The 64,925-nt window shown below is 37.2% G+C and overlaps 3 protein-coding genes and 1 pseudogene across 5 annotated transcripts; 2 read left to right on the forward strand and 2 right to left on the reverse strand.

Moving 5' to 3' along the window:
- Positions 1–9,756: 9,756 nt before the first annotated feature.
- Positions 9,757–11,282, forward strand: LOC126799594 (zinc finger CCCH domain-containing protein 2-like). Its single transcript, XM_050526833.1, has one exon. It carries the CDS (start codon positions 9,812–9,814, stop codon positions 11,087–11,089), a length of 1,278 nt encoding a protein of 425 aa, XP_050382790.1. The 5' UTR covers positions 9,757–9,811; the 3' UTR covers positions 11,090–11,282.
- Positions 11,283–21,981: 10,699 nt separating this feature from the next.
- On the reverse strand, positions 21,982–33,201 carry LOC126798186 (uncharacterized). Of its 3 annotated transcripts, XM_050525066.1 has the most exons (18): positions 33,125–33,201; positions 32,912–33,062; positions 31,935–32,174; positions 30,595–30,741; positions 30,003–30,081; positions 29,440–29,623; positions 28,923–28,988; positions 28,391–28,630; positions 27,670–27,876; positions 27,260–27,563; positions 25,993–26,152; positions 25,609–25,717; positions 24,879–25,014; positions 24,700–24,755; positions 24,332–24,631; positions 24,115–24,237; positions 22,528–23,211; positions 21,982–22,367 (listed from the first exon to the last, which is right to left on the reverse strand). In XM_050525066.1, the coding sequence occupies exons 2-18, from the start codon at positions 33,042–33,044 to the stop codon at positions 22,197–22,199; spliced, it is 3,339 nt and encodes a 1,112-aa protein (XP_050381023.1). In that variant the 5' UTR covers positions 33,045–33,062; positions 33,125–33,201; the 3' UTR covers positions 21,982–22,196. The 3 variants fall into 3 exon arrangements, with proteins under 3 accessions (XP_050381023.1, XP_050381024.1, XP_050381025.1); XM_050525067.1 differs by lacking the exon at positions 31,935–32,174 and having other exon boundaries at positions 32,912–33,195; XM_050525068.1 differs by lacking the exons at positions 31,935–32,174; positions 33,125–33,201 and having other exon boundaries at positions 30,595–30,724; positions 32,912–33,052.
- Positions 33,202–37,410: 4,209 nt separating this feature from the next.
- On the reverse strand, positions 37,411–49,941 carry LOC126798419 (DNA-directed RNA polymerase V subunit 1-like). Its single transcript, XM_050525382.1, has 17 exons — positions 49,692–49,941; positions 49,444–49,570; positions 49,190–49,305; positions 48,587–48,640; positions 47,992–48,159; positions 46,971–47,129; positions 44,957–46,849; positions 44,619–44,794; positions 44,101–44,173; positions 43,866–44,005; positions 43,142–43,299; positions 42,473–42,747; positions 41,447–41,620; positions 41,216–41,356; positions 39,557–41,109; positions 38,523–38,637; positions 37,411–37,914 (listed from the first exon to the last, which is right to left on the reverse strand). The coding sequence occupies exons 1-17, from the start codon at positions 49,770–49,772 to the stop codon at positions 37,702–37,704; spliced, it is 5,616 nt and encodes a 1,871-aa protein (XP_050381339.1). The 5' UTR covers positions 49,773–49,941; the 3' UTR covers positions 37,411–37,701.
- A 1,321-nt stretch (positions 49,942–51,262) lies between these two features.
- Positions 51,263–60,279, forward strand: LOC126797000 (DNA repair protein XRCC4-like; annotated as a pseudogene).
- Positions 60,280–64,925: the final 4,646 nt, after the last annotated feature.

Here is a 64,925-nt window from a genome sequence, read left to right on the forward strand (position 1 = left end):
AGGGACGCACTTTAGACACACTTTGTGACTTAACAACAAAAAACCCAAAACAAAAAATTGGTTAATTGAGTTCCTGACCAGTAAATGCTTTGATAGAAAATGACATAGTTTGACTGCACATTTGTAGTTTATGTTTTCAGGAAATTTATAATAGACATCCTAAAAAACATGAGAGAACTGAAATCACATAAAAATGGTATATCTACAATAACTTAATAATTTTCAAAGTTGAACACCAATTACATGCTTTTCTAATAGAATTATGTTCATAAAACGTTTTCGCTAAAAACGGAGCAACTTGGCTGGATATCTGCAGATGGTGTCTTCTAGAAATTTATAAACACATTCTAAAGAACAATTCAAAACTGGAATCACAGAGAAAGAAGTAGCTATGATTTTTCAAAGTTAAAGATTAGCAGGACAAATAACCAGATTTGGCTAAAACTAGAAATCATTTTACAAATCAATTTCTACAATCCAAGTTTAGAATGAAAAACGACATGGTTGGGCATAACAAAGAGTCCTTTGAAAAAAAAAACTAGAACAGAACCATCTAAATCAATAACACATGCTGAGACAAGCCAGAAGCATCAAATTGAAAACATAAACACAATAGAATCAAACCACCAAAACATGTATTTTTTTAAAAGCATATATCTGAATTTATCACAAAAACAATGTGATTTCAGACAGTAGCTCTTCTGAAATGACAAGACCAAACTCTAGAGTGAATCAAATGCAGAAGTTAAGATCATACTTAAACACAATAATCACATAACAAACAAGTGATAAGGCATAAATATATATATCAATCTAATTCTCAATACCTATTCTCTTATATTTCTCTCTGTTCAGATTAAACTCCTGAAAATCTTATCTTACAAATGCAGAGCACACTCCTATTTATAGTGTTTGGGATAGGAGATAAAATGTAGTGTCCAAGTCAGGAATCCTTACCCTTTTAGGTACTACACCAGACAACTTTAGCTTTCTAGGGTTCCATCTCCTAGTTCCTAGCTTTGAGGAGTCGTCATGTGAGTAGCTTGTTTTTCACCCACTTGACACCTCTTGCTTCTTTACATCTTCGATAGTAATTAGCGTCTGTCCTAAGGCGGTGGCTAAGTTTCAGATAAAGAAGCATCTGTAAAAGGGGGAAAATGAAGAACATGATGAACAAAGAGGACAACCATTCGACTTTCAGAAAAGAACGTTGTTGAAGAAGAAGAAGAAGAAGAAGAAGAAGAAGAAGAAGTTGTTATGATTTCTATGACAAGAGGTTTTTTATTCTTAAAAATATGTTTTGGACTTGGGTAACGGATCATGGTCTTGACTCCTACTAAACCCAAAACATAATTTCAACAAATATATATATAAACAAAAATACATATAAATAAATTTATAAAGATATATATGTATTAAAAATTCCGGGCTATTACAACATAACATTCCTTATTTAGCTAGATTATAATCTGTTTGTGTTTATCAAGTGGTATATATGGAAATCGAGAAATAAGCTGAGTTTTTATGCCTCATTTGTTATACCAAGCTGTTGAGATAAGATAATCTGGGACTATTCTTTTGAATGGAAAAAGACCAAGTCCATGGTTGGTGCTGCTTCTATGTTCATCTACACTCTTAAGAAACCCCTATTTGATGGATTCAGATCCTTCTCATCTGGCGAAATTGGTGTAGGTGATGTTATTAGATACTATAATGGTTCTTGGGTTGTTGGCTTCCAATCTAACCTAGTAGTTTATTATGTATCTGATGTTGAGGTTTGGGCTCTTCTAATTAGTCTTAAAGCTTCAACTACGCACCAAATTCTCAAGTTGGAGGTTGAGTCGGACTTAGTTATCCATGTGCAACTTAAGCAGAGCTCTAACCTTGATCTTCACCCTATTGGTTCCTTGCTCAAAGACTATTGCATCTTAATGGACAAAATGGATGATCCTAAGTTGGGTCATATCTTCAGAGAGCTAAATATGGTTGTTGATGCTTATTTAAAGTCAACATTGATCATGATATTGACAGTGTGTACTTTGACTACCCTTTTGAGTATGCTGAACAAAGAGTCCTTAATGATCTGAGCCAACTCTTGTTATGATTCTTAATTAGCTTGTTAGTTGGTTTTTTAGGTTTTTAAGACTCCCTTTATAAAAAATAAATTGTGTGCTAGGTGTGAATTTATACATATCCATATGTTCTAGATATAACTTCCTCGATGACAAATCCGCTCCCGTCGGCAACATCCACTAATTTAGAACTTAATTTGAAAACCAAATTTCGACCTGGACGTTTTTGAGATGCCCCTTATAGCCAATGAATGCCAAATGTTTTTCCTTGTGTGGATCCTATTTTAATGGGAACTTGATGAGTCGATCCGCCTAAACGTCTTGCATTTACTATTATATCTGGAGTTACTCCATGTCAAGTATATATTGCTTGACATAAAACAAATAATGGAGTTTTCATGAAAACAATTTATCAAATAAAAAAATCAATAATCAAGCCTTTGGAAAAGCCAAACATGTCAAGTCACTATTGGTTCAAGATAATTTCACTTAATAAATGATTCAAGAAAATGGCCCGAGCACAACAAATTTAACCTATTATTTATTTTTTGAAACATACAAGAATTTCGTTTTAAATTTTGGTTATGACTTATGAGAGAGATTGGCATTTACTTGACTAAAAACCAGTATTGCTTTCATCATGAATTTTTTCTCTACGAAATTACTTATAGATGGATGCCTTTGGGGGACTAGATCTGCATGTGCAAGAGCTATATCTGCATGTGCAAGAGCTATATCTGCATGCGCAAGAGCTATATTCAAATACTTCTCATCAATATTAGCATAGTACCCATCAACAAATCAACACTTGCTAAGGAGACTCATCCTCTAATAACTTAAAGGAACACCCATTCTCACAGGCTATAAAGATAGTTGTAGCATGCACTCTCACAACTTTAACTACTTTGTAAGTATCATTCAGAGTGTGCTCTTCACGTGTGCAATGTGGGCACATGCACAAGGCCACAAATTTTCAGGACCTCCTTAATGTCCAATATATATTTATAATAGCCCAATCATATTGCAAATTAACCTAAAAAAACTTGCGATAAGAGTCCCTGTGTTCGATCTAGACTTCACTTCTTCTGACTTTTCTCATTTATTTCTTCAATTCTTTAGTTTTTCCCTCTACCAATTTGCCATATTTTACTAATCATTTTAATGATTTGGATGGAGGACTGAGGGGTGAGTGAGGCAACAAGCAATCCATTCCTCTGTAATTTGGGGCCTCAAACTCATCGATCTATTGATTCACTCATGCTAAGATGAGTTTTCACTTCCCAAATCCCAATATCCCATTTATGTAACTCTAATTCTCTCAATTTCTAATTGTTATTTTCATTCACATTGATTTAAAAGAAAATGCTTGTGTGAATATGCAAGATGTCTGATAACAAAGAGACAAACTGTGTTGGAGAATTCTATGAAGGGAAGTATTGATAAGTTCATCCCTAGAAAACCACAAATATTGGGTGAAAATAATGAGAATTTAGTCAATGAAAAGGCAGAAGAGCATAAAGAACCATACTTTTTTGGTGAAATGAATGAAAATTTAGCCTATAAGGAGGTAACAGAGCTTAGAGAAGCAGAAAATTTGGGTGTAAAGAATGAAAATTTAGTCAATGAAAAGGCAAAAAAGCATTGATAGGGAGGGACTTGTTGGTGAGAATGCTAAGGGCAATGTAGTTGAGGAAAGCAATAATGAAAATGAGAATGATGCCGGATAGAATGATGCAGAACAAAATGACAATGTGAATGCCATAAATATTTTTGATCCGAGAAATTGGGATATCTTGGATAAAGGATTGATAGACTTGTGGGTAAAAAATGGTCCTCAGAGAGATATTTCAATCGAATATGATCCTGCAGACAAGTTCAAAAGACATTCTATCTCTAAGTTTTACACTTAATATTTAAGAAATAAAGAGAAATATGACAGAGAGTGGCTAGTCTATTCAAAGGAGCTTGATAAAGTTTTTTGCTTTTGCTGCAAATTGTTTAAAAAGGGGTAGTGAGTGGTCAGTTATCTAATGATGGGATGAATGATTGGAATCATCTTGGTAGAGACGTAAGGACCAAAAAATGGGCGTTGATCATCTCATCAATGCAAATACTTGGAGTAATTTGCGTCTTAGATTGTAGAGGCATGAAACCATTGATAAAGCTTATCAAGACCGGATTAGGAAAGATAAGGAACACTGGAGGAATGTGCTGAAGAGAAAAATTGCATTTGTGAAATTTCTTGCTAAATACAACTTAGCTTTTCGTGAAACTAATGAGAGGCTTTATGAACTTGATAATGGTCACTTTTTGGGTGCAGATGAGATGATGGCAGAATGTGAATAACTGATCGAGGAGCACTGTCGACGCATGACTAGTTCTGAAATTCATATCAACTATCTTGTTCACAACTTTCAGAATGAGTTATTGCATATGATGGTTGTTGAGATCAAATGTGAAATCATAGAAAAAATCAAATATGCTGAATAATTCTCTACGATTCTCGATTGCACACCATATATTAGTCACCAAGAACATATGTCTTTGATTCTTAGATGTGTGAATGTTTCTAATAGTCCAATACAAATTGAAGAGTTCTTCTTGGAGTTTCTACATGTGCATGACACTTATGGTCAGGGATTATTTGAGGAGCTAGAGGCCGTGCTACATTCTTTGAATCTTGATATCAGTAATGCATGAGGACAAAGATACTACAATGGGTCATATATGAAAGGGAAACGCCAAGGGGTACAAAAAAAGCTACTAGATGTCAATCCTAGAGCATTTTACACTCCATGTGGTTGTCATTGTCTAAACTTACTCTATGTGATATGGCTAATTCTTGTGGGAAAGCAGTGTATTTTTTTGAAGTCTTACAGCATATTTATACTTTATTTGCAGGCTCTACAAAACTGTGTCAAATTTTGAAAGACAATGTAAAAGGTCTGACTCTCAAACCATTATCCACTACACGTTGGGAACGTCATATTAAGAGTGTTAAGCCTCTGCAATTAAATACTCTTGATATTAGAGAAGCACTACTTCAGATGACAAAAATTGACAAGGATCAAAAAATGAAAAGTGGTGCAAAGTTGATTGCAACTAATTAGCTTGGTGATATGATATGAACTATTAGATTCTTTTACTATCAGCAAAGTGCTCCAGTTTGATGATATGCAAAATGATGTTGCCATAAATTATGTGAGAGGTCATATTGCTTGGCTTGATCGGTTTAGAGAATCTAAATTCACAAATGCACTTAAGGATGCTAAGGATATTGCTGATACATTAAACGTTACTTCTATTGTTCCATAAATACGTCAAATTCAGAGAAAAAGATTCTTTGATGAAAGTAACAGCGAGTCATCACCATCATCTTCAGGTGAGGAATCCTTTAGAGTGCATTATTTCTTGTTTATTGTATATTAAGCTAATGGCTCATTAATTAGAAGGTTTGAACAATATCAACAATATGAATATATTTTTGGGTTTCTATTCACTTCATAATCTTTATGTTCCATGAATGATGATGATCTAAGAAATGCTTGTATTCATCTTGAGACTACTTTGAGAAATGGAGAGATTCCAAATGCTGATGGGGATGCCTTATTTAGAGAACTGAAAATTTTAAGGGAGGTATTACCTATGGGGAAGATGGTTGCTACTGATATATTGAGTTTTTTTTACAAGGAAAATACTTTTCTAGTTGCTAAAGTTGCTTATAGCTAGAATCTTGTTGACGGTGCCTGCTACTGTTGCTTCAGCCGAGAGGAGCTTTTCTAAGTTGAAGTTATTGAAATCTTACTTATGATCAACTATGTCGCAAGAAAGATTAAATGGACTTGCTCTAATTTCAATTGAGAATGAAATGCTTGGAAAAATCAACTATAACAAACTAATTGATGACTTTGCAGCTAAGAAGGCAAGAAGAAGGATATTCAAATGAAAGCTTGATAATATGAGATGAGCTTATTGAGATTGATGGATCTGGAAAATTATCATTTCTATTGAATATTTGCCTTATTTGGTAGGCTTAATTTTTGGATGTTGTAGTTAAAATCTGACTTTAGCTAAGATAGCTAATGTCACTGTGGAAGTGAACATATGACTTTAATTTGAGATTTTGTAATTGATGTCCAATGGTTGTTTAAATGGTTTTTGTAATCAATGAATATATGACTTTGCAAATGTTGTGGTTTTAAGATTGCTATTGACTTAATATGTGACCTATGTTTAGGGCCACATTTTGGAACTTTCGCACATGGCCGCCGTAAAGTTTGAGCCGGCCCTGGTATCATTCAAGTGGATACATTAATTTTCTTAAGTATATGCCACACAAGTTGTATGCCACCTTGATACATTAATAAGTTTCTTAAGTATCTTACCAATTTTAATGGCAAGAAACTCAGTCACAACACGATCATTGCTACACCTTACAAGCTTAGTAGCAACTTATTTTTTTATCCAAATAAAACTTCATTCATTAAAGCTGCAATTACAGAGCAATCACAGCACCCAACATGGGTTTACAACGATGAACACTCAATACTAACCACAAGCTACTAATCCTTACTCTGAGGATAAGGAACTGACCAGTCAATCGATCAAGTGAGTGTTGAATTAGCCAACCGTTCAAGTTAACTTGACCAAATAAAGCAGCAATTACTAGAAATGACATGCACGGCATAACGATGGCAGAAGACTGGGTTCTTGTAACAATGAAACAATTGCCCAAATTCAAACATCCAATTTGATCCATGACTACAACCCTAACTCCAAAGAGTAGGGACTTATTTAAAATCTGATAAGCAGATCCAAAACCTAGATTCAAAAGCAAACAAACAACAACAATGAACCAAACAAAGATCTTAGACCCAAGAGCACAACATGGCCCAACATCAATGACCTGACCAAGCCACCATCTCTCTTAGGAGAGTCTGAACGCCGTAGACATCCGATCGAACTCCCGACTTGCATCGGCAATACAACACCTCTTCAGACCAACGACCCATCGCTCCGCAGCACCATGCTTCCAAGCAGAAGATGCAAGAGGTAGTCGCCGGCTCTGTTGCTCCTCCCCTAGCCTCAACCTTGATCGACGAGGATCAAATCTAACCATATCCAACCCAATGAATCCAACGCCGCTTTCCTCCAAGCTTTTACTAATCGATTTCTTTGAGACCATGTTGATAGCTCAGCCTTCCATCCCCTCCCGGACCAGAACGCAGCGGCGGGGATGCCAACGACGCTCGGCCGGGAGAGGTCGCACTCCTAAACTGATTTCTCTTTTTCCTCCGCACGTGAGGCGCGTTCTACTTGCTATGGGAAGTTTATTCTATTTTCAAATCAATGAAAGCTATCCTGAGAAAGGTTGCTATTGAGGGAGGTATTTCTCAAACCACACCGGCCACCATAAGGTGGTTAACCTCAACCACATTAAAATCAACTTTGATGGATTTGTTCAAGGGAGAGCCACTGTTGGCATGGAGAATTTGTTTCTGAGATAGTGAAGGCAAAGTTCTTCTAGCTGCAACTTAAAACCTTGAAAATACAACAATTCCTATTGCAGAGGTTACAACTCTTAGTTTCACAGTTTCACTCATATATTAAGAGAGACAAATTTTGTAACGGATGCAACTGCTAATGAAGGTCATCTTTTTCCTAATGGACGCACATGGCTGGCTAGTTATCCATCTAGTGCTGCTAGTGCTATCTTATTTGGTGGTGTAAACTTGGGTTGTCTGACAGGTTATTCTCTAATTTATTTGTTTTTTTTTCGTATAAAAAAAAACTCAGCCATTATAATGCACCATCACAATAATGTTAATAGACTAGTCTCATGCGGTCTCCATCTACAAATGCCCTAAAGCTATTCATGATCATCCCTATCAATCACAACACTATACATGCTAGGAAGCACGGAAACGTGCATACACCCACGTTTCCCGTTTCCGAAGCGGAACCACTCCGGAAACGCCCGGAAACGTGTTTCCAGAAAAATGACTTTTGGAAACGCGGTGGAAACGCGAGTTTCTGAATTGGAAACGCGAGTTTCCGAAAAATAAAGGTTTTTTATGTTTTTTTATTTGAGATTTTGAGTTACTTAAACTAAAAATTTGTTATTATATTTATATTTTTTGTATAATTTATATATATTTATATATATTTTTTATTTCGACGTTTCTAAAACGTACCCGCTTCCTAAATTTTTTGAAGAACACGCTTCCGCGTTTCCAAACGTTTCGCTTTCACGTACCCGTATCCGATTCCGTGCAGCTTAGTATACATGTTACTAGTTATAACGTTATTTAATTTGATCTATAGGAACAATTCATCTCAATTTAAACTTTATGTTTTTTGTGAGAAGGATATATTTCATTTTCTCCCAAATCTCAATATAAAAAGATGGGCCATTGAACTAACTAATTATTTGCAGCCCCCGGTTATACTTTATTTATTTAATTAATTAGGATATTCGTTCAAGACAAGTCTGTATATATCAATTTTGGGACATGACTCCATGACCGAGGGAATTCCGCACAAGATTTCTTTATATTGAAATCTAATCTGTAAAAACAATGAAAAGAAAAGAAGAGCCTAGAGATAAAAACAGCACAACAAGTTAATCACAACAAGACTAAAACTAGTATGGATGCAGCTTGGATCCGAGCATGTCGATCTTCATTCACAATGGTGAAAAAGGATCATTTTGCACTTAAAACCTCTAATAATTTAAACTGATGAAACTAGCACAACTAGGAAAAACTCAAAAACAAATACAAAACACACACAAAGAATCAGAGAAGATTCCAAGCAGTGCCCACAGAGAGGAAGAAGCGACCACGCCAAGACGAGTCGACGGGCTGAGATCGAAGGTAGAGTCGTATTTATTCAAGAAACCAAGAAACACAAGATGTCATAGCCCCTGCAAATCCTCAATTGTGCGCCACACATAAGAACCCAAATTAAGCCGCAAGGTTTGAACCCAACGGCAAAGCCACCAAAAGCACCAAACAAGCCCCTAGTTCGTTATATCTGAAGCTTATCACTACGTACTATTTGAACTTACAAAAAAAAAAACAGAGGATTGTTTGAAAACAGTATTTTACCTTTTCTACATTTGCATCATGTAGTTTTTTATATCATGTTTATGTTCAATTTTCAGGAAAATTTTGTTGGTCAAGTGCATGAGTGTAAAAATATAGAATTCTCGTGCATGATATACTGAAAATTAGTTTTTTTTGTTAATTCTTTAAATGAGATGTACGTATTAGGCAGGAGCAGATGGAGAATACGAATCGGACGTAATGTGTACTCATCCCATGTCCAAGTACAGAAAATAGCATCAGACCCATGAGCAAGAGTCCAAAAATTCTGACAGAGCTCCAATGAAGAAACACATAGCCAAAAGTGTTGCGTGCCATGAACTATGAAGCCGCCACATATCCCCCTTTGCATGCTGATCCCTAATACTATGCAGCCACGCGTCTCTGTGCCCATACCCTCTTCTTCATCCTTGTCACCATTAATTCTTCCCACCTCTCTCTCTCTCTCTCTCTCTCTCTCCAAACTCGACCTCTCACACTAAACTCGTCTCCCTCAACCACCTATATAATATAACCCACCCCTTTGTTCCCTCTTCATCATCATTTCATTTGTATCAGTGTATGACCCTTTATTCGTTCCATTTTCATCCAACACTTACATCACTGTTTCGTTGTTCTTCAACTTCATCAAACATGAGCAGTATGTGCGCCGAGCAGCACAAGTTTCACACCTCCCACCACCTTCTTTCATCCAAGAAATCCCAACACATCCTTAGAGAAGTTGATATTCCACCAAGAAAGCTCCTCACCCGCCGCAGCGCAGCCCATCAAGACTTATCCTCCTCCCCCGACATGTACGGTACCACCGACTCTCCCCGTTTCTCTGCTTCCGACGAGGCCCTCCTCCGCAAGTTCCTCCCCTACAACACCGGCGCCTCTGATGATGACGACGATGCCTCCGACGACCCCTACTCTGCCGACCACTTCCGCATGTTTGAGTTTAAGGTCCGCCGCTGCACCCGCAGCCGCAGCCATGACTGGACCGACTGCCCTTTTGCGCATCCAGGCGAAAAAGCGAGGCGCCGTGATCCCCGCCGCTATCAGTACTCCGGCACAGTCTGTGCCGACTACCGCCGCGGCGGGTGTAGTCGTGGCGACAGCTGTGAGTTCGCACACGGCGTTTTTGAGTGCTGGCTGCATCCGGCGAGGTACAGAACTGAGGCATGCAAAGACGGGAAAAATTGTAAGAGGAAGGTTTGTTTCTTTGCTCATACTCCACGCCAGCTCCGCATCTTGCCTGTGAATTACTCACGGAACTCTTCACCTGATAAACTAGTCATCTCTCCCAGCTCCTCTTGTTGCAAGAAGAGTAACAAGTATCTGAACTCCACCAACTCTCCGAGTTCGACTCACTGCTGTTTGTTTTGTCGTTCATTGACTTCTTCCCCGACTTCTACTCTGTTGGGTATGTCACATCTGTCACCGCCTTTGTCGCCGATGTCTCCATACGGCGAATCCAAGTGTCACTTCTCCACCGGATTGGAACCACTGGACCAGATGCATGCTAGTGCGGCTGGGATGCTGAGCTACAAAGATGTACTCTCAGAGCTTATGACCTCTTTGGAGATCATGAAATTAAGTAACATGGAAGCAACTACATCACCAGTTTCTTCACCAATCAGTTCTGCTGCTACCGCTGCGGTTAGTTTTCGGAATACCCCATGGGTCGATGTCTCTTCTCACAATGCTTTTGCTGCTGGTGCTGAAGATCAGCAACATCAGTTCATTCTTTCACCTTCTACTCCAAGCTCTTTATCAGCTGGAGCTAAGTTTTTCAGCTGCGGTAGTAGTACTGGAAATTGTTCGAGGAAAAGCTTGGTCTTCGATGAGCAGAACAAGGCCACTGACATTAATGGAGGAGGGTGTAGCCCAGACCCGGATCTTGGATGGGTTAACGATCTGTTGATGTAAATTGGGGACTCTTGACCATTGCATAACTGATCCATGAATGATATATGAAGAAATAAAGATGGTGGGTGATCGATATGGAAGTGTAAATATACTTAACTGCACCAGCCGTATATATATGTTGCTATATATATATATAATTTGGTGTAAATTAATGTCTACTATTTCAAAATGTAATATTGTTTTCTGTTGGATTTGATAATGATGATCAATTTATTATTGTATTATTGTAATTTGCTTTTATGTCCGAGAGGTAGAGTACTTGGGAGTTCTCAATGCATGTATAGAGTACCAGGTCTGCTGTGTTGTCGCTTTCATATATTCTGGTGCATAATATATATATATATATATATATATATATATATATATATAAACACGTAAAAGATCGGGAACGGACGTCCGCACCAGCTCCCACCCACCACCGTGGTTGGAATTGATAAATTTATGTAAATTTTACGGACGTCCGCTCCCACCACCACTGTGGTTGGAATTGATAAATTTACGTAAATTTTAAGTTTTCTTTTTAATTTGTCGATTCTGGTCGTCGTGGGCTGGTATTGGAACTCTGGTAGGCACAAATAAGAGTCCCAGGAGGGGGAGCGCAGCTGGCACCATCTGTGTCGTCATGAAGCTAGCGTCATCGGTCGTTTAAATCACCGACGTCCGCATTTTTGGTGCATTATGGATATTCGTCTCCAATCGGGCTTCTATATATAGCTTATTTCTTCTTGTGTTGAATCAAGATTAATGTTAGCTCCGGACAGGGCCGGTCCTGAGTATTAGAGGGTCTAGTGCGAAATTTGAAATAAAGATTACATAAAAATAATTATTAAAAAAACATGTTATTCGATTTTTCATTGAGATTTTACTCTAAATTAGCAGTTTTTTTAGTTAAATTTTGTGGTTATGTAATAAGAAAATATCGAGCCTTTTTTTGAGATATGAATTGGTTTACTATGTCTTCTCTTTTTCATGAGTTTAGTGGATATTTTCTAGTAGGAGCGAGTCATTAAGAATTCTATAGGTAATTAACAAGGATATAATTGTGGGGTGTTGCTAGTGTTTTTACGTAAAAATTAAATTAGATTATCAAATTATCGATTAAAAATTATATATTAATTAAAAAAAATGGGTGTTGAGTCTTAAATTCAAGACAAAAGAGTTGACCAAAAAAATATAAGTTTTCTTGGTGCATGATATATATATATATATATATATAATCTTAATAAGTATTTATTAGAGACTTAATTTTTGATAAATTCTGACTTTAGAACCTTTGTCGGATGAGGGGGCTTGTACCACCGCACCAGCGGCAGTCCCAAGGCCAGCCCCGGCTCCACATTCCGGTAGTTCCCTCTTTGGTTTGTAGCTTAACTAGTTTTCATGACGCTAATACACTGAGGGACATTGCATATCTCAAGTGGCTAGGTGGCTGGCATGCAGTGACGGTTTTTGGCGTGATTTGGAATTCATTGATTGGGGTGAATTTGGTGGCGTGGCAGTATCACACTTGCGCAGATGGCAAAGGCTAGGTTTTCTACACTTGCTTCTAGCATTAATTTAATCTTTCGGGACAAAGATCTCTCAACCATAAGTGATGTGTTTTTGTTGGAATAACGGTTATATATTACATATATAATTTAATAAATTAAATTATAAAAATAATAAAGTAGAAATAAAACGTGTAATTTTAATAACGAAGAACACGAAAATAAATTCAACCAAAATACCGAATTATTGGGGATGGAAGAACTAGTTGAGACATGTGTGATACCACACTGTTTTTAAGACGTTTACGCCTCCTCTACCGGTGCAAGGATGTTTGGCGCTTGTCTCCCAGGATATAACCACTAAACAATTCTAGGAAGTTGCACTACTAATTAGAACTTTTAACGAACTCGAAATATACATTTTTCTATCACTAGAGAAAAGCTAAGAACTTTGAGAGTGAGAGAATTGTGTTTCGAATGGATGATTTTACAATGAAAGGATGGTGGCTATTTATACAGTGAGGATTTACAATCAGTAATGAATAAGATGGCTGTTATATAAATCAAAAGATCATAACATATATGAGTTACATATGTTACAAGCACTGATTTCAATTCTGTTATAGTTCTCCATAACACACAATAACACAGTTGTTACAAAAGAAGAATTTGAACAGTCAAGAGAATTTGAAAAGTCAAAACTGAATTTTCGGACATGTAAAAAGAATTTGCGTTCCGACCCTCAATTCGGTGTTGCATTCGTGTCCGCAGGTCGCACGGGAATACACGAGTTTCTCTTGTGACCTGGGATTTGCACCCCCCCCGGCGCGTGCGTGAGAGGGTATAGGGGGCTTATACACTTTATAATCCATACACAATGGATTCTATATAAAGTTTTTTCAACACTTCTTTTTTCCAATGTGGGACAAATACATTTCCCTCATTCTAAGTAGCCATCTTTGAGTGACAATTTCTTATTCACCCACAAACCAAATTACACAAACAAACATATGATCTTGTAGCCCTCATTATGGAGAACTCAAATCTATGTTCATCTTTGATTAATTATAAGTTTAACTTAATTTAATTAATCAATTAAAATTTGGTTTTAAATGGTTTATAAACCATTTTTTCCAACAATTCCCCACATGAATGAAATTGACCACCAAAGACTCGATAGAATTTAGTGATAGATTTTTACAGATGAAACCTGCATAGGATAGGTAGGTTTGACCCTTTGAACCTTCCCTTATGAAAGTATGCTTACTTTACTAACTAAATAGTAGACGCGATGTCTTTGAACTATTCGTCATTTGTGTAAATGATGACATACTTCACACATGAGTCTCCCTGGTACACTTCGGTTCTCATTTTTATGCCCATTTTGGCCATGGAACACACGCCTGGTTCTGTAAGTAGTTTGATAAGAGTTATGCCTTCATTAACTCCTCTAGAAGCGGCTCCACTTCTCTCTTGCATAGGTGATCTCTTAATTAAGAGTAACCCGTATTACTCTGCTCGATTTCTCGACGCATAAGAATCATTAAAAGTTTTAGCTTAATCTCATTCTGACGGGTATCACTGCTTTTCATCATAGGAATGGACTTGGGAAACTCCCCACAGTGATCCGAACTCATCTCCACAATTTGGTTTTCCCTTTTGAACCTAGATCTTGGGATCTCTAATCAGCTAGGTTGGGTATCCACTGTAGTGATTTTTAATTTCCAATGGGCTTTAGTCACATTCTCTTTGATGATTTTTCAACTAACTCTCTGTTTAACCCTTTCGTTAAAGGATCAGCAATATTATCCTTAGACTTTACATAGTCTATAGAGATAACTCCAGTTGAGAGTAGTTGTCTAATGGTATTATGTCTTTGACGAATGTGTCTATACTTACCATTATACATCTTGCTCTGTGCCCTGCTAATTGCAGATTGACTATCACAATATATACCAATCGCAGGCACATGTTTTGTCCATCTAGGAATGTCCTCTATGAACTGGCGTAACCATTCTGCTTCCTCCCTACATTTGTCTAGTGCTACAAACTCAGATTCCATTGTGGATCTAGTTATAACTGTTTGTTTTGAAGACTTCCAGGATACGGCCGCACCCCCTAGCGTAAATACATATCTGCTAGTAGACTTTGAGTCTTTCATGTCAGATATCTAGTTCGCATCAGTGAACCCTTCTATAACAGCTGGGTATGATGTGTAGTGCAACCCATAGGTACGAGCAAGGTTCTAAAAAGCGTTAGGCGGTATGCAGGCGGACAGCCACCGCGTATGAATTATTAAATATTTATTTTTATACATATATTTAAACTATTTTAATGATTAAAAATATATAATGATATTTAATATTAATTTTAAAAATACTTTAAATTGTCTAAATTCATATAACTTAAGTACAACTTGTTAAGTACATTCAATGGTCTAAATATTGCTTTCGACATCGTATCGGTCGAGAGGTAAAACGATATATCGGGGGATATATCGGTTTTATCGGATTTGCTTATTTTCAATAAAATTTATAAAATTATACTTCAATATGTACCAAATAAACTAAAAAAATGGTACTAAGTAAACTAAAGAAAATAAATACTTGATTTAATGACAATTAAAGTACACGAACGACATCTAATAATAAAAATATGTATTTAAGAATGATTATTTAGACTTGAAATTCATTATATATATTTAAAATTTATATAAATTAAAAATATATATGAAAAAATTAAAAAAATATATAAGTTTTTTTTAAAAGAGGAAATAAATATTAAAAAATTAAACAAAAATTGAAAAAATAATAAAAAAATCAAAGTTTGACCGATATTTGACCGTTGACCATCATTTTTGCGTTGACCGATAAATTTTGACCGATATCCTTTTATCGTATCGGATTCGAAATATCAGCGATATATCGGGGATATATCGGCGATATCACCGATATTTCGAACAGAGAGTACATTAGACTCCTAGTTATTCTTTAATACTCTAATTGAGAAACACTTTCACATTTATTCTTGGACAAATGTAGATTCATATCTACAGAAGTTCTGACCATTCCATAACATTCCTTGTCAAATTTCCTAAGAATATTCTCCACATAGTGTGTTTGACTCAACACAAGCCCTTCTGATGTTCTCGTAATTTTAATTCCTAAAATGACATCAGCAAGTCCTAAGTCTTTCATGTCAAACTTAGAATTCAACATGTTTTTAGTGGACTTGATTATCTTATCGTTGCTCCCAACGATAAGCATATCATCTACATACATACATAGAATGATATATCCATTTTCAGTGTCTTTGACTTATAGACACTTATCACCTTCATTTATTCTAAATCCACTCGTGATCATGACATTATCAAATTTCTCATGCCATTATTTTGGTGCTTGTTTTAAGCCATATAATGACTTAACCAATATACACACCTTCTTACTCTAAGAAGGAGCAGAAAAACTTTCTGGCTGTTCCATGTAGATTTCTTCTTCTACATCTCCATTTAGGAAATCCGTCTTTACATCCATTTGTGTACTTCAAGTTTGCGCAACGCTGCAATTGCAAGTACCATCCGTATGGATGTTATTCTCGTCACAGGAGAATAAGTGTCAAAATAATCCAAACCCTCATTTTGCCTATAGCCTTTAATAAAAAGTCTAGCCTTGTATTTGTCTATTGACCCATCAGGTTTTAAATTTTTTTTTTTAAATCCACTTGGAAGTCGAAGGCTTACACCTAGGTGGTAAATCCACTAATTCCCAAGTGTGATTTTGCATGATAGAGTCAACCTCACTTTTGATTGCTTCTTTCCACAAAGGACCATCAGTAGAGTTTACTGCCTCTTTGAAGGTACGGGGATCACCTTCAACCATATATGACAGGAAGTCAGGTCCATAGGATTTTGCGGTCCTTGCCCTTTTACTTCGTGTAGGTTCAACCTCAGCCACAGACTCAGATTCGGACCCCGACTCAGATTCTTGATCCTGAGCATCATCAGTTTCGGCTCGGTTGTCTTCATGTGCCCGTTTAGAAGAATTAAATTCCTCTCTAGACTTCCGTGGAAATACATTTTCAAAGAAAGATGCATTTCTCGATTCCATTATCGTATCCTTATGGATTTTAGGAATATTCGAATCGTGGACTAGGAATCGATGAGCCGAACTGTTATGTGCATATGCAATAAAGATGCAATCAACTGTTTTAGGCCCATTCTTCACCTTTTTAGGTTTAGGAATTTCCACTTTTGCCAAACATCCCCAAACTTTTAAGTATTTGTAGGATGGTTTTCTCCATTTCCATAACTCATATGGAGTTTTCTCTTCTTTCTTTTTGGGCACCTTATTTAAAAGGTAATTTTTCGTGAGAATAGCGTCTCCCCACATGTTGGGTGGCATCCCAGAACTGAGTAGCATAGCATTCATCATATCATTTAGAGTACGATTTTTGCGTTCTGCTACACCATTGGATTGTGGTGAGTATGGAGCAGTCTTTTGATGTGTAATCCCATTCTGAGCACAAATCTCAGCAAATGGCGATTCATACTCACCCCCTCGGTCACTTCTTAGTGCCTTAATTTTCTTGTTGAGTTGGTTCTCAACCTCATTTTTATAGAGAATGAACTTCTCTATGGCCTCACTTTTGCATTTTAGCAAATACACATAGTAATATTTCGTGTTATCATCTATGAAGGTAATAAAGTATTTATTATTCCCTCTAGATAACGTTGATTTTAAATCACACACATCTGTATGAATCAGATCAAGGGGTTCATTGTTTCTTTCAACACTTTGGAAAGATGATCTAGTCAGTTTAGCCTCTACACAAGTTTCACACTTATGTTTTGAATCAATTTGGAATTTTGGTAAGTGTTCCATGTTAATTAACTTTCGCAAAGTATCATAATTAACATGTCCTAGTCTACCATGCCATAAATTGGAAGACTCAATCATGTAGGTGGAAGTAGAAGCTTCATTCATTTTCTTGATCAAAGTCATTACATTCATTTTGATCATCCCACCCGATACATAGCCCTTACCCACAAACATTCAATTATTGGATAAAACAAGCTTATCAGACTCTATCACTATGCGGAACCCATGAGAGTTCAACATTGCACCATGAGGTTCTTGCAGATCTCCGAAACATACATGACATTGTTCAGAGTCAACTCATTTCCAGAGGTCATCTTCAGAATCACCTTTCCTTTCCCCTTGATGGCGGAGGTTGCAAAGTTCCCCATGTACAGAATCTCCCCATACTCAGATGGTTCGAAGGTGGAGAACATCTTCTTGTCAGCACAGACATGTTTGGTGGCTCCAGTGTCCATCCACCATTCCTTGGGGTTTGAATCCACCATGTTCATCTCTGATATCATGCAACAGAGGTTCATGTCTGCAACATCCTGAGTGACAGCTTCAATCAGGTTTGCCTCCTTCCTTTTGTTCCTCTTCGGTTTGTTGCAGTCGACAGACTTATGACCAGTCTTGTCACAGTTGTAGCACTTGCCTTCAAACCTTGGCTTCTTGGAGATGCCTCATTTCCGCCCCAGCTCGGACCTTTGATACTTGCCTTTCTTGTTTTTATAACCTTGACCATGTTCCATCATATTTGCCTTGGCAGAGACGCCATTGATCCATGCTTTTTTTTCGGATCCTCGGTTGTCTTCCTCAATGCGAAGCCTAACCTCTAAATCCTCCATGGTCATTTCTTTACGCTTGTGCTTCAAATAAATCTTGAAGTCCTTCCAAGCAGGTGGTAACTTTTCAATAGCACATGCCACTTGAAAACTTTCACCTAATTGCATTCCTTCAGCATGAATCTCATGCAAGATTAGTTGAATCTCAGAGAATTGACTCATCACAGTTTTGGAATCCACCATTTCATAATCAAGGAAGCGGCCCACGATAAACTTCTTGGCGCCGGCATTCTCGGTTTTATATTTTTTCTCCAAGGATTCTCATAGCTCCTTTGCCGTTCCCATGCTAATGTACATATTGTACAATGAGTCGGCTAGACCATTCATGATATAATTCATATATAAGTAGTCAGAATTATTCCATGCATTCACAGCAGCAATCTTTGCTTGATCGCCTTGGTCGTCTTCCTTGAACTCAGGAGCATTCTCCGTAAGAAATCTTGCCAGATTCAGAGTGGTCAGATAAAACATCATCTTTTGTTGCCAGCTCTTGAAATGCAAACCGTTGAACTTCTCAGGTTTTTCCCCATGGGATACTGAGACAGGTACAATGGGAGCAGTAGGCACAGTTGGCGCCAAAGGTCCCTTGCCATTTCCAGAGTTAGTCATTTTTAGAAACTGATACACACACACAAGGTGTAAGTTTACTTAAAAAATTGTAGATAAATATCGAATACAAATTATATAAGCAATATCAAATATAAACGTCTTAAGATTGTTAGAAGAAACAGTGATATATTGCATATATAATTTAATAAACTTAATTATAAAAATAATAAAGCAGAAACAAAACGTGTAGTTCTAATAACGAAGAATACGAAAAGAAATTCAACCAAAATACCGAATGATTGGTGATGGAAGAACTAGTCGAGACGTGTATGATACCACACTGTCCTTAAAACGTTTAAGAGAGGGTCTAAGGGGGCTTACACACTTTACAATCCATACACAATAGATTCTATATAAATTCTTTTCAACACTTCTCTTTTCCAATGTGGGACAAATACATTTCCCTCATTCTAAGTAGCTATCTTTGAGTGACAATTTCTTATTCACCCACAAACCAAATTACACAAAAAAACATATGATCTTGTAGCCCTCATTATGGAGAACTCAAATCTATGTTCATCTTTGATTAATTATAAGTTTAATTTAATTAATCAATTAAAATTTGGTTTTAAATGGTTTATAAACCATTTTTTCCAACAGTTCTGAGGCAGCCAAAGAATTAGGGAGTACAATGGTGCGGGGAATGTTAGACCTTAATTTAGTAAATTTTAAGAAGCTTTGGTGCTTTGGTGCTTTGGTTTTCCATTGTCTATTTGGGAATATATTTTCCACGATGTCTAAAATCATCATGCATAGAATACGTAATTACAGTACCACAACTGCCTTCAAGGATCATGTACCCCTCGATCAATTATGCATCAATCTGTTTCCTAGGAGGGAAACTTATCTGAAAGACAGCTAGAACGGTAGGGAAACGACCCATGATGCTTTGTTTGGAATGCGACCATTTCCTTTAACTTGCAGGGCTTGCTGCAATGCTCGGTTACATGTTCACAAATCACCAAATAAATGGTGTGGGGAAAGGGGTGCAGCAGCCCATGCTAAAATGACTCTACATGCATGCCCCGACCTTAATTGGGGTCACATTTTCAAATTAAAGAAACGCAAAGATTAGAACTGGGGACAAAAAGACCCATCCTCTTCTTGCAAATGCTCGTGACACAGTTACTATCTCTTATAACGGAAGGTATGGTTGACATCTGTCAATTATGTGGGAGTAGGGACATGTGCATAGTTTTGTTTCCAAACATGATTCTGTGCTCAATATTATGCTAGGCAGAGAAACTAGTGATCTGAATTTCAAGCCATTTTATGGTGCCTTGATCAATTAGATGTATACAGAATATTTCAAATACAACTATGAAACAATTTTTCTCGGAAACTCATTTCACAAACCAAATGAGGCACTAATTTGGATGATTGTGGGGCTTTATTTGAATTTGATAAATTAGTGAATTGTTGTCCTCACCAGACCAACGCTTCTGTTTAGGTTGCGGTTTTGCACTTATATTTACAGCCCTGAATTACCTACTTACTAGTTCAACTATTGAAGTGTTTGATTGGACAATCCATTTTTATTTTCCGTATTTAACAGTTTGTACTAGAGATTCCAAGAACGCAATGAACAATCTGTCTAGGAATGACGTTACATACTATGAAACATTGAAAGTAAAAATCTGTCAGTAGCACGCTAGTGTTAGTGCACGCTCGCCAAAATCTCTGCTTTGTGTTGGGGCAATTTCTCGAGCACTTGGTGTGCAACCCAAAGAATCCACTTCTCTTTTGGATTTCTTCTTCATCAGTCATGTTATTTTACCCCCATTGTGTATTGTTGCTTGATTACTTTTACTTCAAGTAATCAAGTCTTGTCATCTTTTGAAATGAACAACTTCTTTCATTTTGCATGGTTACAGATCAAATGAAAACTTAATTAATTTGGCTTCTCTTGAATTCATATTGTTCATGGGAGTCACCAATTCACCATTGCTTTGTGCAGGATGTTGAACCTGGTAGCATCCGACCTGCCTAGATTTTACATGCCAGACATATTGGTGGACTTGGATCTCCGTACTTGCCATGTAGACAATAATTTTGTTAATGCAAACTCTCTTTTATTAACATGGCTCAGTTTCAGGTCACATGAATGAGTTGACAATTTACCTCGCAATACATAGCTACTACTACATAGTACTACTGCAGATGGCACATTGCCTCCTCTCATGGAGTTCACTCAGGTATTGTTTGTATGTTTAACGACAACTGAGGAACAATTTGAGCAAAAAAGGACATGAAATGACATTGTCGATGGAGTGCTAGTATGCCAAAGATTCTGTTTACCTAAAGGTGAATCGTTACAGAATGCATACAAGAACAAGATGCCCCTCTATATGGCCACGAAATAACAGGCTACGGGAGTAAGCTAAAATGATTGATTATTAGAAGTTTGAACATAGCCTATTGGTTTTCACTCCCCAACCTGCTTGCTTCCTCTGTATCTTGTGTTTTCAAATTTGAGAGTTCTATCTTTTCCCCTTATTTGGAATGCACACCAAACTCTCTCAAGAGAGCGAGTCTAACCAACCATATAGACCATTAGTTAGCGAATAGTACACAACTCCTAGATCAAATTTGTTGCCCAACTCTAAACGTACAGAAGTCGAAGATTTTTGTTTTGAGTTTCCGGAGTGGGAACTGTACATACTTGCTATCCTGAAACGAAGACTAGCGCGCTGCATACCTAATATGGTAGCAAACATCAAGAATTCAAGATCCGGAAAAGACTAAAAACACAGACCTCTACAATGTGCATACATAACGTCACACCTCCCGCAGCGCCATGCACCATACGAACTCTCTACTCACTTATCCCACACATTCTCATCTCAAATCCCTGAGAAACACTTGATCGACCGTTATCAGCATTTAGTTACCATATATATATATAAATTTTACCATTAAGTTACCAATAAGCCAAACATCATGTGTTTATATTATACAAAGCTTCAAATAACATCAAATCCAAAAAACTCACAAAAGGCTTCAAGAATTCAAAACCTTCCACATGCATTTAGTAAAGCCTATAAAATCAAAAAGGCGAAACGAAACTTAGGGTTGCGAACGGCCATGGAATCCGCAGAGGGGAGAGAAACTGCTTATTTATGGTCAATAAAAATAGTTGCTATGTTTATTAAGGAGAAATTGCTGTCTATTGCAATGATAAATGAAAGTTTAGTACAATGATCATTTCGTCTAATTAAAATAAGCAAACATATACTGAAAGGTTTACAACATATTTCATAGCAACATGGTTCAATATGTATAAAATCCCCTAAAGCCCTTGAAATAACTATAGTTGAAGTTGAGATTTGTAGATATTATGGCCCGAGGTTGCAGGGGTTATTGGAGAGAGCCTAATCGAGAATGAACTTGGAACAGCAGGAACCAGATACTTGTCATGGACACATGGAGACCAACTATCATCCCCAGCCAGCCCCATGTGCTTGTGATCAAGATGAACCTGAAACACCATAAAGTGATTATCTCATGAACCTAGAGAGAGATTCCATCAAAGAAACAAGTCGAATACTAGTGTATGGCTAGACTCAAACTTCATACTAATGAGTAACGAATGTAGTAAAAGGAAAAATACCGGTACTGAGATGAATAGAAAAAAGTACCTCTATGTCATCTCCTCTGATAAGATCTTCATTGTGAGTTGCTCGATCCAGCTCAGCTGTGGTGTAGAAACTTGCATTCATTTGCATGGGCGGCGAGCTGCCATATATTGAAGCATAGATTCCCAAACCATCCTTGTTTTGAAATGTCACCCATCTAACGTCTGCCCTACCTGAACATTCCCCAGGAACTATATAAGGGACATGCAGGTCACTCACTTTCTGCTCATAGACTCCAACATGAGCAGCTGCTTTTCTGTCTGGATAACATTCAAATGGTCCCCTTCCGTACCATTTAACCTGCTCCATTGCCTTGTCCAAGTGGAACTCAACTCCCACACGTGGCAGCGGCGGAAGATTCGAATTTGGTCTTACATTGCATTCAATAACAACATCCCCTGAACTGTAGATCGTGTAAATCACATCAATTTCAATCAAGGCATTTGTGTCTTTCATTCCAGAACCTTCCCCACTGTTTGGAATACCCAGAAAGACAACAGCTACTTTCACTAGATTGTCAGTCATATTCTCCACAGAACAGCTCTTGGTAATGTAATGGAGGTTATCAATATGAGCAGCTTGCCACCTGGACGTATAGCTACTGGCACCTCCGCCTTTGTCATTATCTGTGGGTGCTCGCCAGAAGCATGGAAATATGCCTTTTGTCATCAAAGGAACTCCTTCAACCTACATTTATTACAATTTTCTTTTTAGAATGTAGGAAGAAGACCCATTATGCCAATAAAAACTCAGACGTAAATCACAGGACAGTAGTACTCCTCAAACATCATTAGTAAAACAAGTTGAGCCCAATCCATCCAAACACAAAATAGAACAAATATCCAGGCAACCAAAATCATAAAACATTGATAGCAGCTTCAGACTCCAGCTTAGGTGCCCCATAATTCAGCATAACAAAGACTCCTGTCAGGTCCAGATTGTTACGGTGAATAACTGGCTCAAAGAAGTGTCTATAATAGTTGAAATAATCAATGTAAGAATAATATCTTTGAAACTATGAGAATAAGATTGGAGGAGAACAGCGACAGGCCATCAGAGATTTTATCCATGGGTCGACGCAAATCTCTGACTCCCTCAACAGGGTCCCATCACTCTTGGCATGTAAACTTTCCAAGTCAGTATGACCAAGTGCTAAAGAGATTACAGAGTCCCATCCCTCAACAGGGTCTTCTCTTGCTCAAATTACTCAACCTAAACCTATATGCTGTGGACAAGATAAATTTGTTCAAATAACCAAGAGGTCCATCTTTCCCTCACCCAGTATTTCCAATAGAAGATTCTCAATCCTTTCTGCCACTTAAATATACATCAAAATAATGAGATAATAGATCAGAAGCCCAGATGAGATTAATAGCCTCCCACCCCGAGAAAAAGAAAAAACAAGAAGATCAAAAGAATATAATAAGAAATTAAAGAAAAATGCTTTTTAAATCCAAATGACACTGATAGCATGAAAAATAAACATCAGTCTATAATAGCTATCAAACTATTATGGAAGATTCTAAGCATGCTATCAAGTATCAACTATCATAAAAATAATATTAAAATCGAACAATGGTGGATAAATACCTTCCAGCTTTCCACTGTTCCCATTTTAACATTCAGTTTTATCTCCCAGGCATCCTGTTGGCCGACTTTAAGTGTATCTCCGAGAACCTCCCCAATGAATGTAGCATCCTTAGTCTTGATGACCTGGAAATCAAGGCCAATGAAAGAGGTTATTACATTACAACTAATACAAACTACAAACTATGTGGTCAGGTAGGCACTAAGCAAGAGCAAGTACATGAGGAACAAATTCTCTTTTCGCAGGCAACTGGACTTGTGTGGATGAGATGACATGACCAGCTTCAACCCAGCATGTGGAATGCAAAAGCTTAGCACTAATTGTTAAGAAAAACTCATCTTCCGATGATGAAGCCCATAAAGTATGCCATGGAGCTGACTGCAACTCAATATCGAAAGTCTTCTGAGGTTCAATCAAAGGAAGGGATAAATAACCAGATCCAAGTTCACATCCATCTCCATGAGCAGCCCAGCAGAATTCCAATGCTTTTGTTGTTTCATAAAAGTGAGTATTTGATATCTGCAAAGAGGAATTCAGTTGCTGCCCAGTAACAAACATATGCATAAAACTTGGTATGTGAGAAGTACCTTTAGTGTTCCTTCACTAAATGAAATCTTGATTGGCTGGTACACATACTTCACTTCTGAAAACAATAATTAACATCGTAATTAAAGTGAAAGATCAACAAATGTGCTAGTATTTTCTGTACTTTGTTACATTCCAAGGAAACTGGTAATTGTATAAATGTTACATATCATCAACTTACCATGCATTGCAGGATGCGGAGTTCGATCGGGCCACACAAGACCATTCAAACAGAAGTTCAAATCATTTGGAACATCACCAAAGTCACCCCCATATGCCCAGTGTTTAGTACCATCCGCACTATCTTTCAATAAGCCCTATAAAAAAGAAAGAAAATTTTACTACCCCCTGAAAATTTTGCTTCTGAACATCTAAAACAGTGGGTTTTAGTATGTGTATCTTCACAAACAACTTATCATGAAAAGCAAGCAGATCAAAAACTATGAAATAACTTAGCATCAAACTTCAATAATGTACTCACATCAACTGAGATGGGTTAACAGCATTTTTTAACCCTGTTCAGGACAAGAAGTTATTAAGCATCAGTTTTTTAAGTTCTGCACTCATCTTAGTCAGATGCCCAGGACTAAGATTTGAGAGTATCTTTCGTACACGGCGTGCATCTTCAAATAAAGAGTGAATTTCCAGGATTAGATGACTTTAAATAAAAACTCGGTGGTCCCTGCATATAAACTATTTTCAATGGCTAATATTGTGTCGTGTACTTGCACGCCAAGCATAGAAGAATTTCCGCCAAGATTTAGGCCAAATCAAAATTTTCAGCATGTGCTCTATGTGTGTGCTTTTATTGACTGTGATCCAGAACCAGAGACATATCAAACTGGATTCTCATTTGCTAAATTTCAACGGACATAGAGAAAAGTAAGCCAAGAATACTAACGATACTTAACCTGATCAACCCAATCCCATATAAAGCCTCCCTGGAGACCGAATGTGCCATCAATTGCTTCCCAATACTCATGTATATTCCCATTGCTATTACCCATTGCATGCGAATACCTGCCATTGTGTCAAAATCCTTAATTAAAGACATTTACATCTTTGCATAACTTTACATCACAAAGAAACAAGTCAAAATAACATTAATTCCTGGCACATATACCTACTAAAATAAGAGTTCTTGATCATATCCTATCTAAAACACTAAAACATTATGCAGACCATAACATTTGAATGGATAACAGAGAGCTTCAAATTCTATCAGCTCGATACTTTTGTGAATAACAGTAACCATACGAACTTTACCAAATCAACAATTACATCAAATTACTTACTCGCACAGTATTAAAGGACGTGTTTCATTAGGATCTTTCGCGATCTTCACAATGTCCCAAACACGCATATACATAGGGCATACAATATCTGTAGACGGGGTTCTGGATCCTCCCCCTTCATAATGTAACAGCCGTGAAGAATCCTTTCCACGAACCCAACCTAAAGCAAGTGATCAAAGATCTATTTCAATACATGATAGGAAAAGATTTGAATCAAAGATACATTGAAAGCAGCTTAATCAGTCACACCTCACACCCTCAAATTTTTATTGTTCAGATCCAAAATATTTAAAAATGACAAAGATGCGGGAGGTAAAAAAACAAAAGTCGACAAAAGTTCATGGAATAGGTGATCTAAACTGGCGACCCAACTATGCTTATGTTAATCCAACAATTGAGAAATTTCAAAGAATGGTGCTTCTAAAGTCAAAACGTTTGTGATCAAGCAGTGCTTGATGCCAGATATTACTGAATTAGACTACACAAAAGGATAACGCTACAATTTACATAAAATTCTGATTTGGTGACCAACTATAGTGTTAATAATGATCAATTTAAAAAGTTGGTGTGAATTCTTCTTTCATTGAGCGAATATAATTTTCTTTGTGATGTCAATGCCCAAATGATTCCAGTTCTGACCTCCACATCATTCAAAAGAAAAGACTTATTATCAAAATAATTTTAAAAAACTATAACCATTTTCTTTGGATACTTCACTGTTGTGGCAATGTGATCTCTCAGTTCACATCAAGTTGACCTTAAATGCACTCATTACCCTAACTCCACAAAGCCATATTTATATTTCCGACTCAGAAAAGTTCACCCCTTTACCACCTTGTTTACCACAACTAACCAGTCCCATGATTTTTGAAGATTTGTCAATGTCCTGACATTATAGCAAATAGTTTTTTTGTTTATCAACCCAAAGTTTAATCTTAATACAACCTTAATTTTTTAATCAATAACTTGATACAAACTTAATTGAATCCATTTTTATCAAATGAAATCAGTTGAAACAGAGAAAACCTACTTTAGGAAACCTTCTAAAAGCCCAACTACTCTAGAAGCTTTCAAGCACTGAAAGTAGTTAATATTCTCATAAAGAAACAAGGCCATATTAAAATTTGAAATGGTAGTTCCATGCAAACCTAAAGTGTCCATATGATTACGAATGAACTGTACAGACCATAAGGATTAATAAAGGTTTTTTTTTTCAAAGCCTAACCAACACTACAATATGAACAATATGACTAGAGAAATTAGTTACCAGCTAAAGCAGAATGATTAGGTCCATATCCAGACTCATTTCCCAACGACCAAGAAATAATGCACGCATGATTTTTGTCCCTCTCAACCATGCCTATCACACGGTCTAACATTGCAGTTGCCCAACTGGGCTCCAACGTCGGATGCTTAACATGTCCAGAATAATCAAAACCATGGGCTTCAATATTGGCTTCATCTATCATGTACATTCCAAACATGTCGCAGAGCTCATACCATCGAGGATGTTGGGGATAATGGCTGTTTCTTACAGCATTGATATTGAATTGCTTCATTAAAACCAAATCCTGTATGAAAAATATTAACTCAGTAAATATAATATGTACTTAAGTCACAATCAACTGGCATGCATAGAATGGAAAAGAGGGAGCTAAGGTGCTAAGTAGGTGTCACCTTAACCATGCACGATTCAATGTTTGTCTTCCCCAGACGTGGATGATGTTCATGCCTGTTCACACCCCTTATTATTATCGGATGCCCATTAACAAGCAGCTGCTTATGGGCTTTTGATACTTGTCGTATGCCTACCAGGCACGATTCACAGTCCACAATGTTTCCAGATTTATCTTTCAAAGTCACAACAAGAGTGTACAGGTTCGGCTGTGGATGGGTGTAAACAACCAGACAAATAATTAGGATGCAATATCTAATTAAGTACTAACATAACATAGTGTAAAAAATATCCGGAGAAACTTTATTACAGTGAACTAACAGACATAGCAAGTCCACTATATATGAGCGATACATCAATGACAGCAGTCCCAAACCCAGGAAACTGAGAAGGAGCTTTCATTCAAAGAGAAAACCAGAAACAAGAACAGTCGTTGAAAAGGTCACAGCTCCAAGAAACAAAACTAAAAAGACTACAACAGGACTATCCTACAAATAGACAAAAACCTACAGAAAAGTAAAATAATATACAATAAACTCGACGACAGCAGCCTGAGTGTCTAGAAAAACAGGAGAGAGGAGACTTTTAATGAAACAGACAGAAGCCCACAGGGTTGACAAGAACCCAGCTTTCCCCCAAAGGTCCTCCACCTTCACTCCATATCTCTTTACTCCAGAACAAAACAGGAAGATAGAAATGATAACAATAGAATGAGATTTTCACCTGCTCTGCAGACCAAAGCCTTGGCACTTCCAGTCTCCCTACTAGCGAGTAATCATGAAATCCTAGAGTTGTGCTGGGTGAGGGGCCAAGCTTTAGATTAGCAACATTTGATGAGAGCAGATCAGCAGATCCACCACTGCTGTACCAGCTCCCACTGTCAAATAAAGCAGCTTCTATAGTGAAATTATCGAGAAAATTGTCTTTAGATGTTTCTCGGGAGTTATCTATTTTCACTTCAACCTGAACAAAAGTACATAAAATTACAAGTTAGATCTTGGATAGGTCAACGATTATGGCATCATGATATAAGGGCAGACTCCAATAGCATGAGTAATGAATCAGGGACCAATAAGCCCTATATCAACAACAGAACCATTTCATGTTTTTTTTTTGGAATAGGAAACAAGACTTCATCGCACCAAAGCCGATGGCTTACACTAACTGCTACAGAAACTGCGTGCAATCTAAATAAAAAGATTATATCACCGAGAAGTTGAAAATAAAATGATCCTTCACAGTAATAAATTCTTGCCTGTAGGTCTGCATAAGAGAAATCCTCAGCCAGATTTGATTTGAAGAAATAGTCTGTGATATAGACCTGCACATAAATTATTTAGAAGATTTATGTCATTAATTGGTCCAATAAAGTCAGAAAAAAACTGTCATCTGATGTATCTGATAACTATATAAAGATATATGCTTGATCAAAATCAAATATGAATGAGCAAATTGAACTCGGTTAAACTTCCATTTTCACATCTTTTATTACATTGTCCAGTTTATTTGCCTGCCACATGTCTATTTTGCAGAATGTGCGAAGGAGGTTGGTGAAGCAAAATATCATACATGTGTATATTTACACATAAAGAGATGGAATGATCTTTTCATTTGCATATATAACTAGCACATGAATTCTCAGTACATAGATATATGTCCGCAGTCTTCAGCTATATACTAACTCCCACACTGGCCGCTGCGTAAAGTTAAATATAAGTTTACGACTAATAGAAAACAAGAGATTTACAAGCAAGAAAGAACAGATCTAAAACCTGTGGTTTGGAAAGAAGAAGCACATCACGATGAATGCCAGATAACCACCAATGATCTTGATCTTCAAGGTAAGAGCCATCACTCCATCTCAATACTTGAACGGCTAGTACATTTTTCTTGTCCGAACCACAAGGATAGCAATAATCAGTGATTTCGAATTCTGCCGGAAGTCGACTGTCCTGACTGACCTACCACAAGAGTAAATATATTTGTTAATGCATGTAACAGGGGGTTCTTACCAAACTACGCATCCCTTGTACGAGGAAAGAAATCTTCACAGAGATGTAGCGGTACTTAAAGATAGAATGGTGTGATCCCTAAGACTGATATTCTGATACGAACAATTTTACTTTTTTTCAAATTTGGAACAATAACAAAGTTAACATCTCAATTTTGTAATTCACGACTCATTCTGTTTCACTGGCTGAAGAAGAATCAAAGAATCAAAATCTAATATTTAGTACAGAGGAAAATCTCTGCACATAAGTAATCAGTATGAAACAATTAATGCATTAATATTAAAATAAATAAATAAAAAGGGCCTTCAACAAATATCTGTTACCTATATCCCACAGGGACTCCATTTATCCATGCACAAAAGGCAGAATCAACAGCTTCAAAGTGCAACAAAATTCTACGACCTGCCAAAAGGTAATAACTGTCATATAAAGATAGCTGCTTAAGACAATAGGAAGCACACAGAAACATCAATAATCAGGAAACTATATCAGATTACTGTAAGCTAATGATCACGTAAACCATATAATCAGGGGTGTCTCTCACCTTTCGGAAAAGGGGTGTCTCTCAAAGGAGAGCCATAGATTTATATGTATAAAACTATTCCCCAGAATGTAAACCAGTAAATATTTAAAGATATCCAGCAAATAACATAGGATTCACATCCTACAAATGTTTTTTGTACATTGTCACAGTTAAAAAGAATTTGGTTATAGTTTACATTATTATAAAAGTTTGAAATAAAGCTTATTAGGATGTGTGCAAGATATAACCAGAAAGAGTATCTGTAGTATACTGGTAAGAAAAATTCCAGCATCACCAAATGGTAATCAACTATGATAACCATCATACCCTTCAGTTCTGTGTATAATATAGTGCTAGCATAAAATAGTAATCAGCTATGATAACCATCATACCCTTCCATTCTTCAGGGATGACAAATTCGGTCCTGTAGCAGCCCGTAGGGTTGTCCACAGGAACAAAAGGTGGATCAAGTGGAAAAGGATACACAACATTTGTATATATAGGCCGATCGAATCCGTGCATCTGCCAATTTGAAGGAACTGTTCCATAAGAGAATAAAATAATGAGCGTTGTTGCAGGATAAAAGGTGCATAATATCAATTTGATTTTTCCAAATCCTTATAAAGATTTAGAAATATCATATCTAATAAGTAACATATATAGCTCATAAACTTGTTCATCAACAGCATTATTTAAGTTAAAATAACACTATATAATGAGCTAAAATTACAATTAATTTAACTCAAAATTGTAGAGAAAGAGACATGGAGGTCATAGGACCTGCACTTGTGTAACCATTTTAACAATTAAATATGCTTCACATGTGAAACCACTTAGAGATAGTTTGTATGCATGTCATACTTTGAGGACTCACTCATACCACTTCTTAATATGGCATGCATACAACTATCTTAAAGTGGTATAATGAGTCCTCAAAATAGTAAAGATTAGTCCTTAAAGTGGTAACATGAATAATAAATTATCTAAGTTAGTACATGAGTTCTCAAATGGTAAAATGAGTCTTTAATGTGGCAAAACGAGTCCTCAAAGTGGACAAAATAGTTGATGTATGAGAAATGTTTTCATGCCAAAGAATTACCCTTAATTGACACCTGCAGTTTATACCATACTGAAAAGTGAAGAAATGTTTTCATACTATCTGAAAAGTGAAGAACTGCCATATTACTTTATGATTGTGGTCAAAGCTGTCTGGGAAGATTGAAGCATTTTGGATTATCAACTCATCCAAATTCCTCAATTTCCCAAGGATGTTCCTCAGTCTACTCATTTCTAGAAACGCAAAGATAGCTAAAACCTTACAGGGTACAAAGAAAAAAAAACATGAGGATCATAGAGATTGGGAGTGGAAGAGCGTTAGGATCAGGTTGGTTTTGAACTGCTCCGTAGGCATTGGCTAGTCCTGAGTTAGGGACTATTCCCTTCTATTAGTTGGTTAGTCTCAACTTTTTTCATACTACTTGCTTCAACTTAAACAAGAATGGCACAACAATAAAAAATAAAGATGCAAAGGCAAGCAGTGCAGGGGAAGCAAATCATACGATAATGCCATATTTCTTTGGGATCACGTATATATGGCTTACCCAAAAGAGCTACACACTGTTGGGAGGTAATATATATATATATATATATATAACTATTATTCTTACTTTTACCCACACATATGTATCAGGCTTTACACGACATTAAACGTGAAAGATAAATATATGCTTACCTTGCAAAGTTTCCCACCCAGAATCCTGAAACGCAGTGTGGTAAAAATTCAAAGGAACATTTCCAGGAGTTGAAGCCAAGTAGAATTTCCAATAACCAGACAAAGACTCCACAAAAGGCAAGTCCTTGATCCAAAGAGCTGCACTCTTAAGAGCTTCAGGAACAGCATCATCATTCCATGGTGCAGAGTTGGATAGCATAAAATTTACTTTGTTGCGTTCATACCAGTATTTAAGAGATCCTAATAAAAACATATAGAAAAAAATATGTAATCCGTATGTATCTAACGTAAGTAAGATGCCAGGACAATTAATAAATGAATGATATAGTAAGAGTGCTAGAAAGATGTTCAAGCAACAGAACCCAGCCAACACATTCACAATAATACCAGAGATTAAGCAGTGCCTATAAACAGCAGTAACTAAAGATCATAATACAGACCCATACAACTGTGCATCTACCATACTATGAAAATAAGGTGGCCAGCTCTATGAAAATCCTGCACATAGAAATCAACTCTATGCAACTCTACGAACGTTTCTAGTTCATGGGTCGTCTGATCGTGACCCAAGAATACAGTGACCGCCTCAGAGTGATACCTCTAAACAAATAGTTGCCAATGGAGCTCTTCCTAGTCATTTTATATGGCTTAATCAAGCCTACAACTCATTAGACTGTATATCAATAGAACATAAGGCCAACTATTGGGAATATGCAACCTTTTTCCTCTCTTTTTGTTGCATATGAGACTGCAACCATAAAGATTTGTTATTGCTTAAAACCCCTAAATGGCATGCATTCATTTCCAATCATGTTATTGGTATACTAAAGACTGCTGAGCACACAAATATATTGTGAACTAAATAAAGTTTAAAACTTTAAACCAAGTTCACATCTTTATATATGATTGTGAATCAAAGAAGATGAACAGGGTATGAATTGGTGGTTAGAATAGTGAAAAGGGTGATGGGGTCTGACCTTCGATTGATTCATGGCAGCGTAAAGGGACATGCGCATCTCTCTTGTTCCACTTGATGAAAGATTGATCCTCCCACACATGATGTCCGGTCTCCAATGGAGAAACCAGTTGACCCATCATAGATGAAGCCATGCCTTTATATCTATCTACCTAAAGCGATGCAAACATCAAACTCGATCAATCGAGAGAGAGAGAGAGAGAGAGAGAGCTACTTGGACTTCAACTGGTGTTTTCCGCAGAAAAGTGGATTGGAGTATATCCTCCAACAAATTCGTTTGATATCCAAAACATCGTCTCATACTATAGTATTCTATATAGAGTTCTCATTCTTAGTTAGTAAAGAACTAAAAGAAAAAATGTCATCATGGTACCTAATTATTATGGCAAAGTGAATGTAGTACCTTAATTGTGAATTGTACTAATATAGTACCCAAACTTATAATTTGCTGTTAACGAAGGATCTGGGCTCAATTTCTGTTATGATTCTGTTATCTCGGTCATGTGTCCCGCACGTGACCACAAAAAAAATTCATCGGTACACAAACTCTTGTATCAAAATCAATGTAGTACCTGAGTTATACCAATGTAGTACATAAACTAGTTTTTCTTTATCAACAAGGAGTCTAAAGCCAATTTCTATCGCAGTTCCATCTTTTGGGTCACGTGTCGTAACTTCTTGTCTTTTCTTCATTTCTTCTCATTCTCCTTCTCATTCACTCTCACTCCTTCCACACTTTATTTCAAAGCTCAGATTTCGAAGCAAAGCAACACTACGGGTTGTGTTTCTTCCAATCTCTTCAACCACGACGACGACTTCTCCCAACTCGGCAGCTCCGCCTTGAGCCACCACATCATCTCCCTCACCTCCTCCAACTATGACCTTCTCTCCCTCCACCTATGACATTCGAGGCGTGTAATGAGGTGCGGTCAGCGGTCGAGAATCTCAAAGTGAAGGTCCATGAGCATGATGTGTTGATGGATCAGAGGTTCCAAGTAGAGGTGGAGGAGCTCGAAGATGGTGTTGTGGTGAAAGAGGAGGCGGTGGGGATGAGAGGAGGTGGAGCTCCTCAATGTCGCACCGTGGTGATGAGGTGTCCAAAGTGTAATGAGAATGGGTTGGTGCTTTGCCCAATTTGTAGGTTGTTTCTGAATTCTAGATACTTACTGTGATAACCCAAATTTTGTTATTCCTTTCTTATAATTTCATGGATATTAATGAAATGATATTTTGGTTATATCCGTATTCTAGTCTTTTAAATAGCCTTCATTCAAAGTAGAAATCAGTTCGAGAACCATTAAGTCGTTTTACGATTTAATTCATTCGACTCAATAAATTGACTTTTAATCTGTCGCTCGTTTCAGGAAACTTCTTTCATGAAAGTTGTAGAGCTCGTCAAAACGAGATCGTAGAAATTCAGCACGTAATTTTCAGAAGTTGGAGGAGCGAGAATTTAATTATGGAAGTTTGTTGTTCGGAGGGGTAAAATGGGAGAGGATTTGAAAATATCTTTTCACACATATCTTCTCCCTGTCCCTCCACTGAACTCACCTATTCCTTCTACTTCTTCTCCATCAACTCTTTTCTTCAAACTCCAACTGACCCCCATTTCTTCTTCATTTCCAGAAAAATCTCTCCACCTCCAATCTCATCTTTTCAGCCAACAAAGCTGACCACTGGGTACCTTGAACTGTGTTGATTTTCACCTTCCTTCTGGTTGAAGAAGCAAGCTGCTCCAACACTTGAGCTAGGAGCTGCTACCCAAGCAGTTCTAGCAGTGAATGACATAGTGACTGCAAGCTATTGTGCCATCGACAGAGGTGGGCTAGGAGTCTTTCCTACCTGGTCATTTTAGCTGCACAAGTTACAGTGAGGAGCTCAGTGGCTTTGCTGTGCCACAACTACAATTTCGGCAAGGGAGGTTACATAAGCTTTTCTGGTAGTCCCCTTGCCTTTTTTGACGATTCTAGCTGGTAAGCATACCCTCCTTTCTCTCAAATTTGTATTTGAAAGTTAAGGACAATGAGTTGTTTGTTAAAGCCAGTTTGTGAGTGTAAGTTTTGTGGTTTTGGGTGTGTGTTTTGAGGCTGACAACAGGGCTGTTGTGTTGTGGTAGAGGAAAGTTGAGTTAGTTGTTATCGTTGGTGATGTTTTGGTGGTTTTGAGAGTAAGGGGTTGTGTGTTAGGACAGTTGAGGGAGAGGGAGGCTGAGAGCTGTGATAGAAGTGTGAAGTTGTTCTTTTGTGTTTTAAAGAGTGGTTATGTCCCAGGGGCTGTTTTGGTAGAGTTAATTTTGTTGGAGTATAGGCTTAAAGTTTTTAAGTCATGTTTTAAAGTTTTTAGGACATGCACAATCCGGCCCAGCTTTCACGGACTCTTCTCCACCTCGACGCGCCTTAATGTGATTTGTCTTTGTTTCTATGGAGGAAGAAAGAAAAACATTTGATGCAATTATTGGAAGCTGTGGTGGATTAGAGTTTGGTTTGTCAAGCATTTCTAACCCAAAACAGTATTTGTTTTGGGTGATTGGTGTAGTGATTTAGTGGGTTAGGATCTTGTTGCTGTTTTGGGACAGTTGAGAGAAAGAGATAGACCGAGAGAGTAGTGTTAGGGAAGTAAGGGAGTAGTATGAGTTTTTAAGGGTCTTGGAAGTGGTGTAGAGAGAGAGTGAAAGCACCAAACGTTTGGTTTGGGTGGCCTTAGTAGTTTTGAGGTTTTGTTGAGTTGATTAGCATTTTGAACTCAATTGTTACTAAGTGAGATTTGTGTCACTTAGGTACTTGGAGTTCATTGAAGCGCATAAGTAAACCTCACGTTTGGTCTAGTTATCCCACTTACTTTTTGTATCTTCTTACTTGTTGTGAGATTAAAATTTAAATGTGTATATATTTGGTGATTCATATATGTATATCTAAATGGTAATAGGATATGCATGTATTTATCACTAAGTGTATAAAGCTATTATGTTTGTGAAATATATAGTGTATTTTTAGCTGGTTTATATTAAATTGTGGAGGATGGGACCGAGGGGGAATAAAATGTACCTCTCGGTAAATTGGAGATTTTTGGATGAAATATTTGTATAATCGAAGTGCTTATATAGTGTTTGGCTGGAGGGGAAGAAAATGTACATTCTGGCATATATGGTGATTATTTGTGTGTTGTTGACCGGAAGGGAATAAAATGTACCTTCCGGTATTATTGATGTTATTGTTGTGGAGTAGAGTGGGTGAGTTGTCAAAACAGTTGTTGCCAAAAGGGCGATAATGTGTTATTTTAATTGTTACGCCAAAGTGGCGATAGGCAGTGTCGGAACCATACCTTGGCCGGGTTTGGAGAAGATTAATCTAGAGCTCTAGTTTGTGTCTGTAATGCATGGGAGCAAAGTGATGACCGACTCATGAATGACTCCATTATTGTGGTGTGTCATTTGTGATGACGCTAGCGTTATTGTGGTGTGAGCGTGAGTGGTGTGTTAATGTTGTGGTGATGACAATGACTGAGTGTGTTAATGATAATGTTGTGGTTGTTATTGTGAGAATGTGGTGATTATGATATTATCTGAGAAGTTGTCATAGATGCATGTTTGTTGATTATTTCTTTTCGTTTATTCATACCAACTGTGAAGCTGACCGGGTTGTGTTTACAATCCCGGTGTACCAATCAATGGTGTAGGGGGTAGTGCTGCAGGTACTTCTTAGTAGCTATGACATGAGGGGTGCACTGCATGACAACTGAGAGTTGTTTTTGATTCAGTTTCCCTTTTTAGTTATGGTGAGGTTTTTATGAGAGATGACAAACTGTACATCTTTACATCGTGTAATTATTTTTATGTATTACAGTTTGTAAACCGAGTTGTTGTTAAACTTGGTTGGGATATTCAGCTACTGTAATGTAATTTCATTTTATTGAAGTTATTTTAGAGTGTTAGCATCCTTAAATTCGATTTTTATTATTTTGAATTTAGGGATGTTACACTGACTATAAGAGTTTCTTATTTAGAGTCTTATATCCCAAATAAGGTTATTTAGGTAAATACCATTTTTATTTTGACCCATAAGACGAAGCCGTGACGTAAAATAGTTTTTTACCATTCATTGATAGCGAAAAACGAGTTTGGGTACTACATTAGTACAACTTAAAATTAAGGTACTACATTGATTTTGTCACAAGAATTTAGGTACCATTGTTGAATTTTTTTTATGGTCACGTGTCCCACACGTAACCGAAATAACGGAATCGTAATAGAAATTGGGCTTAGACCCTTTGTTGATATTGAATTACAAGTTTGGGTATTATATTGGTACAACTCAGAATTAAGGTACTACATTGACATTGCCACAATAGTTGGGGTACCGAGGGTGAAAACATTTCAAACTGAAATGACCATATTACTCTCGAGGCTTTGACACGTGTTTGTTACACCCGTGGTCAAATAGTCACACCCCAAGATGAATTTGGTTTCTCGTCTTTCCAGTGGTATGGGTAACTCCCCAAGCAGGTCAATAGTTGAACGAGTGACTGAACCAAACCATAACACTGAACGCCATTAGATTACCAGCAAAACTTTAATTCTGAAACACTAATCTAATTGTTTCTCCATATTTCATGGTTCAGTTCAGTTACATGGGGTTACTAGCTATCAACTACAAAACTGCTCTGGCAGAGACAATGGAACTGAACTGTTTTGTTGGGAGCTGATTTCAACTGCCTATATATACAAGTCAAAAGGGTTGATCGGTGTTTTGAACTAATTAGTAATTACATCCACGGAAAATCTTTAAGGCATGCCTACTGTGTCTCTGGAGGAGGGGTCCGACTGAAACTGGGATTCCGCGGTCGGGGCTGGACGAAATACTTGGCATTGAATTCATCAGCTAGCTCAGGATACTTCTCATTTACCATATTTTGCAGGCATTTCCTGTAGGAAAAGTCCTCCTTGCGACCATCAGTTGATATAACGAAAAGGCATCGGCTTTCTTGAAAGCTTCCATGTCTATCAACCTGGCGACAAAGAGGCGACTGCTTAGAAGAATGATTTCCAAAAGAACCAAGCGGGCATCTCATAAAATTATATTTAGCTACACCAACTTGCAGCAGAACAGATTTAGGTACACATGCACAGCATAACAGACATGTTGTAATGATGTTTTGCTTCAATAACAAGTAAAATACTGACTGAAAATACATCATCAGTCACAATTCTAACCAAGAAACAAAATTTAGTAAAATGAAAACAAAAAATATATCTTAAAATGAGGAGTAAAATGATCAAGTATATAACAAGTAAAATGATCGAGTAAGTATTTACACAAAATGGTCGAGTAAAAAAATTAAGCAACAAGTAAAATACTGACTAAACATCATCAGTCACAATTCTAAACAAGAAATAAAATTTGGTAAAATGAAAAAAAAAAAATATATTAAAATGAGTAAAATGATCAAGTATATAACAAGTAAAATGTTTTGGTTAAATAACAAGTACAATGATCGAGTAAATATTTACACAAAATGGTCAATTAAAAAAAATTAATTCACATTTTGTGAATCTAAAAAAGAACAGAAAAATAGTTCTAAGAAAAGTATGACAAGAACAGACTAAAGAATCTTACCGTAAAATAGTCGATCCCAGAGCCCATCTTCCCATCTTTATCAGGGTGAAAATTGAATACTTTATCAAGGATGTATTTATGATCCTCATCTGAAAATCGATCTCCATCATTATACCTGGTTAAAAGGAGTCAAAAACAAGAATAGAAGGAAGGCTATCAAGACCATGCTATTCCAGAAAACGACCAAGCCGAGAAGAGAATCATACAGTACAAGAATCCAGATATAACATATGCAGTGGGATACTGTTCCTATATTTGACCATCTTTTCAATATGGAGATTGGTGAGGAAATTATATCCTCAAGAACATCTCCAAAGGAATCTCATTGTGAAAACTGTTAAACTTATTGATCTGAAGTATTCTACTTCTTTAAATTATCTGAGCGCTGGTAAAGCGCAACAGGCGTTATGGTTCACAGATACATCAATAACAGTGAGATACAACTTTGACCGCCTAAATCTCTAAGTAACCCCCATCCCCACCATATATTACAAAGAAAACATTAGTCAACTATTCAATAAAAGAAACCGAGAAAGAGAAAAATCTGCAAGTGACACCACCCTGTCATATAATATGTAGTAGAACAGAGAACAAATGGGGATAGTGTCTGTGTCCACAATTAGGAGAAACTAAACTTGAACGTTCAACAATGCAGAATACAGAATAAAAGCCCCCCACACATTAAATGAGAAAACCCATATAGCACCTTCCTACAACTTACACAAGATCCAGAACAGGATTTCAGGTAATTCAGAAGAGACAAAGTTATGGTAAGGCTTAAATAATCACTACATCTAATAGATGGTGTGCAAACTACACAATTATTCCCTTGAAATACATAGACTGTCCAAATCATTTCTCCAAGAAGAAGAAAACTGTCTGGGGAGATACAATAGACTGTCCAAATCATTCCCTTGACTAATGTCTTCTTGTTTACAATTTCCTTTTTCATCCATACTATTATGTTTGAAAGTAAAGTGATAGGAGATACAATATTAAGCACAACAAGTATGCATAAGAATAAGAAAACATACCCAGATTGATGCATTATTCTACGAATAGAGAGCATAATTGGTTCAATATGAGAAAGAACATCCTGCTCCTCAGAAGTGAAGATATCTAATCTTTGGCGCGTTGTGGTGTATATCGCAGCCACACTGGAATCATTATTCACCATTCCAGGTGACTTAGCAGGGTGACTATTCTTACCCTTCCACTCCCCAGCGTTTGAACCCCAACCCCTGCCACCTTCAAAGCGTCTTCTCTTGTTTGCATCTCCATTATGACCCCATACTTGAAGTCTTTCACCCGCATTTCCATCTCCTACACTTGGAGAATCCCACTGACTAATAGTTGCAGGTTCAGAAGTACCAGCAGGCTTTTTCTGATCCCATGCACCTTCAGCAATCTCCAGTGACTTTTCGCTTCCCCAAGCTCCCATGGATGAGGTATCAGCAGGCTTTTGCTGACCCCAAGCACCTTCAGCAATCTCAGGTGACTTTTGCTTTGATGAGGTATCGGCTGGTTTTTTCTGTCCCCAAGCATTGGTCCCCCATGAAGATAGAGCATCTACAGTAGCAGTCTTAGCTGTTCCCCAAGGAGACGGAGTTTCTTCTTTCGTAGTCTTGGTCCCCCATGCAGATGCATCTTCTGTAGCAGATTTGGCTGATTCCCAAAGAGACGGAGCTTCTTCAGTAGTAGTATTTGTCCCCCATGCAGCTGTAGCATCTACCGGAGCAGTCTTGGCTGTCGCCCATGCAGATGCATCTTCTGTAACAGATTTGGCTGATCCCCATGCAGATGGACCATCTACAGTAGCAGTCTTGGCTGTTCCCCATGGAGATGGAGCATCCTCTTTAGCAGTCTTTGCTGTTCCCCATGGAGATGGAGCATCTTCTTTAGCAATCTTAGCTGCTCCCCATGGAGACGGAGCTTCTTCAGTAGTAGTCTTTGTCCCCCATGCAGCTGTAGCATCTACCGGAGCAGTCTTGGCTGTCGCCCATGCAGATGCATCTTCTGTAACAGATTTGGCTGATCCCCATGAAGATGGAGCATCTTCTTTAGTCTTGGTCCCCCATGCAGATGGACCATCTACAGTAGAAATCTTGGCTGTTCCCCACGGAGATGGAGCATCCTCTTTAGCAGTCTTTGCTGTTCCCCATGGAGATGGAGCATCTTCTTTAGCAATCTTAGCTGCTCCCCATGGAGATGGAGCCTCTTCTCTAGCAGTCTTAATCCCCCATGGAGATGTGGAATCCACCTCGGATTCTGCTGAAATCCCATCTTGTGTTCCAATGTTGACAGCTCCCCAGTCTTTCCCACCAGTCGAAGCAGTGTTGATTGAATCCCAGCTTGATTTTCCAGGAGCATCTTCAAAATGATCCGGGAATTCAATAATCTCTTCAAACACTGGCTTATGAGAACAGTTATGCTCTGGTGACAAGGACACTTCTCCATTTTCATATTCTGGCACAAGATCATCAATTTCTGTTCCCAAAGCTGCAGTAGTCAAGTCTTCTCCATTCACAGCGTTCACCATATGTAAAAAGTTGAAAACATCTACCCCACCCTCTTCAGTTAACCCTCCCTGAAAAAACACAATTATATTGATGTGTGGGTCATTCCAACAGAGAGTGACTAAATTGAATACTAAGAGTAACTCTTGGACAAGTGAATAGCAGATCATAATATACCTCTCTTGTGTCCCAGAGGATTTCGAACCTGGAGCCAGTACCAACAGCTACATGTTTACCCCATGAACATGATGCAACTATGCTCGACAAAGAATCCATATGACACTTTTCAGCTGCTCTCTCAAAACATTTTTTTGGTGTCTACAACCAAATAATGAAAATAAAACTTAGTGGCAGTTATATTTCATCTAAGCAGTAACTGTAGCCATTTTCCCCTTCAAATTTACTTACAAACAATGTTGCTTCTGTAAAGGGTACTTGTATATTCAATGCGCGAGATAGTGCTTTATAACCACCAGGATTGAAGCCGACAAAATTTCCAGCGCATGTCATACTGTTTGCCAAGAGAATAAGATGCTCTTTGAGAACACCTTTTGCCACCATTGCAACAGCTGTCGCGAGGCGCTGCATTTTCAAATCACAAAATGTAAGTCCTTGAAAGAGTTGATAAATTTCTTTGTCTTTTCTTTTACAAAAAGGACAGCTGATTAAAGTTTTAACCGTAAGTAGGAGTAACATTGTTTTCTCAGATTTCATGGTGTTTAATGATTTCAGGTGATGTATAGCTTCGTAAACCCTCCTTATATCCCAAGGGAACGAAGATATATAAGCAGAATTGCACAGAACGCCACTGGAAGGACATCTCATGGAAATTTAATCATATGAAGTTCTATAACAAACACATGGAAAGTGAAAGGACAGAGCTGATACTTGACGGTCACCGAATTTACCCAATTGATAAAGAAACAAGAAATTATTCAAAAAAAAAAAACAAGAAAATTTTCATCTAAAGTCAAACAGCAATTTTGACAAAATATTTAACTGGTACTGTAAGAAGAAAATGTATGAACTCGATTTCCTGACTTGATTAGTACTGTATATTCCTTGCTAAGACAACATTAATTGGGGTTCGCATTCTTTCCCATTTTCTAAATAGAGTGAAAGGAGTTAAGGATAAGAAGTCCTAGTCTACGTTTAAACACAAAATTTTGTGCCAATATGAATTTAAAATAAGTACAAAGATGTCAAGATTGTGCTAAGCCATACACAGTATCGATCACCTATGAGTGTCCATACAAACACCTTTTGGTCAAGTCATTTAAAAAAAATGAAAAAAAAAAATATATATATATATATACATATAGAGTGAGAGAGAGAGAGAGAGAGAGAGAGAGAGAGAGAACTCGACCAATACATGATATGACACCTCTCCCATCACCCTACTATAAATTGCTACTATAAAATTAATTATAGTACCTGAACTGCTTGATCAAAAGCACAAGAAACCCCCAACAATTCCTGAACTTGTTTGATGGCATATGGAATGGAACGCCTGGTGTCAATCAAATGAAGCACTGGAAGGCAGCAATCAAGGGTTATTCTCCACGCATCACCACTTTGTTTAACCACCGACTTCTCCAGAACAACATCCAAAGCCAATTCACCCTTCAGACATTTGTTTGGGCTTCTGATCCAAGTTGTTGATTCTGAATTGATCCAAATTATGTTCGCCGAAGAAATTCGAGGATCACCTATCCATTAAAAAAGTTCTCCGCTTATGAATGAAATTATTTTCTGTACAAAATGACTTCATTGCATGAAAAGTCTCCAAAAGTAGCAATAAAAAAGAAAAATCCCTTGGTTTTGGATGTAAATCCAATCCTGAAGCAAGTTTTAGAAACACCGAATTTCTATAAAAATGAAATGAAAAGCATGTGAAGCTGATGTGTACAACCTCTTAAGTTCAATCTTCAATTTGAAAAAATGAAGTGATTTGGGGGTGTGTTTATTTACATTTATGCACACTGCAAGCATAAGTCGAGGATACAAATTGCAGGCACCAACTCAGAAGAATCAGTGACTTCATGTAAGAGTCACAAAAACAACTCAAAGAGCAACATTAAATACATCATATATAAAAGTTACCTTTAATTACTGTTTCTAATAGAACTGGGCAAATAAAGTCGGCCAAGATTTGTGAAATAGCCTCCAACTCTGAATTACTGAAATCTTGATAGAAGAACATCAAGCAAGGAGAGCCAGATATATTGCCAGCAGAGGATTGATGAAAAGAGCAACAGTCACTGCAAACAAGTAAGACTATTCAATATGGAGTTTCACTTCAATACATATACCATTAGTTCTAATGTGCAGTACTACAATTACAAGCACGATAGAGAAAAGATTAGATGTATTTTATTTTTCCATATGTAACTAATCCTGAATGAGTTGGGAATATTGATCTTCTTTAGAAATAAGACTTCATAGTCTCTAGGCTACCTGAACTCAGTATCAGCCAAAGTACTAGACCAAAAGGAAGCATTACATGGTATGCGACAGGGATGATATGCCTAGAGTTACTATTGGTGAACTATGTAGTTCTGGACTTCTGGTGTCTTCTCTGTTATATGTATTCAGCTCCTCTTTTCTTATTGTATATCTAGAATTCTAGATGAAGCTTCAAACTAAAATTTTGAATAAAGAAAAAACGTTTAAATGTTCCCTCTTTTCTCCTAGAATTAAAATGTCATTTTTAAAAGGTTTGTTCTTACCTTAGTGCATCTAACATTTAAAACATCATTCAGACAGGTAACCTAAATAAATAAGAAAATGACGAGTAAACCCAAATACAAGCCATACAACAACCAACCTGTATGACAAAACTGTTCTTTTAAAAATGTCTCTGATGTTCGTCTTCTTCCCAACCTTCTTTCTTTGAAATGAACTGATAGTTTCTTCACATTTTTGAAGGATCTCATACATTCCAAGATTCAGCTCCCGTATGAGCATCTGCTAAATATAACTATCGTTACTCCAAAGAATCAGGCAACAGCAACTTGGTAAAGGAATACTTAAACAAAAATTCATAACCAAACAATTTTCACCTCATTCAAATGAACATGACCAACAAGGCCAGAGCCAATTTCCATGTTTCCTGCAGCTCGCTGACCCTGATATCTGCATGCAAGAATTATTGATAGGCATTTAAGTAAAGGCTTATTTAAAAAAAAAAAAAAAACCTTGTGTAAAGTCAGGAATGTAATTTAAAAGTAACACTACAAGAACGATGGGTTTTCTTTCTGCTAGACCAAAGGGAAGGCCATTAGTCCCATTACGATGCATAGTCAGACAAGGAACAGGACCACAAAAGTCACACTACAAGAATGATAGGTTTTATGCTAGACCAAAGGGAAGGCCATTATGATGCAGAGTCAGACAAGGAACAGGACCACAATACCAAAGCAAAAATGCCAAGAATGAAACTACATTATGAACAAACATTAGCCTAAAGGACTGTAATGTTTGAGCATGCATCCACATATCATTAGGTATATACCCCGACACAGATATAGGAGCCCAACGATACTCAGTGATAACCTAAATTGAAGGAGGCAGATCATACTCAATCATAAAGTCCAGTGCAGCATCTTTAAGGCTAACTTTTTTCAACTGATTCTTGACCAAATACGCAGCATGTTCTCTGCAGTATTTTCTTCCACAACCACAGTCATTCAGATACAAGACTACACGACGGTCAATGAGTTCATTCTTGAAACTGACTTTGCAGAGTAGTATTTCCTGAGCACAACAACAGAAAGCGTATCTATATTATGAAGAACATGGATGCATGGAGTGCACGAAAAAAAAGTAAATAAAAAAAATAAAAAGTAGGAAAGACGAGGACAAAATATTAAGTACAAATAGACGGTGACTATCAATTTCAACCAAAACCACACCTACCTTCATAAGATCCCATGAAGAGTTGCTCCTTGGGGTAGAATCAAGAACTGCTTTGTATGCTGGATTTGACATCGCTGTTGCAGCCAACACACCCACAGGTTCGCCGGCAGGGAAAAGATTTTGAGGACTACATCCGCTCTTTGCTCCATACTCGCACTGAATGATAGAATTACTGCACACATTCCGCACGGTGCCATCGTAGCAAATGACAACATCTCGCAGAGTTGCCATTAGATTCTTGAATAGTGTGCCAGGTTCAGACAACCCTCTTGAGGAGCGAACAATTACTTCTCTTGTAGCAATGGAATGAATCATTCCCTCAACAGGGTCCAACCCGTGAATAAAACCACTATGAACCAATCCGAATTCTACAGAGGGATAATCCACAATGTTAGATGGATACTTGCTCTTATACAGTGAGCTCACATCCTCAACCAATGTTTTCGAGTAAAGTTTCCCCTGGTCATACAGTTGCCGACCTAGGAACCCAACTTGTTGAACTACTTTGTTCATTGCAGAATCACTCTTAGAGTCAATTAAATCACCCAATGCCGATGAATTTAATATAAAATTCGAAACTGGTTCTTTGACTTTGCGGATGTGATTCTCCAGTTGCATCTCAACAAGCTCATTATATACTCTCCTCATATGGTACAGCAAAGGAGAAATTTCCTTAACGCCCTTTTGGATATCTTGAATAGATGCCCCAGGCATAGCAAAATCTTCCAAACCCACAGTGAACCCTTCTGAAAATACATTCTCCATCAGCAATGGCTGCATAGAATTAAAGAAACTGAGAACATCTTCAGCACTTTTCTCAAAGAAAATAGAGGTACCGATGTCATTGATAAGAGCTGGTACAAGGCTTGTAGTACAATCAAGCTTGAGGACCTCGCTATCCTTGACCAAGTGCCTGTCCCCAGAGGACTCAAAGTGAGGAGGCAGTGCAGTCTGCAATATCTGCAAAGCAGTCCAATATGGAACTGCTGAATTAGCTCTCAATAAAGTTGGCTCTGGCAAGGAAGAGGAAACAAACATGGCCAACTGCTGCATTGCCACTTTGTCAAAAAAATATTTCTTAAACATCATCTTTATCGACAAAAGTGAATCAGTGGCCAGTTGCAAATTGGGCTTGCCACTGTGAGAGCTAAGCAGCTGCTTCTCAACTGAGAAAAGTTCCATGACTTCTGCCTTCGCCACAAGTGACTGGGGATAGAACAGGTGAATGCAATCTCCATCAAAGTCAGCACTCAGTGGTCCACAAATCAGAGGATTAATCTTTACCACCTTGTCCTCATGCACATATACTTGCAGTGCTTGCAGAGAATGTTTATGCGTAGTTGGTGGCCTATTTACAAAAACAAGATCCCCATCCATAATCCTCCTATGAACCACTTGACCGGGCTTCAGAAATGTGTGCCCCTTTGAACCTTCCCTTAAAGAGTAAGTTGATGAACCATCCCTGTAGCTCAGGCATAATTTGCTATCCACCAGCTCTTGGAGACGCCTAATATTATGCACATTAACCTTCTCCTCGAAGGTTATTCTTTGGGCTATTTCATAGGGGATACCAACTTCATTCACCCTTCTATATGCATCCCCAGTAATCACTGTGCGGGAAGAGAATCCTGAACCCTTTCTTATGAACAATGTCCTCATCTTCTCAAGCCATTGTTTTGTGGAAGATTCACTGAGCTCCTTGGTCCCACCAAATCTGACATCACTCTCACGGGATGCCTTTCCAGTACCTCTAACTTGTAGATACTGATCAACTACAGCTTGCAATTCATTTGCCTCAACAATTTCAGCCTCAAAATTTGCTGTACCAGACCTTGAACCAGTGATCAACTCAACTTGCCTTAGAACTTTTTTGAGCATTGATATTGAAGGATCCTGGAAAAGGACATGTAAAAATGCTTGTTAGTTGTATAATGAACTCTTCACTGTATTAAATATTTTTCTTAAGCACTCCATCAGAAATAATTAAGGCTTATTATCATCCCAACCAACTCACCGCAGACATAACAGTAACACCATCAGATATTTCTGGCACTGACAAGCAGTTGGGAGGGACGGGTATATGATTCAAGATGTATCCATCTTGAGGATTATACCCTTTAGCAGCCAGTTTCTTTTTGGTGTCTTCGGGGATTCTTTTGAGAATCTGCATCACCTGGTGATCATAATCAATATTTATATCAAGTATTAGCATATCATACAATTTATGTTATGTAAGAAATGTACAATTAACAATCATGACTAAATCTAACAAGTGAGATTTTTCTTTTTTTGTGTTCTGACAAGAAACAGAAGTTCTATTAACAAAGACAGCAACATCATATAGGGGCTTTATTTTCCAAGATCAGTACAGTAGCTTTCAACAGAAACATTGAATGCTATCATAGATATGGCCAGAATCCATATGCCTAGCAAACTAGTTCAACCATCAAATTTCTTTTCTGGTAATGTTGTCATTCTTAATTTTAACCCTTAAACTTCTTAAGTGAATGAAATATACAATTCCACATGAAACCCAAGTAGGTGATAGAAACAAGACCACGGTTGATCATTCATTGAAATAGTCTATGCATACAGGAACCCAAGATTAAGTTGTATAAGTCATCAGATTACTGTGATTAGTGAAGACGTCTAGATGTGTAGTGATAAAAAAAAATAGGTGTGTGTAGTACTAGGAATGATAAAACGGTCATGATAAAAACAACAACAACAATAATAATAAAATAAAAATAAAAAACTCACTATGTTTAAATAAGATGGCGAAAAAGCAAGAACTTCAATGAGCCAACTAATTTAACATGGAAACTCATGCCTCTTGAGGCTACAGACTAGCGGGTTTAGAAATAATGATCTAATGAGCACTGGTTTGCAGCATATTTAGCCACTACTAAAGGCAAAAAATTTTGATTGAACAAGGAGCAATCACTTGAACCCCGTAGCTGGACAGCAGAACTCAACTAAAATTTTAAACATGTGACATAATCAAGGAGAAAACACGCAGGCAATAAGAACCTAACCTCTCTAGGAAGCAAAGCGCGTTTAACGCCATCACCATAGCGAAATCCATATCTTTCGAGGAAATTCCAAAAACCAGGAGGTGGTTTCTTATTTGACGGAAGTTTTAACTGCAAGGAACAAGTCCCGTCTGTTGGTTTAATCTCTGCAATAGACACTTGTGAAGCATCCTGCACAAAAAGGGCAGACCATAAGAACATAGAACATATAAAGAAAATGTACATTGCACACAAACGATACTTTAATGAGATTATTTGTCACTCCAAAAATGCAAACTACATTCTATCCTCTGATATAAGCTACAAAAAGGTAAAAAGATAATTTTGCACTTTTTGTCTTGAAACTTTTAAACATAAGTGTCAAATTTACATGCTCTGAAAGACATAAGGAGCAACAGATGTAGACATCTATGGGAACCTAAAGTAATGAGAACTTCAATCTCCAAACAAATACTGTCAGTTGGAACATTAGTTAAATCAAAGAGTCCTAACTAGAAGCAAAAACTTATTGGTGCATACCAAGTTTGTGTAGAGAGAAAGAACAGTACTTGACAGTTAAGCATATAATACCTAATTTGTAGTGCAGAGAAGAACATACCTCGCAACATACAGATAACAACCTTTCGGCCAAACCAGCACTCTTGGTTGGGACCTGAATTGTATCAACCCAGAAAATCAGGCAAAACAATATTAGTACAGATATTTTATGTCTAAAAGAGAACTACTTAAATACATGTCAGACGCTCAAAAAATAATTTACTCAATTCTAATAACTGACGATTAGGCAACATTTGACAAAAAAAAATCTTCCCATCAATGACAGGTTGGAAGAAATAATAACACACATGAGACTCATGGTTGGCTTGCTAATAGTTTTTCTCATAAATAGAATGACTTATTTTTAAGTACAGACTACACTTCCATGTTGGAAATAAAATTTGTATTGCTTCAGCATAGGAAAAAAGTTGAAAAAATAAATAACAGGGTAAACAAAAAAAAACTCGTTGCAAGAGTATGGATGCTATGCAGGATCACAGTCAGTTTTTATAAGATATAAAGATAACAGTTGACATAAAACACATCTGATTCTTCATTATAACTTCTTTTTGGGCTAAAGTTAAAGAAAAACCATCAGCAGCCACATTGTTCTTGAATCTAATCAAACAGACTATGACAAATGAGGAAATTAATCACGTAATACCTTGTTCTTCTTAATTTTTAAACAATGCAGGCATAAACAACTGAGCAACTTCTTCAGCTCACTGACATGGTTAGGATGATATATTGGTAATGGTAAGTCGATATATCCAAAGTGTCCTGAAAATGGCATAAAACGCATTGTCATTACAAGAACATTAGCTGGATTTCTAATCTGTTTTCTTTCCTGTTACCTTATTTTGCAGCATTCTATAAATTAATGAAAGACAAAATGGGTAAGAAAAGATAGTTATGCACCTTCACACTTTCCAGGCTCGGAAGCACCACAAGATTCACATTTTCCGAACTCCAGAGGAAGGCCAAGAAATGGGTTGGACAGCTGACTAGCGTGGCTAATAGAGCATCCCATCATCGATGCGGTACACTGCCATATACAAAAAGTAAGCACACAAGTTTAAACATTATGAGCTTAAATGGCCGCAGATTATAGTAAACATGTCAATCCTCCAAAACATAATGAATCGAAAACCAAAATTTCTACTTACAATTTCTTGATGGGTTGCCAGCCCAAATTTAATCCCAATCAGCTCCCCATCTAAAACCGATGAACAAGAAGCTTCCTCCATTTTCTTTCAAGCTTCCTTCAAACACTACACCATAAAATACAAGCGAAAAATGAGATTAAAGTAAGAAAGCTTTTAACTTTTTATTCAAAACCGATATGCAACTGTACCAACACAGCTTCCATAAGTAACACATAATTTTAATCGACAGAAAACCATAGTTCCTGAGAGTTAGCAACCTTTAAGACCAAAATTACACAAATAAATATGGAAAATAAATACTTTAGAAACTTTTTTAATAATAACAATTAGAACTAAGGAGTGTAGTATGCTTGGCTTGTTGGAGAATGGGAAGAACATAAAGCCAGCACAACTCGGCCACAAAACAAACCCAAATGTTTCCTCTATTTTCTCAGTTACCAAATTGCAAAACAAACATGCAGAGCAAGACAATAGAACCAACAGCTACATGGGTCTTCTCCTTTGTTTCATAACAGCTACTTCAAAGTTCAAACCAGAAACTCCTAACAAGAAACCCAAAACCAAAAACTAAACGAGTCCTTGGAGTGAAACCCACATTCCATTTTGAACACCCTAAAATTCACAAACAAAGCAAACCAAGAACACCCATTTCCAAACAAAGGCCTCTTCTTTTTCAAAGTCTCAAACTTTCTCAGCAAACCGAACAACCCCATAACAAAAATGCAAACAAGACGAGACTTGAGAGCCAAAATTCTCACAAATTTCAGCCTGCTCTAAGACACCCAAACATGCAGAGCAAGACAATAGAACCAACAGCTACATGGGTCTTCTCCTTTGTTTCATAACAGCTACTTCAAAGTTCAAACCAGAAACTCCTAACAAGAAACCCAAAACCAAAAACTAAACGAGTCCTTGGAGTGAAACCCACATTCCATTTTGAACACCCTAAAATTCACAAACAAAGCAAACCAAGAACACCCATTTCCAAACAAAGGCCTCTTCTTTTTCAAAGTCTCAAACTTTCTCAACAAACCGAACAACCCCATAACAAAAATGCAAACAAGACGAGACTTGAGAGCCAAAATTCTCACAAATTTCAGCCTGCTCTAAGAGCTTCTTTTTTTTTTACAAGAGCAATTTCTGTTCTCTCTCCCAAAAACGCAAATTTGACCCGAAAAACACAGAAAGGGCTTGATTTTTAAGCTTCTTACCTATCAGAAATCAGAAGGAGAGAAATGGGTTTTGCATGGACAAAGGGGATTGTAGAGAGGAACTTGAAAATGGGTCCTCTATCTTTCACTGTGAGTGTCCAGTCCAGAACACAACAAAAAGATTTTGGGTCTCTCAAGAGAGAGAATGAAAAATGTATACGTTATTTTGTTGTTGGGGTTTCAACTTTCAACTTTAGGAGCCGTACAGGTCACTAGCATGTGGGGCTTGGTTCGAAATGACGTGTGTGCCCACATTGACCGTCTTTTCTGCTTGTGGAATTCGTTTTGATTTGTGAATGTGGGGAGGGTAGAATCGGGAGTCAAGATCAGGAGTGAAATTCTGATCGGTATTCCCTGACGATGGAGGAGGGAATGAACTCAATGAAGAGAGGGGGTGGCACCGTGGCACCAGACGATCTGACCACCTGGGTTGGGTTAACTTAACTATGGTTAGAATGTGTGGCTGACTTGGATAGTGTGGTTCAAATGAACCCTTGTCGAAGAGGCCACATCTTTTATTAAGGATAAAACACAAAAAAGTTTTGCATGCAAGGCATACAATTACACGACGCAATCTATATGATTTGACCACCGTACATCTATATAAACGTCATTAATTGTCGTAGCTCCGAGGACTCGATCCCAACGTGCCGATCATCTATTGACTTGAAACTATAAGACTACGAAAAGAACTAAATTCAAACAAATAAACAATAAGATATGAAAAGCAAATGGCGTATACACATGCGGAAGGTAGCAAAAGATGCTCAAACATAAAAAATAAAAATAAATAAGGTCAGATGACAAGAATCACCGAAGTACGCATAATGTGTTAATCAAAACCAACTCGAAGATCAGAAAGCTAAAACACAACAATATAAGAAGATCCTCGGCAACAGAAAGTGATCAACAAACCACGAACATTAACAAGCCACTAAATACCTGCAAATTAAGGGGTGAGAACTCGTCCTCGCAAACTGATTCTGGGGCTGATAACCCAAACGTGGTAGGGTTTGAAACTAAAAGTAAAAGAATGGTGTAATGCTCATAGGTAAAAACTCAAGTCAATAACATTAAAATGAAGTAGTGTTAAAACTCCCCGATTACTTGTTCCTTGTTGTTGCCTTATCCCTAGGCACTCGTGCTTGAAGCTCCAACCCATAGACTCCCAGCCCATCTTCATCAAGGGCACATGGTTGGCCACCCGCTTCGACCTCTCCATCACCGACGGCCTCAACGCCTGGCTCTGTCGCGCCTCCGAAGAATCCGTTCGAGACCGAGCCGCCCAGTGGGGCCAGCATGTGCCCGACTACGTCTCACTGGCCAAGCGTTATTTATCTTTTCAGCATTTGGATTCCATCTATGGCTTCACTGATGTTGGCAACGGCTGCAAGAAAGTGAGTTGTCACAAAGCGAATTAATAAAGATCGAGTCTTTAAGGTTTTTTGTTGTAAAATTTTGATTTTTTTTTAGTGGTGATAACAGTTGTCATGGAGTTTTGACAAGGAAGGGACGAAGCTGGAGTGGAGGTGGAAGTGTCAATCATCGCCCAACACTAAGGAAACCACAGCTGTTGTGTTGGATTTTCTAATGGATGCTAATGTTGGCCTTAGTGTCTTTTGCTTAATGCTTGTTTTTTTCATTATGTTTTAGTTGAAGTTTCGAATTTCATGTCTGGTTGAAGATTCCAAAGAGTTTTTTGGTTAGGAAGAAACTCATTTGGGTCTTGTGATCCGCCACCAGCATGATTATATCATAACCACACCCAAAACCCACTGGTTGAAGATTGTCGATTGTTATAAAGACATGAGGTTGTGCCTATCTAACTTTACTTATGATGGGAAGGGTTTAGGGGAGACGTTAATGCTAGGATACTGATAGGAGCACTTTGTGCTATGTTCTTAATATGTTTTTACCTCCATTTGTACTTTGCTTAGCCCTTATTGTTGTATTATCGAGTCATTGAGTCACAATAGGAGTCTAGGACGGGTATGGATGTGTCTTTGTGCTTAAACGAGTTAAAAACGAAGAATTGGTCTAGAGTCCTAGTTTGAGTAGGAATCTTTATAGGACTAGGAAACCTAGTTGGATTATGAGTCTTCATCTTTCTACGTCTTGATTGCATTGGCGATATCTTGAGAGTCCTGTTTGCATTAGGAATCCTTGTTAGACTAAGAAACGTACCATTTGGGAAAGTCCTACTTGAACTCAAACTCTTATTACAAAACTTTCATAAGTGAACTTTCTTGTTCTAGTAACTTACTTATTCTAGTAAGTTTCCTTTTTGCAAATTAGAAACTTTCCTAATCTAGTTGAGCTCATCTATTACATGTGTCTTTTTATGACAACAAATGTCTAGATTAAGACATAATTTTCGAAAGAATTATCTCTTACTTATGTTTTTCTTTTCTTATTTTCAGATTTGAAGAGATAATTCAAGGAATTTAAAGAGAAGCCGTGCAAGAAAAAAGAAGAGGACTATGCTGTGGATGATCTTTTGAGGAAAAATAGGAGTCCATTGCCGTATGAAACTCTAGAGGAATTAAAGGAGAATGAGGTCGTGCATTTGGAGAACAATGAGGAGTCCTATTTCATATTGGAAAAGAAGATAAACCAAGGCATAGCTTGAAGAAGAAGGAAACTCATGGATTAAAGAGAAGATGTCGTCCAAATACAAAAGGGAAAAGGAGTCCAATCCGTGAATAACTCTTGAGCTTGTGAAGGAAGCTTTGTCGTGCCTTCTATTCAGCTAGGGTAAAGAGTCCAGTCGTGCAGCCCATGAGAGAAAGAAGCAGATAAAGGCTTATTCTATAAGGAAAACAAGGAGAGCCATTCGATTTACTCACAGCCGTGCATACATGGATCAGCCCATCAAAACCCTTGCAGCCTCTCATCTCCTCCTTCCTCTATAAAAGGCACGGCCTCCCTCACAATTCACCATCTCCATTCTCTCAAAAATCCAAGCTGAAACCCTGCCAAAATATCCAGAAAATTCAAGCCAAAAACTTCATCCATCTCCACCAAGTCGTGCTCCCCCTCTTGCCTCTCCAAATCCGAATTCATCTTGCTCCATCCTTCAAGGTTTCTAATGTGTGATTCATCCATGGCTTGTAATTTTTATTTAGGTTTTCTGCAATTTTCGATTTTATTGTATGAATTCTTGGATGATCTTTTCGATTTCATATATGAAGAATATAAATTCAAACTTTTTTGGTTTTGTGTTTTGATTGTATGAACTCATGAAATATGTATGTATGCCGTGTGTTATGATCTAGGGCAGTAGGTTTCCGATTTTTTTATAGGTTTTTTTATGACTCTAACACGAAAACCTTCCCCCACACTCGAATCATGCATTGTCCTCAATGTATGTCAAAAAATAAATAATGCAATGAAAGACTCATAGTGGAAAGAAACAACTACAAAAATAAAAACATGGGAAAAGATGAGAAAATGATGAGAAAAGCTCCCCCATGACGTGGTCCAACAGCTTGCATTCCATGCTTCATAACGTTTGAAAATAATCTCCGATCAGTAAGACAACAGTGGGAATTGAAAGCTGATATTTCTAGCTTTCCAAGCATATAAAGTACGTTCGCTAACTCCAAATGAGGAGAAAGTTATGCCCCTGCAAATTTGTCACGTAAAACAGGTTCATATGATCAAAAACTGGAATGACCTTTACCTCTTTGTACCTGATTTTCGTTGACTTAAACAGCCGGAATGAAAAAGTGTCATGAATGAAAGTTTCAGATAACACAACAAACTTTCAATCCATGTATGGTACGACTGCCCAGTTTGGCCGGAAGTACTCCCTGTTTTGCAGTTTCCGGACTACAACTGCACGAGTTCTGAATTTCTGACACGACCTTCCTGCCTTCAAATTGCAACTGGGAATGATGTAGACCTCTAAATCCAGTTCTGTAAAACGTTACAGCAACTAGACTCAAATACCTTTGTTTCCATATAAAGCACATATTCCAACTCCCTGTGAGCTAGGAGATACAGTCTGCCGAAGTCGACGGACTGTTTCTGCCAGATTCTGTTGAACGAAAATTTTTGGATCTTCTTCACGTTTTCTCGAAAACTAATTGACACAAACACAAAACACATCAAAAAGAAAAAAATAAATAAAAATAATAAATAGAAAAGAAAACAAATTGGGTTGCCTCCCAACAAGCGCTTAAGTTTAAAGTCTAATAGCTTAGACCGAGTTTTCATTTCAATCATTTTGTAGGTGACACATTATGGGGTTTCTCCTCCGCCATTTTATTGTCCAACCTTGTAGTATATTCTCGAGCTCATTGTTGGTCACTTCACTATAAACCTGTAGAATCTCAATTAAAATCATTAGTGACAAGTGGGACCTACCGAACATAACATAGGACACGAGGTCCTTAAGGGACTATGTTCCTCTAGCCATATGATATTCCGTGGAATTAAAAATGCAACATGAATGAGATGCAGAATGAATGCAATGCAGAATGAATGCAATTAGAATGAAATGATGAAGATGCAATGCAAAAGTTAGAGCATAACAATTAGGAAGTCATTGTATATACAAGTCACAAACATGTCAAAAGTCATTTAAATATAATAAGCACATGTTAAGGGGAAAAAGAAACGAAAACAAGCTTAACAATCAATCCAACATAATGTCAAATTTTATGTTTAAGTTCGTTTTAATTTCTCAACTAAATAAACCAAAAAAAAGTACACACAATTACAATTATTATATGTCAATTTTTTTGTTACAAGTTACTTTTCAATCGATTTCATGCTTCAGCATTCTTAAGTTGTTATTCAAACAATTAAATGATCAATTGATTCTAAGTTGTAAACCAAAGTGGACGTGCGGCCTAAGTATGGATGTCTAAACGCAAGTTTGAATCATTGTTTCAGAAGGCCGGATAGCTAATTCAGAGATAGTAAACATGGTAGGACTCATTTGTTGAACTACGGAGGACAAGCCCCCTATCGACTCCATCACCGAGATGTATGTCAGTCAATAGTTCTCTGAGATCCAATTTTGGTCCCATGCACCAGGGTAATGAAAGAGCATGCCCCTTACTCAGCTGGAAACAAACTTAGGTGTTAGAAAAATCTCCAAGTGTTAATAAAAGCCGCCCTCAACCTCATGCAAAAAATTTAGAAGAAAACATGAGGGGTTAAGGCTAATATTAACAAAAGGGACTTTACCTATTCCGTTCGATTTACAACCTACAACAATCATTCATTAAGTCATAAAAAATAACAACCAAAGATAAAATTACTAGATATTAGAACAAAGTAAGAAAAACATATACAAATTTACAATATGAACAGTGAATTCGAAATTAAAAGATTGGAGATCCATAAAGATGGATCCCCGGCAACGGCGCCATTTGATCGGTTTGATTACTCGAGATCAATATTAACCCTGTAAGCATCGTTAGTAGTATAAAGCAAGAGGGTATCGTTCACAAACCGGGGATCCAACCAGGGTAAAGAATCACAAACATTTAACAACGAATTCATAAGAGTTTAAAAGATTTGAGATATATTTCGGTTCCAACAGAAAATAAACCTAAACTAATATATACATGTGATCAACCAACCAACACATAAGCAATTACCAAACAAATAACATAAGAACAAAGGTAATGAAATCTAATCTCAATTAAGTTCATGCCGTAAGGTTCATTATACATCCTAGAATCGGTTATGCAGTTAAGTTCCTCCCAAGGTTCCTAACTCAATGACACTTTAACACATTCGAACTCAGTCCCAACCTCATTCGAAATCTAACATACTTATCCTACCATGCAACTTCAAAGCCACGCATATTGAATTCATTAAGCATGTCATCTACTTAACCAACAATCATGCTATTCCAAAAATCACATAGAAAAGATAAACATATTCAAATGCACAAGTCTAACCGAACCTAGGCAATAATCGGTTAAGGTGACAAAGAACAAACAATTAATCAACTCTCAAGTATCAAAATCGTTTATAACTTTGGATTATTACACATGCGACGTCAACTTCCGGGTATCAAACACACATGTAAGTAAGAACACACCGAAAATCATTTAAATAAATAAACAGAAATTCATGGCATAAAACCTAAAATAATTGAATTAAAAATCGAAAACCTTAATTCATGATGTCATTCAAAAGTTACAAATATCTCATAGACAAGAATAAAAATAACTTTAACAAAACCTAAACATAAATCATCCAAGAACAAGAACATAAAAACCCGAAAACTAAACATGAAGATCAAATAGTTACACTTTATAATTCTCCTCCCAAGGTTCCTTACAGAGGTAGCACGAGATCTTCAAGAGTATGGTATCCTAGGCTCCCAAGCTTTGGACAGAAAATATGATGAAGGGTGGTGAATTCGGATTCTATGGTTCTTGGTGAATGAAAGTGTTTGGGCAGAACTTTGGCAAGTCTTGTGAGCAAGGTTGATGATCATTTTATGTGGAAATGAGGTGCTATATATAGAGGAAGAAACCCAAGGGAGGATGGCCACAAAGTCCACAAAGTTGAAACCAAATTGGTTGAGGTTTCCTAGATTCGGCAGATCTGACCTTTGTCCCTTGTTGTGGCCATAACTTTCTCTAGAAAATATATATTGAGATGATTCCAACTGATAATTTCAACTAGACTTCCGTGGCTTTTCATCCATATATCATGCCCTTTCTCAATCATTCTGAGCTGTCCAGGGGAGCTCGTCAAATTTGGATGATCTGCAGTGCCAGAATTCTGATTTCTATAAGGATTGCATATCTTTTGCATTAATTGCATATCTTCTTCCTCCTTTAATGCTGATTTCTTTTGCACAAATTTCTTCCTTTGAATTAGGGAGGTAGCAAAAGTCTTAATTGTTGCAGCCATGTTTGATTTTTCTTACCTCTCCTCATTAAATTTGCTGCATGCCTTTGACTTTCTTGCCTCTTCTCATTTAATTTGCTGCATGACTTCTTTGACATTCTTTGGTGCAGGGATTTATGCACATTCGGATACATATTTGTGCTCTATATGCAGGAGGAACAAAGTCCCAAGTTTCCCTCATAGCCCTTGGATCAAAAGCAAATCAATGGCTGAGATAATTCCGTCGAGTTCACTGGACCTCCGATCAATGATTCGGTCATATCTCCCTGTAGGAATAAGATATTGATTTGATTCCAAATCCTACAGAAACTAGACTCAAAATCCTTTTTATCCATATAAGGTACGTCTTCTAACTCGATCGGAGCTATCCAGGGGAGCCCGTCGAAGTTGGACTATGATACTTGACAGCATTTTGATTTCTTACATGGATTGGGCTTTTAAGTGTATTTTCTTCTCTTTCCTTGTGGAACTAGGATTGCTTTCCTTCTCCATCATGGATTTGTATTTCCTAATAAGAATAAGTATATTAGAAACAAAGAAATACGAAAGGATGAATCCTACTCGAACAAGGAATCATATCTCAACAAGGATTATTAACACTTAGCACGATTTCATCATCAATTCATTCATAATTGATATAAGCTCTACCTAGACACTTATTCATACAAAAGAAACTAAAACATACTAAATAAGAGGTAACAAAGAGTAAGAATAGGGCATAATCACATTATGAACGTCACATTTTGTGCTCCTATCACCATGCTTGCTTACATGTCTCCAATTCAACTTAATGTGCTTATGTGCTACTTGGTTGTTTAACTAGTACGCTTCGTTATGTTGAACTCTCTTTAGCATATGTTTAGTATTGAACGCTTCGTTAATTCTAAATAAATAAAAAGTCTTAACGATTAGATGAACCGTTTCGGACTCTAATTAGAATTGAAATTGAAATGGACTTGTAAAGAATCGAAATACTTGCTGCCTATACGTTGTTATATGCGTGTCATACATGTTTCTTGAGTAGAATTCGTGTTTTGATTATGTGATGAGTGGTAGATCAATTGTATATAAGTAATTTATGATTTATTTTAAGTAGTAGTTTTAGAATCCAAATCAAATCCCCCATTAACATGATAAGTTTTGAGGCCCTTTTGATTCCCCAGACTGAACGATCCATGCTTATTCTATACTAACGATGATGTTTTTCAGGGTATTTTATAGACGTTCTAACAAAACGATCTATCAGATACTACGTTAGAATGAGTTTGCTTACATCAGAGCGCTGATTTATATTGCCTAGGAGATGTTTCAACAATAGATTGAACATAGACTCCCAATTTTCCTGGAAAGAGGTAGCAAGATCAATCATTGAGGAGTTTTAGGATATTTTTGTTTTCAGCTTTAGCAGTTGATGACTCCTCTTCATGTGACATGATACTTTGGAGAATATCTCTCATCAGTCATGGGGATAGTGATAAAAACCAATATTCTTAGTTGGCTTCTGGTGTGGCAAACTCTTGAAAAGTGACAAATGTCTAATTGAATCTTCTTCTGTTTTGAGAGGATCATGTATATTTAAGTTCTTGTTGTCTACTGGTATATTTGAGAGTGCCGACTATTTTTCTTGTGTTATTTATATGTATGTATGTATGTATGTATAGGAAGAAGTTGTGAGAAAAACTCAATCATTTGAAAGATTAAAAGTGGAAGCTGAGAAGTGTCTCACACAGAGTGAAAATATTGCCAATGAAAGATGGACCTTGAATCCGCAGTTTATGCCTAGTGTAGGTCAAGTTTTTCATATTTATGATTTGTTCATTAAGTTCCCAGTATGTGCTCTCAAAATGTTTATTTATTTTGCATTTGGAGCTTCAAACTTCTCCTGCCATAAAAAAAATTTAAAATTACTGCACCCTCACAAAACTTATTATCCTATATGAATCATTGAGAATGTGTTGTCATTGGTTCTGAATTTAGTTTTAATCAGATGCTAAATAGTGCTTGTTGATGAAACCCCTAATGCTGCATTTGGTGCAATGTTGAAGATATTACTTTGGGTTGTTGTCTTGTCAATTCCTTCTTTCTTTTTTTTACTCTTGTAATCATTTAAGTTAAGGACTACTACATGTCTTCCATGTTAATTAGATAGGTCACTTGAGCATTAGGACCACAATTGTGTGAAAATTATCCTTTGTTTTGAACTAATTACCATTACCTTCTAAATATGCGTCAGAATTACAATTTTATTAGGCATTGAATGGTCTGGAACTTGTGTGTTTTCTGGGGGTCAAATACTTCAGTGCTTCCCCACAATTTTGTCTTGAAGTTCATTGATTTTTGTTTTACGTTTTCTAGTTTCTGGGAGTCTTGAATTCAAAGAAGGCCAAACTAAGAGAGCTCCGGGACAAGCTCTCAAAGCGAAGAAGCAGCCACAAGAAGAGGAAGAGACAGACAAAACTGAAAACTTGTCAGTGATGATGAGAATAGTGTGGTAGAATCTTTGAAAGATCCTACAGCTTTTTGCAAGGATATCCAATCTAGTAGGTCTCAAGGTCGAAAGAGAACATTGGAGAAATAGACTCACACCCGTCCATTCCAAATTCAACATTTTTCTGCTCCATATAAAGAGGAGGTAATGAAATTCTAGGTTTGACTATTTTAGGAACCTGTATATATTGATTTTGTTCCAGATCCGAAGATCTGATTCTCGTTATTTGGTGGTTGATGCGTTCGATGACTGGAAAACGGATAATATTTATCATTTAGGAGATGCGTTATCTGTGCTCAAATTTTTCATCTCCCATATAGATATAGGCTTGAAATAGTAGTAGTCCTGTTCATCATTTGGACTATGACTGGAGGTCAATTTTTGTAGAAAAATGCTTCTTGTGTTAGTTTGTTTTATTCATGAGTTAAGAATAGCTAAAGATTTAGTAGATGTCCAGATTTAAGTTAATATCCTCATTATCTGGTAGTTGATGCGGTTATAGACTTGTTACTATTCATTTTCTTTCCGATCTGCGGTGGTTTTTCCAACTGACAGTACTTATATGTTCGTGACTATAAAAATGTAGCGTAGGGCGTGAAACTTGATGTTTTGTGCTAAAATGTCTTTGAATTGTTGCAAGTCTTATTCACTTCATTAACAGAATTTATAATATTATGACTGATTATACAGTATCTCGACGAACTTCCGACCCCAAAATTTCGAGCTTAAAAACTCAAAATTCTAAAGTCGTTAAACACAAAATAATCTCAAATAAATCGAAATCATTTAAGTGTAACAGCGGATCAATTCTGAGTTCTCAATACAACTCAGACAACCAATTATTACAACCCAAATTTATAATCCATACACAAAATGGAAATGTAATAATCCTCACAAATCACTCACAAATCTCACAAATGAAATTACACAAATCCTCACACACAAATCCATGCTAAAACCTCACCACAAGTAGGATCCGAATGACTTCGAGCCTCTGTAGTCGACACTCAACCTCCACTAAACAGCACCTGCGGAATTATCCCCTACACCATCGAATTGGTGCACCGGGATTGTAAACACAAACCCGGTAAACTTATAGCTCGTATGAGTAAAATCAAAATACAATTCGTATATCAAAATATACGAAAGATCACAAAACAACAAATATAAATGCCCTCATGAGTCAATGGTCAGCCCATCTGGTTGACCCAAAGAAATATGAAAGAAAACGCTCATGAGGAAATTAAGTAACCCTTCTGGTTACCCAATGCATTTATAATACGGGTACCAAGAACGCTGGTACACATCTGTTACCCCTCTCGTAATACACCGTTGATATTGGATAGCCACCCGCTACCCAACATCCAAATAAACTGAGTACCCATGAGCAGATAACCACCCGTTACCTCACATGCAGTACTAAGGCAGACAAACTAGAGCTCTAACTGTATCGTAACTTTCGCCCGGCCAAAGGCTAGGTTCCGACTTGCCAACACGTACAATAATCTCACATCATATTGTACCAAATCACGTCCGAAGACAAATCAATATTTTAACAATCTCAATGTTAAAATCACGTACAATAATCTCACATCATATTGTACCAAATCACGTCCGAAGACAAATCAATATTTTAACAATCTCAATGTTAAAATCACGTACAATAATCTCACATCATATTGTACAATTCAAATCACATGCTCAATACATTCACAATAAAATCATAACAGTATATTATATAGCAAACTATATATATTCGTACTTATTTACCATTTATACAATATATATATAGTCCACTATATCCTATACATGTCATATTTCACAAACACATGCTCACTACACAATTTCTCGTCATTGAAATGACCATTTCTAATGAATTAATAACAGTATATAACATAATGAACTATATATATATGTACTTATTACCCTTTATACAGTATATATGTAGTCCACTATATTGTATACATGTTTGTAATTCATTATTAAATACTCTTGCAAAATATTGAATCACCGTGAGGGTAGATTCGTAAATATGTGAGATTTTACTCACCTTAACGACTCGAGCGTAATTCCACAATTCCCAATGATAATTCCTTTCCTCGGTTTAACGATCACCTTGAAAAGATAAGAAAAGAATTTAGAATCGTTTCGTAACCTTTAATTGCCGAAACAGTAATAATCGGTTACTGTTCAGCAATTTTCGGTTTTACGAAGTTACTGTTCAATGGTACTATTCACTGTTACTATTCCCGGATACTGTTAAAATATGCAATTAATACGTATTTCTGTACGTATAAATATTATATACGTATTTCTGTACGTATAAATACTATATACGTATTTCTGTACGTATAAATATTACTACGTATTTCTGTACGTATAAATATTAATACGTATTTCTGTACGTATAAATATTAATACGTATTTCTGTACGTATAAATATTAATACGTATTTATGTACGTATAAATATTAATACGTATTTCTGTACGTATAAATATTAATACGTATTTCTGTATGTATAAATATTAATACGTATTTCTGTACGTATACGTACGATTTAAATGTAAATACAAATTCAGTAAATAAAATTTACTAAATTACCCTTTTACAAAATTACTTTTTACATTTACTGAAAGTAATTTATATTTACATTTACCGAAGGTAAAATTTAATTACATTTACCGTAGTAAATAAAAATTACATTTACATTTACCGTACACAGTAAATTACCAAAATACCCTTCTGTCAAAACTGTTCCCACCGCCGCACGTGGCGGCGCGTGTGGCACACGCACCACCTCCGGCGGGCCGCACGTGGGGCCCACGCGCCGAGGCTAACCACGGCGCGTATCACGCCACCGCCGCCTCCAAAACCACCCTCTTCCTTACCTCTGCCTTCCCACGGCCTCACACCGTGCCTAGCCCCCTCTACTCGCCCACACGCGCCGCCTAAGGCGGCGGCATCTCTCCCGAAACCCTCCTCCTCCGATCTCCTCCGATCTCCTCCAATACTAATCCAACAACCACCAAAAACACAACAAAGCATCACAACAGACAACCTAAGCTAACCTTCACCTTAATCCAGCTTTTGGATCGTCGAATCGTCGCCGGAGAACTCGCGAAGCTGTCGGCGGAAACGCAGAACCTAGGCGACGTTGGTGGAGCTCCGGCACGGCATGCCTGGGTGCGTCGACCTCGGGGTCGACCAAGGAGGGCCGTGTGGTGCTTTCTGGGCAGGCGGTGCAGGCCACGGAGAGGTGGAGGCCGGAGATCGGGGAGAGAGAGTGAAGGTCGGGGAGAGAGAGAGAGAGAGAGAGAGAGAGAGAGAGAGAGAGAGAGAGAGAGAGAGAGAGAGAAAAGAGAGAAGAGGGAGGCGGGCCGAAGAGATGGGTTTCTAATTATGGAAACCCTAGTTCTAAAACATTTCCTTTTATACCCCCTCCCAAAATCGGAAACTAACTTCCGTCGTTAATAACTTTTACGTACGTCGTCCGATTAGAACGCGTCACATACTCTCGAACTCGTATCGACGAGCTCTACAACTTTCGTGAAGGAAGTTTTCGCAACCGATCGACGGAATAAAAGTCGATATATACGTTGCGGAAACGTAACGTTTTTCAAATTAAACGTTCCGAGAACGTATCCGTCGCTCGTTTTATAACATCGCAACCAATCACATTCATTCATATTAAAATTCCAAATTTTATAGAATTCAAATCAAACTTAAAATTGTTTGAAATTTAGGGTTATTACATTCCCCATCAGTGACAGTGGCGGATTCAGAAATACATGTTAGGCAAGGCAAAAAAAAATTTAGGGTTGTGCTAACACACACCAAATTGCTATTTATACACCCCCTCTATGATAAGAGTTAATCATAAAGGGTGATAAAGCTAATTTAATAGGTGAATCTGTAGATTCAATTAAATTATAGTGATAGAATAATGGTGTAAATAGCACAACTCAAATTTTAATATGAACATAATGCACTAATTGAAAAAAAAACTCAATAATAAAGAGACAACTTGTCATTGATCGACGATACGATAGTTATTCATGGCTCGATTTCATATTTTGAGAGAACTCTTTCGACTTAGGGTCTAAGCTTTTTTGGTTTTGGGGAAGTACTAGAGAGATGTTCTATGTTGATTAGGTCATGAACTTAGAGATATAACCAGGTTTAATTGTAGTATTAATCAACAATGAGGTTTAATTGTTGTATTGTGTCTTTATTTTTTATTTTCATTTATTTTAGTTTCCTATAAAGGCATAAATGATAGTTTTGGGTTTTGATTAACTAATAAAGAGATGCTAAAAAATGCCCTTTTGGCTTTAAAGAAAGAAAAGAAAAAAAAGGACCACCATGCATCTTCTTCTGCCCAGAATTTTGCCAAAGATTTGCCATTTTTCAATGGGTTACTCTAGGAAACCTCTACTTTCCAGGCAAGCAAGAAATTCTCAGTCTAGGCAAGTGCCTAAGCTTGGCTGTACATGGATAAATGTATGTTTTTTGTGTTCAAAGATATTGTTGGGATGCACTTTTGATCATTAGATAAGCATGGTAACTCCATTAGAATGCTAGAACTGATTTAGATCCGGGCTCACATAATGCACACTAGTGTTCGATGAAATGCCAATGACATAACCAAACTG

The sequence above is a fragment of the Argentina anserina genome, chromosome 6 (genome assembly GCF_933775445.1).
Source record: "Argentina anserina chromosome 6, drPotAnse1.1, whole genome shotgun sequence".
In the NCBI taxonomy this organism is placed as follows: Eukaryota; Viridiplantae; Streptophyta; class Magnoliopsida; order Rosales; family Rosaceae; genus Argentina; species Argentina anserina.

Excerpts from the sequence above, each read along its gene's own strand:
- LOC126798186 (XM_050525066.1), bottom strand. The coding sequence starts at position 33,044 with ATGGCTTCATCTATGATGGGTCAACTGGTTTCTCCATTGGAGACCGGA. Across the intron at positions 30,082-30,594 it reads CATCCCTGAAGAATGGAAGG|GTCGTAGAATTTTGTTGCAC; the intron begins GTATGATGGTTA and ends ACCTTTTGGCAG. Across the intron at positions 27,877-28,390 it reads GGCTTTGGTCTGCAGAGCAG|CCGAACCTGTACACTCTTGT; the intron begins GTGAAAATCTCA and ends ACCCATCCACAG.
- LOC126798419 (XM_050525382.1), bottom strand. The coding sequence starts at position 49,772 with ATGGAGGAAGCTTCTTGTTCATCGGTTTTAGATGGGGAGCTGATTGGG. Across the intron at positions 46,850-46,970 it reads GTGTTACTGTTATGTCTGCG|GATCCTTCAATATCAATGCT; the intron begins GTGAGTTGGTTG and ends GTCCTTTTCCAG. Across the intron at positions 41,110-41,215 it reads TCCTCTGGGACACAAGAGAG|GGAGGGTTAACTGAAGAGGG; the intron begins GTATATTATGAT and ends GTGTTTTTTCAG.
- LOC126799594 (XM_050526833.1), top strand. The coding sequence starts at position 9,812 with ATGAGCAGTATGTGCGCCGAGCAGCACAAGTTTCACACCTCCCACCAC.